Source organism: Aegilops tauschii, chromosome 1 (genome assembly GCF_002575655.3).
Source record: "Aegilops tauschii subsp. strangulata cultivar AL8/78 chromosome 1, Aet v6.0, whole genome shotgun sequence".
Lineage (NCBI taxonomy): Eukaryota > Viridiplantae > Streptophyta > Magnoliopsida > Poales > Poaceae > Aegilops > Aegilops tauschii.
Window position 1 is genome coordinate 47,684,250 of NC_053035.3, and position 64,504 is coordinate 47,748,753.

Genomic DNA, 64,504 nt, shown 5'->3' on the forward strand with positions numbered 1-64,504 from the left:
ACAGCAATATATGAGCTCACATATTAATAAAGGTTTCACGTAGCAAATATCAAACAGTGTACACATAGATTCATAAGTAGGAAATAGCAAATAGCAAACTTGTCCACATAGTTTGACAACCCCTACTAAAACATAGATGCACATCCAATAGACATGTTTATAGGTTGGATAAACCTCCCCCCCCCCCTCGTATGTTAGGCCTGGTCGTGGAGACAGATACGGCAGCGGATCCACCGGTTCAGGAGTTTTCGCCTCCGCCCTTCCCCAGCTGATGATATCGAACGCCGATGCACTTGGGGGCGGCATCCTGGCTCTCTCCTCCGCATTGCTCTCGAAGTAGATCCTCCGGCCCAAATTGTGCAGCTCCCAGTTGGAGTGCTGCTTGGCAACTTCAATGGTCGCTTCCCGGCGTTCACGGCAGATGGTTGGATCTCCCTCCATCTCTGCCTTCACTCTCTTCCACTCCTTCACACTCAGCGACAAACACTTCACATCGTCGGCGATCCGTTCTGCCCTCTCGTGCCACCGCACTGCCCTCGTCTCCTGTAGGAACTCGTCTGAAAAAGCGGTCACCGGCTGCAGAAGCTCGGGGAAGGACTCGTACACGTACGGAAGTGGCAAGCCGAACGGGTTGTGTTGTAGATGAATGGGCGATGGTTGCGCCACTGTTGCAGACCTAAACATATGGATCAAATAAATAAAATACATATATCAAGATGTGTCAAATGCAAAATCATACCATATCATACCAACCAAATCCACTACTTGCATCATATATATTTTGTTTACTACAATATGCATCATATCAACATGCATCATATCATAAAAAAAAATCCTCCAACATTCATCTTGAATGTATTATCTTCAAACACCATCTTCATATCGTCATATCAACATGCATCATAAAACTACTATCAAGTCCTCCCACATGCATTACATCATAAATTTTTTAACAAAAAAAACTATGAACTAGGGTTCATCTTCACACTAACATATGAACTATTGATTAGAGTTCATATTCAATAACACTACTTACTAAAGAACTAAGAACTACAACTACAATCAAGCTAAAACAATCTTAGGTGAAAAAAATCCAATCTAAATTCAAGAACATGAGGGATTTCAAGCAAATAATGCGTCGAATCGGAAGCAAGTTTGCAAAAACTAATTGGAGGGATTGGAGGAGTTTACGTTTCTCTTTTCGGGGCCATCTCGATCCGCAAAAACGGTCAACAAACGGTGAAGATCCGAGGGGGGAGTGAAGGAGATGAGAGAGGGAGAGAGGGGCGACTTGGGGAAGAAAAAGGAACTGCCGACGTGGGGAGGGGGAAGGGCGGGGAGATGGGCAGGGGCGCGGGGGTTTCGGGGGAAATAACTGCCCGGACCCTACTGCCAGGGGCTCTGGCGGAGGTGCCCTGGCGATAGGGTGCGACGGAGGGGACGGCGGCCATCTCCGCGCGCTGACGCGGATAAGTACCCTACCGCCAGGGGTACGGTAGGAAAAAGGGTCAAATCCCAAAAAAAATTCTAAGCCGGGGTCGGATCTTATTTTGTTTGTTAAAAGAGTCAAAACACGAAATTTTGCCGCAGCTGGGCAACTGCCAATGAGCAAAAGATGTGAAGAAGCCAGAAGAAGAAAATGCGTCCGTTTCAAAACAAGGGGAAGGCAGAAAGCAAAAGGCATGGTACATAGTACTGTCACCTCCCAACTCCTGTCTGCGCCTGCTGCAGCAGCAGCAGCCGGTCCGCTGGTTGGTTGGTTCATGGACTCATGGGTCATGGCACCATGTCAGCAATCAATCCACGGTGAAACAGTGTAGTGTAGCTTTTGTGAAACGTCTTTCCAACACCCTACCCCTTGGTTTTTTACTCACAGTTTCATGCCAAAGAAAATGCGATCGTCTTCACAAGACCACCTGTCGTCGTTGCCGTGGTGTGTGTGTGTGTGTGTGGCCTGCTGCTGGCTTTGCTTCAATGAACTGAACCTGCAATCTGACATTAATCGCGGTGGTTGCTCTGTCTTTGCTACTCCCGTCTCTCTCAACACAAACAAAGAGATAAAATTTCTTTCTTGTTTCTTGTTTCTTTCAGACTTTCACCCAGGCCAAAGATGAGCAACTTTTGACCCCCCTGCTGCTGCTGCACAGGCGCAGATAGCTAGGGTGCAGAAGCATCTGCTTTACTTTACATCCACCCACCCCACCCGATCAGATCAAAGCTCCATTGCTGCCCCCGTATCTTCTCCCTCACAGTACTTGTGTGTGGCTTCTTGTCAGCTTGTGCATTGCAACCATTTACTGCCATCACGTTCGAAAACCAAAATGTTGCTGCGAAGATCGCCTGCCGGCTCTGCGTCCTTTATTAAGAGTTCTGAAACGCAGCAGCGATACGATCTTCCTTCTTCAAGCCGCATTCGCTTTGCAATCATGCAGGACAGCTTTGCAATCTTTTTCACCACACTAGCTCGATGAAAATGAAGGTTGTTTGGTGTAGTGATCTGATCTCCACTGATGTTTTCATACCAACATAGTGCAAATGGAGGAGAGACTTGAGCTCGAGACCTTCACAACATTACTACAGAAGCTCGACCAGAGATGATCGTTGCTTAGCTTAGTGGTCTCGAATGCTGTTTTTCATACTAATAAAGTGCGGATAAATGACATCAAAAAGACAGCCAGCGATGGATCCTACAGCTCGTCTGCCGTTCGAACCACACACAAACGCATATGAATGAGAAGTTTGTTTCAGCTCGAGATCATCTAATGTCGATACTACTCCATCGTCAGCCGGCAGAGGAGCACAACGATGGCCATGAACTGCAGGAAAATCACGCGATCCTTCCACCTGCTGCTGCTCACCGTCGTCTCATGGGACGGGGCCTCGGAGGAGCACTCCGATCCCGTGGCATCATCGTCGTCGACGACGTCGTCCTCGCACCCCGAGTTCTCCTCCCTTGAGCTGATGCAGCTCGTCGTCCTCCACTTGCCGGGGTCGCCGGCGGAGTCCTCGCCTCCCGTCGATCTTGCCATCATCTTGGCCTTGGCGTTCGCGGCGCCCTCGGTGGCGTCGTGGGTCGCGGTCTGCTCGTCGGGGAGGAGGCTTGGGGCGCCCCTCCACGCGGCGACGGCCCTCGGCTGCGGCGTGGCGACGGCGATGGCGAGGTCGCGCCGCTCGGCTCCGGCATGCGGCGTCAGGCCCTTCGCGGAGGCGTAGTGCTCCACGCTCGCATCGCCGCGGAACACGTTCCGAACGAAGGCCGCGTCCGCCGCGGCGGCCGCGCGCGCGCACCTTGTCATGACCCGGTTGCCGGCGGAGGCGTCGCCGCCGTCTTGCCCCCTTGCCCTTGCCCTCCTCGGGGTTGTGGTGCGGCTCACGCGCGTCGCGGAGAACACCATGGCGGAGCCGCCGGCGCCGTCGTCTTGTCCCGTGGGCCTTGCTCGCTTGGGGGTAGTTGCACGGCGTGCACGTGGCGTCGCGGAGAGCAGCATGCCGCCATCGTCTTGGCCCCTTGCCCTTGTCGTCCTCTTGGGAGTCGCAGCGCGGCTTGCAGGCGCGGCGGACACGATGACGGTCTTGCCTCTCCATCGGTCGAACGCTGCCAGCTGTGCCGCGGTGACGGCGTGGTCGAGCCTGTCGGCGCCTTCCCCCGGCGCCACCGCCAGCGCGCCGACGTACGCGACGAGCGCCTCGCCGCGGAGCGCGCCCCGGGCGAAGCCGGCGTCCACCGCGGCGCCGGACGCGCCTCTGCGGAGGCCGGAGTTCGGAAACAGCTGCTTCCTAGCGGCGGCGGCGGCGCCGGGGCACCCGCAGGAGAGACCGGCGTCCACGCGGCGGGCGACCTCGGCCAGCGCGTCGTCCAGGGCGAGGGCGAACTCGGCCTTGTGGCTGCTACGCAGGCCGACGGCGGCGAGGCGCGGGAAGTCGTGGCGGAGCGGGGTGAGGTCCGCCGCGCCGGCCCACACGAAGGAGCCGTCCCCGAAGCAGGCGACCAGGGCGGCCCCGTCCGGCCCCCGCTTGCGCTCGCGCAGCGCTTGCTTCGACGCGTCCGCCGGGTCGAACACCTGGCCCGGCCACCGCGGGTATCCCTTCACCTTCGCCCACACCATCCGTGGCGGCGCGAACCCGCCCTCCGCCAGCGCCTCCTCCTCGAACGCGCAGCCGTAGCGCGCGTGGCGGCGCTCCTCCGCGGGCGCGGCCGGCACCGGCTTCTTCGGCCGCCGGCGGCGTGGGGTGGTGTTGGCCCGGAGCAGCTCGGCCACGTCCGCGTGCATGTGGCGCAGCCTCTCCGGCGACGCCGGGCCGCTTCGGCGCCCCTCGTCGCCGTCCGCGTTCTTGGAGGCCGCCGCCGCCGGCGCCAGAGACGAGAACATGGAGTGAGTGTTGGAGCAGAGCGGTCGCCGGAGAAAGGAGGAGAGCCCGAGGGGTTGGGGTTTCTGGAGAAGGGAAGGCGTTGGGTCAAGTGGAAGTGGTGTGGTTCATACCCGCCCTTCATTTTGAATGCGCTCTCTGTAGGAGTAGTATTAACTTTCTTACTACGTCCAGTCAACGAGTCCGCGGTGAGGTGATAATGACGGCTTTTCTCTTCTCTTGCAAGCCATCCCTCCCACCCATCACCTCCGTCCCATCACCGGCAATCCCTCGTCATCATCCATCTCATTGGTAGTGCACGTTTAATTTTCAAACACAGATATTATCGCCCATAATAATCCGGTTAAAGTTAGGGTGTTGCTTAGTATTTTAAGATTTGTTTCGGTGATAATTTAACAGCTTTGGTATTTATCAAGCTGCCACGAAAAAGTAGTAACTATTTTCATTGTCGCGCCGAGAATCATCCGGACGGGATCACTATTTCTGCGTCGATTTTCCACACATTATTTTGGACGCGTGTGTGAAAGATTCATAAAAACTAGATGATAACCTGCACGTTTCTGAGAATTTATAATAGTAGTGTTTAGGAGAAGGATTTATGGAATTAGAAATAACAAAACTATGAAAATAGACACAACTATATATTCCCATGAACCTTTGATGGAATGGTAGTATGAAAAGTCGGCAAAATTAACATATAGTAGAGTACCTCCATATTTTCTCAATTGAATGCATTCTAAGACGAAAAGAAGAAACATACGTATAGTACAATCAGATTTTTGTCATAATAATTTAAGATAATACAATTTGGTTGTCTATATTAGAAGAGCATCAGAGCATAAAACACACACATAAATTTCATCCTAAGTCTCAAGCCTTGCGGTGTTAATGCCCACAAATAGGTATTTGTTTGCATTGTCCACCATGATCCATGTTTTTAGAGAATAACCAAAGGAGTACAAAATGACATGGTTCATGAGAAGGGCAAAATACATATTCCATTTTGCTACATCATATTAGTAGGCCGCCAACCAACATAGAACAATTAAACTGAGGGATAATTGGAATGGGCTATACTTCATCCTCTCAGTGAGGGCGGAGCATTTAAGCTAGGATTGTCATCAACACCTGTACAATCATATACTGATATTCTAACCGAAGAAAGTTACCATCTCATATTTGTCAAGTGAAGCTATAGGTTTGAAGAGATAATATCTAAGGGCTTAGCCTTGGAGAAGATTGCTGATTATAATTACACATGCTTGCTTGAAAACTGAAACACATCAATCATCAATGCCCTTATTTGTCAGCACACTTTACATCCCAAGACCCAGGGAAGAATAAACAGGAGAACTACATTCTCCACTGCATTAGGACATGAATGTAAACTCAAGGTGTAATTAGGGTTAGCATTCAACTGAACATGCACCATAGGGAACCTCCGGGGGTTGAGGCCGGCGAGGCGCGGGAAGTCGTCGTGGAGCGGGCTGAGGTTCGCTACGCTGGCCCACACGAAGGAGCGGTCCTCGAAACAGGCGACCAGGGCGGCCCCGGTCCCTCGCCGCTCGCGCATTGCGAGCACCAACGTGTCCGCCGGGTCGAACACCTACCCCGGTCACCACGGGCAGCCCTTCACCTTGGCCCAGACCATCCGGGGTGGGGCGAAGCCGTCCTCCGCCGGCGCCTCCCCCTCGAACGGGCAGTCGTACCATGCGTGTGCGCCCTCCTACTCGGGCACGGTCGGCACCGGCTTCTTCGCTCGCCGGTGAAGAGGGGTGGTGTTGGCCCGAACCAGGTCCGCCACGTCGGCATGCATGTGGCGGAGCCTCTCCGGCGACGCCGGACCGCTGCCGCGCCCCTCGTCGTCGACGTTCTTGGAAGTCGTCGCCGCCGCCGGGGCTCTCTCCGGCGCCAGAGACGAGAACATGGAGTGAGTGGTGGAGTTGAGCGTTGAAAGGCTGATGGCTAGTGGTTGGCCCACTGCGGTGGGAGGGAGAGCTCGCCTACAGAGACCGAGGGGTTTGGTTGGTTGAGTTTTTTGGAGAAGGCACTTCTCCTATTGGTCGGTCAAGTGGTTACTCTCTTCGTTTTGAAATTTGAAAAATGGCGTGTCTGTATTAACTGAGCTTGCTTAGAGCATCTACAGCCCGACACCCCAAACCGGCCTTAAATGCCTGGCCGGCCCGTCCGGTCACGATTTTTCGACCCAGACGGCCAGCCCACAGTGGTCGCCCGGATCATGGTGGAGATAGTCTGTGGCCAGGCCACGAAACCGATGCCGGCAACCCCGACGTATCCACTACAACCTGAGGTATTTCCTTACCTAGCATCCCCAAGCCCAACGCCTATCCTCACATGCAGTAGCTAAAATTCATGTGCATCTCTATTTCAAATGAAAGGATCTATGCTATAGAAATAAATTGCTTTAACTCACGTTGTTTAGAAGTATATGCACCAATGGAACCGGAGAGTAGTACTTGCTTAGGGAGCTAGACCAGTGCTATGTAAAAGGTGATTTACGAAGATTTCAATCCTAAAAGGTTTAATGGTATTTTGTATGGTTTGAAGTACAATTTTGAATTAGGTACCTGAATTTGCCTCAGTTTAGAGTACACTTCTCCTAGATCTTAGGTTAACAATCTTGAAGAATAGTGTTTGATTCTTGACAAATCATATGAATGTATTTATGGTTTGAAGGAACATATGAATTTCTTTATGGTTTGAAGAAACATATGGATTTCTTAGGTAATCATGGTTCTGATTTTTTTTACTCTCACCTCACAAACGAGACAACTAATCATGCTAACGACCAGTTCATGTGATGATCCATTAATCATCACATAGCAGAAATTAATGGTTCATATTGTGTTTTGTATTTCTGTTATATAGTATACTTCTTCAAAGTTTGCATCTCAAGCTAGCCTTCTTAGTGATGCTTGCAATGAAAGATTAAACAAGCCTTTGCAGTACGAGGACTGGTATTTCTTAACCACAGATATTTAGCACCTTTAATGGAACTGCAAGTATCCTTATTAACACCAATCATATTCTACAACTAATTTAGTTCACGTATTGGTCCAGACTCTTGCCTGTTTGCAATTCCTATCTCATGTTTGCAATTCCTAAAGTTATAGAATTACCATACTAATGTTGCTAATATGTTTGAACAACATATCTCAAATTAAAACCTAGGCATGCTCTTCATGATAAATCATGTTTTACAACCAGGCCAGCAAAGTTTTCTGCATTTCATGATTAAGAGATGAAGTCATGTTTGCCAATGTCCCTCGATTAAAAAACGTACATGCCAAGAACTATGGTAACTTATGCCTATCAAGAACTACATGAAATTTTTGTCTTGCTGCAATGACATTACCAAACTATTTCTGATGGTGTTATCATCATGTTTTCTTTTGCATTGTCAACTTTTAACTTTTATCCTTTGTTAACATGATTATTTAGCATATTCACTTACACGTGTAGTAATAACAGGAGCTATTCATTTGTTAACCTTTAACTTTTGTCGTTTGTAACATGATTATTTAGCACCTCCTGTTTGATCACGTCGAGGGAGCACCAGACCGTCGTCCTCGTGCCCGTGCGCGTCCATGAAGAAGACGAACCGAGATGTGCCACCTCAGATCCACCGTGTGAAGGCAGCGGTGAGCGATCTCCACTTCCCCCCATTTTCCTCTCTCTCTCTCTCTCTCTGTGTTCATCCACTCGGGATTTGATTAGATATTTCGATTTGTTCATTTGCAGGGGGCTGGATCCCAAGGGGAGAGGTGCAGTCCTCCAGTGCTGCTAGATCCCAAAATAAATGCAATTCAAGGCATGCTATAGGTAATTTATTTTGTGTTCTGGCATGATCATTGGATGGTGCATTAGCATAACTATGTATGCAGGATGTAAGTTTTGGATGAACATAGTTTAGTGCGTAACTAATGTCAGAACCATGGTGTAAACGCCATCATCCAGTCATATGTAGGTGAAGGAGGAGCTAGGGGGACAGATCCAGGACATGGGATGCTAACCATCTGCTCGGGAAGGGTTCTTTCAAATCGGTGAATGGTAACCAACTAACCATGTCAGAGCTTGTTGTTACGTCCACCCGCCGAGCTGCCGAGTCATATATTGCTTTCCATATTGTCGGAGTAAATGGCCACGGGTAGCCATTCCGACTACCCCTGGCTCTTCAGAAAAATTATCAGGCCTTTGGGCCTTCAAGCACTCCAAGCAGTGGGGCCGCCTTCCCTGGCCGGCTACCACTAAAGCCGACTCCCGGAAGGCGACCCAGCCTCACCGACTCCTCCCTAGGACGATTACGGGGTGGCCGACTCCAAGAAGCCGGCCAAGAAGGATGCCGCCTCCTAGGAGCCGGCCAAGACCACAACCACTCCTACATAACGGCGACGTGACGGGGTGTGGCCACCGTGCGGCCCACGACCCCCGAAGCCCGAGGCGGGCATGGCTACAGGAGGCCGTACGGGAGGGACATCTCCCGTGCGGCTCGGCACTGTAGCCACGCTAGCCTCGACGTCATCCACGACCCACTCCTGTACGGCCCGAGGACTGCGGGCCCCTTTAGCCAGAGAGAGGCGTGAAGGCGGCCCGGCTTTTCCTAGTCGGCCAAGAGTATAGCCGGCCTCCAGAAGCCGGCTACTCCCTTCCTCGAAGCAGGAGCCCCATTAAGGAGACAAGACGAGGTGAGGCTACAGTGATAGCCCCCGAGGCGGCCCACTGTAGCCACGCTCACCTCGACAAAGCCCTCATCATTAGAGGCGCGGCTACAGTAAGCAGCCGCCGACAAGACCCTAGGCGGTGGGACCGGCCTGTCGACCAAGTAGCCGGCAGCCGGCGGGACCCACTAGCCGGCGGGACCCAGCAGCCGGCGGAGAAGCCGGCGAGCGTAGACACTGACGGCTGGGACCAGCTCCCAGTCGGATTACCATTGTACCCCCGGCGGGTAGGCCTATATAAACCCCCCGGAGCACCCATGCAAAGGGTTGGCTTCTAGGTTCGCACCCAAGCATAGCACACCCACCATAGATAGAGAGAAGCAGGAGCTAGCCTTGCTCTTCTTCTCCCTTGACCTCAACAGCTCTAGGAGCGATTGTAGCTACCCTTTATCGATCTAGTGATCATGCGGAGACCCCGCAGAGCAGGACTAGGGGTGTTATCTCCTCGGAGAGCCCCGAACCTGGGTAAGATTCGCCGGCGTGCATGTCTTCGCCTCATCCCGTTTCCAGGCACCGGCGACGTTTTATTGGCTCCCACAATGATAAGCCATCCCTTGGCATATGTCGCACCAACCACCCGACATTTGGCGCCCACCGTGGGGCCAGGTGCACCGTCGTCCGAAGACCTGTTCTGGACGAGAACCCTCTTCCTCCCCTGCGAGCGCAGCCAGCCCGCTGCGCCCGATGGCGTTTGCCTCGACGCGCTGCAAGGCGTCAATGACGCCTGCGCAGCGAGCCGCCTCGCCGATCTGCTCGGCGAGACTCGCATCTCCGACGAGCCTGCGTCCGACGCAGGCACCGACTACCCCGAGAGCCGCCTCGTCAGCCTCCTCGACCAACTTCACGTCTCCAGCGAGCCCGCTGCGGACATGGAGTCGGTCGGCTCCACCGACCCGATGCTCATCGACTCCGACGCCGCGTCGCTCGACGCCTACCCCTCCGACGTGGTGGTCTTCGACGACCCCCTCCCTCGAGCTGACAGCGGCAGCAGCGCTGTCACCGAAGTGCTGGTCATCAGCCACGTCTCCAACTCGGGCGAGAACGCCCGCGACGCTCAGCAAGCGGCGATGCACGACCTCTCCGTCCCCATCCCGGCTGACGCCGACGCCGAGACCCTGGAGGCACGCCGCCTTGCCCTCATCGCGGAGGGCAAGAAGATAGCCTCGATGAGACGCCTCACCGAGGCCCATCAGCGCGAAGTCGACCGCGCCGCCTTCGGGACGCCGCCGCCTAGCGGCCCGAGCCGAGCCGGCTTCGTCCAGAAGCGCGGCGCAGCCGTTGCCAGCATGCTGGGCGCAGATCGCCCCGTCTACGCCACCCCGCTTGAGAACCTGCGAGCCGCTCAGGCGGCTGCAGAGGAGCTCAATGAGCTGGGAGCCGATGAGCTCCCTTACGTGACAAGACGGATCCAGCAGCTGATCGACGCGGCTGCAGAACGGCACGAAGCCGGCGCCCGAACTGATAGCCATCCCCCGCGCCGGGAGCACGCCGCGACGTCCCGCTCGCCGACTGCGAGCGGTGCGCGCCAGAAGAAAGACAAGGAGCCGGCTGCCAGCCGCAGCCGGACTCGCATTACCATCGAGCGCGACGCGGATGGCCGCCCTCGAGCTGTAGAGCACCAGGGAAACCTGCCTCCTCTCCCGCCTCGAAGAGAAAGACGCCTCACTCCACCGCCTGTCACCCATCCGACTCTTGGCGACCGACTCGGCCGCCGAGAAGGAGTCGGCGAAAACGACGCCCGCCACAGGATCGACCGCCTCGCTCGATCCTTGGCGCTAGAAGAAGAAGACGATGTCGGCCCGCCATGCTTTGGCCCCCGCATCCGCGACGAGCCCTTTCCCAAAGGGTTCTCGCTTCCCGGAGACACGCCCAAGTACAACGGCTCGGTGAAGCCGGAAGATTGGCTCATCGACTACTCCATAGCCGTCAGCATCGCCAACGGCAATCGGCGCGTCGCCGTGAAGTACGTCCCCTTGATGCTGCAAGGCACGGCGCGCACATGGCTCAACAGCCTCAAGCCCTACAGCATCAACAGTTGGCTGGACTTCACCGAAGTTTTCGTCCGCAACTTCACCAGCACTTACAAGCGGCCTCCCAAGCCTTGCCAGCTCTCCCTCTGCGTCCAGGGGCCCAACGAGTCGACCCGCGACTACCTCACGCGATGGGCCGAGCTCCGCAACTCCTGCGAGGGAGTGCACGAGGTCCAGGCCATCGAGTACTTCACTGCCGGGTGCCGAGAGGGCACCCTCCTCAAGCACCGATTCCTCTGCGACGAGCCGGCTACCCTCGACGAGCTACTAGTCATCGCTGACAAGTACGCCACTGCCGACTCCTCCATGAAGACCGAGCTCCGAGTAGACGCCTCGGGGAAAGTAATTGCTCCGGCTCCTAAGACGCCGGCTGGCGACCCTAACCGGCGCCCCTACCAGAACGACCACAAGCGCAAGGGCCCCATGCCGACTTCCTCCAGTCGGCAGGTGGCCACAGTTGAAGACGAGCAGCCCAAAGAGCGGCCCGCTCCCAAGAAGAAGGGTGGCCGGCCGCCCTGGCAGCCGTCTTTCTCCTACGAACAAGCACTCGATGCTCCCTGCAAGTTCCACAGGCGGCACGGGGACTTCGACGACTGCCCCGGGGACTGACGTAGTCGCACCCGGCCCAGGGACTTCAGAACCCGGCCCGAGGACTGTAGCAGTCGGCCCGGGGACTGCAACGACACAAGAAGCAGTGGCCGACTCCAATGCAACACCCAACCCACCCACCCGAGTCATGGTGGCCACATTAACAGCAGAAGAAGTCACAGCTCCCTCATGGGCCCAGCCCATCCTCAAGTTCCTAGTCAGCAAAGAGCTGCCGGCTGATGAGATCTCAGCAAGACTAGTGCAACAACGAGCCGCAGCATATACAATAATCAACAGGGAGCTTGTGAAGCGCAGCGTCACTGGAGTCTTCCAGCGCTGCGTCGAGCCAGAAAAAGGAGTGGCAATCCTCAAAGACATCCACCAAGGTGAATGCGGCCATCACGCCGCCTCAAGATCCCTCGTGGCCAAAGCTTTCCGCCACGGTTTCTTCTGGCCGACTGCCTTGGAGGATGCTAAAGAAATAGTCAAGAGCTGCAGAGGATGTCAAGTCTTCAGTTCCAAACAACACCTGCCGGCTTCTGCCCTCAAGACCATTCCCCTCACCTGGCCTTTTGCCGTCTGGGGACTGGACATGGTGGGCCCTTTCAAGACAGCCCGCGGTGGCATGACACATCTACTCGTTGGGGTGGACAAGTTCACAAAGTGGATCGAAGCCAAGCCAATTAAGAAGCTGAACGGGCCGACTGCCGTGATATTCATCACCGACATCACTACTCGGTACGGCATGCCGCACAGCATCATCACCGACAACGGCACGAACTTCGCCAAAGGCGCACTGGCACGTTTCTGCGCGACGCAGGGCATCCCACCCGCAGTCAAACGGCCAGGTCGAGCGAGCAAATGGACTTATCCTCTCCGACATCAAGCCCCGAGTGGTTGTACCACTGGAGCGATCGGCCGGCTGCTGGCTCGAAGAGCTGCCGGCTGTCCTCTGGAGTTTGCGCACTACACCCAACAAGTCAACCGGCTTCACTCCATTCTTCCTTGTGTACGGTGCCGAGGCTGTCATCCCAACAGACATCGAGTTCGACTCGCCTCGGATCACCATGTACACGGAGGAGGAAGCCAAAGAAGCAAGAGAAGACGGCGTCGACCTACTGGAAGAAGGCCGGCTGTTAGCCCTCAGCCGGTCCGCCATCTACCAGCAAGGCCTGCGCCGCTACTACAACCGCAAGGTCAAGCCAAGATCCTTCCAAGAGGGCGACCTTGTGCTCCGGCTGATCCAGCGAACAGCCGGCCAGCACAAGCTCTCGGCCCCTTGGGAAGGCCCCTTCGTCGTCAGCAAGGCACTCGGCAACGACTCCTACTACTTGATCGACGCGCAAAAGCCAAGAGCACGCAAGAGAGACGACTCCGGCAAGGAGTCGGAGCGACCATGGAACGCAAACCTCCTAAGACGATTTTACAGCTGAAAAGCAGTATGTATCACGCTACCCCTTTTTTATTAAGTACAAACCAAAAGGCCCCCCGAACAGTACTCGGGGACTGCCAATTATTTATCTATGAATGACGAGTGTCATATCCATGAATGTATTATTACATCTTGAATTCTTGTCCGGCACCGGGTCCGACTAGTCGGCCCGGGGACTGGCCGCCTTGATCTATATTCAGAGTTCTTCCCGAAGTCAGCAAAGTAGTGCGCTGGCTCCCAAGTCCTCTCTTGTTGAAAGTCGCAGCTCAAAGAACTGACTGTCCGACTAGCAAGAGAGAAGACAGAAAGGACGCCCACACGAAAAACGGCTAAGGAACAACTAACCTATATAGCAAAGAGACGGCCTCCAAATATGCCTGCCGGCTGTTAAAACAGCCGGCTGGCCGGCTTCCTAAAAAACTTAGCTTAAGTCCGGCAGAGCTAAAAGTACTTCCCCCTCCCCAATCGGCCAGGCACTCCCCGGCTACAGATTGCAGAGCAACTGTTTGACTAGGGAGGCGGCAACCAAGGGAGGGCGGCTAAGGAAAAAAGCAGAAGGACAAAAAGCGAAAGTACAAGGAAAGACCGATTGCATAACTTATATACATAAAGCCGCCCACAGGCCGGCAACAGACTTGAGTTTGAATACACCCAGTGGGTGGAATTGTGCAGACTTAACCAAATATTGTTCAAAAGTAACAAGACAGGAAAATAAAATAAAGAAGACTAAGGCGCGACATGATGGCCGAGCTGGTCGGGGAAGGCGGCCTCGCCGGCTGAAGGAGTGGCCGCCTAGCTGGTCCCGGCTGGACCACCTCCTGCGGCAGGAGACGCACTCGCACGCGACGTAGTGCTGGAGGCGCGGTCAGGCTGGCCGGCTACTCCACCAGCCGGCTCGGCGTCTTCACCCTCCTCCTCCTCCTCTTCGCCCTCGTCGCTGGAGTCGATCTCCTCCGCCGAGTCCTCGCCGTACGTCGGGTCCAGCCCGAACCAATCTTCCGGCTGGGCGACTCCATTGTCGTCCACCTCAGGGGCGAAGACGTTGGTGTCGGTGTAGTCGGCGATCGCTGAAGCCCGCCGAATGATGGCCGGCCGCGCCGGCTCCAGCTCCGTGTCGGCTTGCTGCCGCCAGGTAGCTAGCTGGTCCAGGTTCAGGCCGGGATACCAGGCCTTGACGAACTCCAGCGCCCGCCTGGCGCCAGAGCGAGCCGCTGACGCCTTCCAAGCCTCGAAGCGGCCGACTGCCACCTCCAGCCAGTCGGCGGTCCGACTGGGGGTGCGAGGGACCACTTGGCTGGGCCAGAGGGCGGCCAAGACCTGTGACCCCGCGCGCTGAAGCCGGCGGAGCAGCCTGTGAGCCGGCTGGATGCGAGCCTGGATCGCCAGGAGCTGTTCCTCCAGCGAACGGCCGGCGGTCGGCGAGATCTCGAAGCCGGCTTGCCTCTTCGCCTGGCGACGGGCTTCGATGGCCTGGTTGGCGGCAGTTGAATAGCCAGGGAAGTACTCTGCGCGAAGAAGAAAGGAAAAGAAAAACACCAAAATCAGACAAACAAGTCGAAGTGGCAGATGGCAAGAAAGGACGAAGGGGTAGACGACTTATCGTCAACCAGATCCTCGATCTGGCCATAGCCGGAGACCAGAGTCTGCCTGGCCTCTGCCCAGCCGGCCGCCTCCGTCTCGAACTCGGCCTGGAGGGTGGCTTCGCGATCTTGCGCAGCCTTCAGCGCCGCCTTGTGGCCTTCCTCCTGGTCGGCCAGCTTCTTGACCAGGCGGTCGCGCTCCTGCACCAAGGCGGCGATCTCCGCGTCCTTGGCACGAAGAGCAGTCTGGGACTCCCCCAGCTGGGCCCTCAGACCGGCGTTGGCCGCTGCAGAGATAGAAGAAGAAGAAGAACAATGAGAAATCATCAAGGAAGATCCGAGCCGACTGCTCAGCAGTCGGCCCGAATCTCGGGGACTACACCCAGTGGGTGCGCTGACGCGCCCCCACATGAGATAAAGATCAAGTCACATACCTCGGCTCTCACTAAGATTGGCGGTCTTCTGAGTCAGCTCCCGAGCCTGGGAGTTGAAGGCGGCCGCTCGGAGGTTGTGATAGTCCTGCAAGACGGACAGAAGACCGAAGTGAGAACAAAAACAGCAAAAACAAAATCTCCAAGAAGTTTCAAGCCGCCTGCTCAGCAGCCGACTCGGAACTCGGGGACTACACCCAGTGGGTGCGCTGACGCGCCCCCACGAGAGAAATCAAGATCAAGAAGAAAAATCAAGATCAAGAAAGAACAAGATGAGAATACTAACCCGGATGGCTGCCCGCATTGCGAGGAATTCGTCGGTGAACCGCCTCAGCGCCGCGGCTTGGCTCTGGAGCCGGGTCCGGACGTCTTGTGCAGCGACGTTCACCACGGCTGTCCCTCCGCCTGGCGTCCACCCCGAGGTAGCGCTGGCCGCCTCCGCGTCTCGGGCCGACGAGCTGGAGCCCACGTCCGGCTGTGGCTCCGACGCGGCCTTCTGCGGCTCCGATGCGGCCTTCCCTGCACGCCGGCTTGGCGAAACCCGGACCGCCATCACTGCCCCCGCGGCTGGCTCGCCCTCCGCCGACTATGCGGGCGCAGGCTCAGGCTGGCCGCCTTGGGCCGCCCTAGTCGGAGGAGTCGGCCCCGGCGCCTCCCCCAAGATGATAACGTCGTCGCCGCTTCCTCCCAGCCCCGGCTGGGAACGGCTGGCTCCCCCTGGCGAGGGCTCCACGTCCCCGGGCGCCATGGTGCGCAGGGGGGGTGACCATCAAAGCCTCCCTGCCGCCGCCTCGGCCTCAGCCTCCGCCTGGGCCTTGGCTGCGGCCTCGGCGAGCGCCTTCGCCGCCTCCTCCTCCCGAGCTGCCTGGGCGGCGGCTGCCCTCCGTGCCTCCGCCTCCCGCGCTTCCTGCTCCTCCCGCACCTCCCGCGCGTTCCGTTCCGTCGCCTCCAGGAGGGCGGCGCGGGGATCTACGCGGCGGGTGGTGCTCCCAGAGCCCCCTGGCGACTCGACGACGGAGCCGGCAGCCGCCCGCTCAAGTGACAGCGGAGCTCTGACCGTTGAGAAAGAAGACGAAGGTTCAAGAACCACCCAAGAAAAGAAAGAAGGAGAGTACATTGGAAAGAGAGAACTTACGCCGACACAGTCTGCGGCTGCTTCACCACTTTGCGGAAGCGAGCCGCCTTCGCGGCCGCCTCTTCCCGCCTGGTGGCGGCCGCCCCGCCCCTGGGCTTCTTCGTCCGGCTGCCGAACATGCCCTGGGCGGCGCGACGTTTCTGGCCTCTACCCCGAGCAGGCTGCGCGCCGGAGGAGTCCGCACCGTGTCCGGATGCCGGCTGGCGGTGCGGGACGGCTTCGGCTTCGTCCTCGTCCGGCCAGTCGTCGAAGGTAGCGGTGAACCCGGAGCCGCCTGCTTCGCCGCCGGCTTGGCCACCGGCCGGCTCGACGGCGTCTTCCATATGGACCGCCCCCAGGTCAGGGTCTTCCTGGTCGTGCTCGGTCCGATCGGGGACGAAGCGGCGCTCCACGTCTGTCCCGCCGGCCGGCCGAAGCAGAGGACCCTGTCAAAAGAACGAGCCGACTGAGTTAGAGTCGGCCCAGAAGAACTCGGCGACAAGGCTGAGGGAGAGAGAGAAAAAGAAACGAGGGGTGCGTACCGCAGGCGGAGGATTGGCGCGGCTGTATGGCTCCTTGCCGAATTGCCAGTCTTCAGAAAGTTGGCAGTTGGCGAGGTAATTCACCATGGAGGCGGCGTCGTGCTGCGGCATCTCCTTGGTGCACATTCGGCTCGGATCGAGCTGGCCGCTCATCTGACAGATCAGATGAGGCCGGCTCTGGAGCGGGAGAACCCGGCGCATGACGAACGCGGCCAGGAGGTCGGGCCCCGTCAGGCCCTCCGACTGGACCATCACCCGCAGTCGGGCGATGGCGGCGTTTCCTGCCTGCGACAGCGTCACGGCCCGGAAGGACCACTGGGGCAGCCTGCCCGCCGGTGGGCCGGCTACGTAGGCCGGCAAGTTGAGGTAGTCGCCCCGGGGAGCGATGCTCCGCACGTAGAAGTACGACTTCTGCCACTTCTTCACCGATTGGATCAGCGTGATGATGGGGAAGGGGTTGTCGGCGCCTGATCTCCGCGACGCGATGAAGGCGCCAGTCTGAGCCGGCACGCCCCGCACGCGCGTTCCCAGCTTCGACTGGAAGAACTCCCCCCAGAGCTCGAGGGTGGGGAGGACGCCGAGATAGCCCTCGCACAGGGTGACGAAGGCCGACAGCAGCACCACCGTGTTGGGGGTGAGGTGGTGCGGCTGGAGCTGATAGAATTCCAGCCAGGAGCGGAAGAAGGCGCTCACTGGCAGGCCGAAGCCGCGCAGGAAGTGCGAGCGGAAGACCACCCGCTCGCCCTCCCGCGGCGCCGGCCTGAGTTCCTTCTCCGGCGCGAGGTGGACCTCCACTTTGTCCGCGCTGGGTAGACGCCGGGTGTCGCGGAGGAAGTCGATGTGGTCGTTATGGACGATGGAGCCGTCCCAATCCCCGCCAAGCTGCTCTACGTGAGGAGGCATGGCAAGGGCTAGCGCTGCGGCAGAGGAGCGTGCGGAGGAAGAGCGCGGCGGCGAGGCGCTGTCGCGAGAACGAGCAAGGCAAGAGGACGGTGGAAGTAGGAGGAGCGAGCGAGGGCCTGCGGCCCTCCACCTCCCCCTACTTATAGCCTCACGCGGCCGAAGAGGCCGGACGTGGGGGGGAGACGTGGGATTAACTGCGCCCACTCCCCCCACGTCTCGCGTTTATTACGCATAAGTGCGTGTCGAAACTGCCGCACGGAACGTGCGGGCGGTTTCGGGATACAAAGGATCCGCGCCTGGGCCGGGGCGCGGACGTGGCGGGCCCCCTCCCTGCGGCGACGTCCCGTCACGCGCGTGGGCTGGCAGGCTTTCCGGCCACGTGGCTCGCCGACGGCCCGCGGCCGGGCCGCGGCCCGGTGCACGTGCCAGCGGTTTCCCGCCCTCCGACTCCAGAAGATTTCGACTACGGCGGGGCGCCTGACCAAGGCCAGCTCCCCGCTGCCGGCTTGTCACGATAGGAAGCTGTTCGAGCTTCTCGAACCCCACTCCACCTCGAAGCCCAATCAGCTTCGGGGACTACTGTCGGAGTAAATGGCCACGGGTAGCCATTCCGACTACCCCTGGCTCTTCAGAAAAATTATCAGGCCTTTGGGCCTTCAAGCACTCCAAGCAGTGGGGCCGCCTTCCCTGACCGGCTACCACTAAAGCCGACTCCCGGAAGGCGACCCAGCCTCACCGACTCCTCCCTAGGACGATTACGAGGTGGCCGACTCCAAGAAGCCGGCCAAGAAGGATGCTGACTCCTAGGAGCCGGCCAAGACCACAACCACTCCTACATAACGGCGACGTGACGGGGTGTGTCCACCGTGCGGCCCACGACCCCCGAAGCCCGAGGCGGGCATGGCTACAGGAGGCCGTACGGGAGGGACGTCTCCCGTGCGGCTCGGCACTGTAGCCACGCTAGCCTCGACGTCATCCACGACCCACTCCTGTACGGCCCGAGGACTGCGGGCCCCTTTAGCCAGAGAGAGGCGTGAAGGCGGCCCGGCTTTTCCTAGTCGGCCAAGAGTATAGCCGGCCTCCAGAAGCCGGCTACTCCCTTCCTCGAAGCAGGAGCCCCATTAAGGAGACAAGACGAGGTGAGGCTACAGTGATAGCCCCCGAGGCGGCCCACTGTAGCCACGCTCATCTCAACAAAGCCCTCATCATCAGAGGCGCGGCTACAGTAAGCAGCCGCCGACAAGACCCTAGGCGGTGGGACCGGCCTGTCGACCAAGTAGCCGGCAGCCGGCGGGACCCACTAGCCGGCGGGACCCAGCAGCCGGCGGAGAAGCCGGCGAGCGTAGACACTGACGGCTGGGACCAGCTCCCAGTCGGATTACCATTGTACCCCCGGCGGGTAGGCCTATATAAACCCCCCGGAGCACCCATGCAAAGGGTTGGCTTCTAGGTTCGCACCCAAGCATAGCACACCCACCATAGATAGAGAGAAGCAGGAGCTAGCCTTGCTCTTCTTCTCCCTTGACCTCAACAGCTCTAGGAGCGATTGTAGCTACCCTTTATCGATCTAGTGATCATGCAGAGACCCCGCAGAGCAGGACTAGGGGTGTTATCTCCTCGGAGAGCCCCGAACCTGGGTAAGATTCGCCGGCGTGCATGTCTTCGCCTCATCCCGTTTCCAGGCACCGGCGACGTTTTATTGGCTCCCACAATGATAAGCCATCCCTTGGCATATGTCACACCAACCACCCGACACATATTGTTCTTGTTCCTGTGACTCATAAGTCATAATGCAAAAAATAATATGCGTCCAAGGAAGCAGACCAGGATATATATATTGTTTTCCATATATATATAGTCATGTCTACTTCCTTAGTCCTCCCTGTTAACACTGAGTTTGTGTGTATGTGTGGCTATTAGCCAAGTAGCAGGCCAGAACTAAATATGGATTGTGTCATGTCCACAATAAGATATGCAGAGAAAAAGATTGGCCTATTAGGTCATTGTACTTCTTAGTTGGACTGTGAAGACCTCAGCTATACTTGATGTGTAGTTGCATATTCTTGCTATAATCTGCTCTGACTACCATGCTTCTTAATTTCCAATTTATTATCCAAGAAATGATGTTGTTTCCTAATTTCTTATAATACAATATGGTTTGATAGACATTTTATATGTTTCTCTCATTCTTTGGTCTGGTTTTGAGCTCAGATGCATTCAATGTTGTCTTGCAACAATGCATCTTTAGGGTCCTGAAGTTTTATCTATTAAGATAAGCCGATGCTTGTGCGGATTGCTGAATCAATCAAGATGGAAGCTGATGCAATTAGAGTCCCATTGGTAGCATTCCTGTGATCGAGATGCAGACATTCACTTTAGGATCTGAGTTTTTTTGCTCATCCCCTATGGTAGATGATAACTCAAGCAGTGAATTCATCCACTTCTATACATATTTCCTTCTTTTGTTGTGTTTTGGCATAATCGTTGTCTGATTTGAGTTTTTGTAAGCCTGCTGAAGTCCTATTGATTGTGTTCCTGCAACCCAGCATGATCACCAAAGGGACGTCTCCTGAAAATTAAGAGAATAACTAATTGTATATGCTATTTATTTGTGTTCTTTTTTTCTGAGATTGAGATGATGCACACTTGAATTATGAGTGAATTATGTGTCCTTGGCTATCGAGGCCTAACAAGAACTTTGTATCGCAGTTCCAATCTAGTAAGATGCGATTCTTTGCATGGAAGTTTGTTGCTGGCGCACTACCAACCAACGCATGCAAGTTTAGTAGGCACATCAGTGACTCTTGTGGTTGTCTATTGTGCCATGCTGAGACTGAGGATGCATGCTTTATATGCCCACACGTACCTACATTTTGGGATACTACTCCCTCCGTCCGTCCTTGAAAGAGTACTTTCAACATTTTTTAGTTTGACCATATTTATATAATAATACACCAAAATTTATGCCATCAAATTAGTAGCATTAGATTCATGATAAAATATATTTTTCATCATATACCTATTTGGTTTCACAAACATTAATACATTTTTGCACAAACTCGGTCAAATTTTGAGATAGTTTGACCCTCCAACAATACTAGAAGTGTACTCTTTCAAGGACGGAGGCAGTATGTGTCAAGTGTTGCCGATCCGAACAAGAGATACTATTGTTAATTCTGGCCCTGAATGGATTTTTGGTCTGCTGGCTAATAGACCTGACAATGAACAAGCGATGATCATTATGCTACTCTGCAGGATTTGGAGTCTGTGGAATGAGGTGACACATGGTAAAGATGTCCTTGACAAACGGTTCTCTGGACCGGTCGTCGTATGGTCATCTGATTATGAAGATTAAGAAAATGCTAGCTTTTCGGCTGTTTATTCCGTTAAAAATAGACATGGTCAAAATAGAGTTGCTAATAGTCTAGCTAATATTGGTCGTTGTGGAGATGGCACCGCCTGTTGGTTGCACTGAGTTTCTAAGGAATAAAACCCATGGTTTACCCCGCAAAAAAAAACGCGTAAAAGCGACAACATGTTTGGGAATAAGGATATTTTGCAATAGTCACCAGATATGCTTTACATTTTGGCCACAATCTTATCAGAAATGAGCAGTGTTTTGATACAGAAGACATGAAGTTGCTTGAGAATTTAAGAAATTCTCCTTACAACTGAAGAGTAAGTTTTCACATGCAGAGGGCAGCCTCTGATTCAGCGGGCGGACTTCGCAAACATAAGGGCTGTTGCAGCTAATTTGCTACTGTTCTCGCCCTGACAGTAGCGCATACAAGAGATGCATCCATCTGCTCATGAACTGAGCCAGCACACATCAGGTAATTGTTGGCAAGGGTTTTTGCCCGACTTGCCCAGAACAGAAGCTGATTCAGTGATCAGTATCTAACAAGCTACAGCAAGACACTGATGAAAAGAACACAAGCGTTGTTATGAGACTAATACACGCATTACTTTCTGTCGGCTCATGCTGGTTTAGTCTCTAACAACTGGCGGTGTTTCGTGCAAGTTTTAGCCGTCTTGAGTACCGGCTCATGGAGAGAAATCTGTTGCCAATGGTATGGCAATAGGTTCATCTTCCGGCTGATCGTCGTTCGGTCTGACCTTCTGCGGAGAGAGCCTTTCCTTCAGTCTGTCCTTCACCCCAATCATCTTGGCCTTCACTGAAACAGCCTGGTCAATCATCTTGGCCTTCACTGAAACCGCCTGGTCTTGAACCTTTCCTGATACAGTTGCATACATTGTGCTGAAGGCAAGGCTGACCGTAACCCAATGATCATGAAACTTCTGCCCAATGGCTGCGATCCTCTCCGGTAAGTTCTGGATCCTTTCGATCCGCTGCGCAGAATATAGAATGCATCAAAACTTATGTAAATGAAATTTAAATGGGCAGTGTTGTTCGTGAAATTAAACAGAGATACAACAAGACAGCTCATCCAATATCTACTATCAACACCATACCAAACAGAGATACAAGGTCCCAACTACCATATCACCTTTCTGCTAAGACAATACGAGGTCAAATACAAAGTAGACAGAACCCAGAGTAAGACGCAACACAGGAAATCCTCAGGAACATGAAAGAACATATGAAACAGATGGTCAAAGTACATCAGAGATGAAATAATTACTAAGAATCCTTGGAATAAGCTAATCAAATGGTTAACAGACGACATGGTGCTAAATCTAGCAGAACTCCCAGCACAAATATATTAACAGATCTACCAGCACAAATATATCAACAGATCTACCAGCACAAATATATTAACAGATCTACCAGCACAATCTTTAACCTCGTGGGGGCATCAAACGAACAGTATTAGTAGCACAGTTGAGGATCTAAACATATCATGCATATAGTTATTTCCAACATCCAAAAACATAGCTATTAGTTTATAACTAAACCAAAACAGAATAGCTACAATTATCAAGAACCTCAACTTGGTGGTCAAACTCACGAAGACCCTCAAGCCAATCAGGACAATCAATCAATCTCCAGTAGTAGTAACATAGCAAACAGCTAAGCATAAGATAAAATCACCTTCCCGCAGCATAATGGCCAGGAACAACGGAACTAACTATATGCCTATAGCAGTGCCCTTCCCGAAGCATAATGACCAGGAACAATGCCATTGAATTACATATATCCAGTAGGCAAGTTTGATTACTATTTGTACAGCCAGTTCAAAAGAAAAAAAGATTACCATTAGTACAAGAATGAACGGAACATATAGTTGCACATAACACCAATATCGTTATGCTGCTCAAGACAAGTTAGGAAAACAGAAATGCCGCAAGCAATCTCCAGTGGTTAATCAAGAACCTCAACTTGGCACAGGTGCAATATGAGTGCTACGAAATCAGAAATCCCAAATATCAAGGCCACTGAATTAACATATTATCCGGTAGGCAAGCTTCATTATTATCAGTATCAGAATGAACAGTTTAGCATCTGAACATATAATTACACATAATTACCAAGCAAAACACGGCTATGCACAACTAGTTATTTGATCCAACATCCAACAATATCCAGCATAAACGTTACTATTAGTTCGCAACCAAAACAGTGACAGGAAAATCTGGTCATACAGTAGGCAAGTTTCAGCATCTAAGCTTAGATGACCAAGACAATCAAGCAAACTCCATGGTTGATGACGAACCTCAACTTTGTATTCAAGCTCCCGAAGACCCTCAACCCAAAATCAATCTCCAGTCTCATACTAATAAAACATAAGAAACAACTAAGCATCTAAGATAAAATCACCTTCCCGAAGCATAATGACCAGTTACAAGTATAGCAGTTTACATCATTTGATAACATACACTCCAGCGTCAATACCATTATGCTCCAGGAGACAAATCAGGGAAAGAAAAATACCACCAATGACCCAATATAACAGCAATCAAGCAATTCTTGTGGTTAATCATGAACTTCAACTTGGTACTCCAGCTCCTAAAGATCATCAACCCAATTAATCAAGGAATCTCCAGTTTCATAAACATAACAAAGAGCTAAGCATCTAATATAAATCAGACAGGTAACAACACAGGTACTACTGCGGTACTGCCTATAGCAGTTTCAGCAACCAGCATTTGAAAAACAGCAAACATGCAGAACGTTACTCAAGCCACACATCATGAAAACAAAAGTAGCATAGACAAGCCAGGGAAACAAAAAAAAAGCATCGATGACTCTAGCAATTCCAGTCGTTAATCATGAACCTCAATTTGGTACTGCAGCTGCCAAAGATCATCAACCCAATATAGACAATCAAGCAATCTCCAGTTTCATGAACATAACAGCTAAGCATCATCTAAGATAAATCAGACAAGTAAAACAACACAGCAAGATGCCTATAGCAGTTTCAAGCAACCAGCATTTGACACGCAGCAACAATGCAGCAACGTTACTCCAGCCACGTCAGGAAAACGGGAATAGCAGAGACAAGCAGCACAATGAAGCAGTCTTCAAAGGTCAATCACGAACCTCCACTTGGTAATGCAGCTCCTCGAGGTTCTCCAGCAGGTCACGCTCATCAAGCGTCTGTTCAAAACCAAAACGAATCTGAGAACGCAAGTAGCTGCAGGTACTTTGACAACACAGAAGGGTACATGGAACATGGGAGACGAGACGCACCTTCTTCAGGCGGCGCCGAAGGCCTCCCCAGAAACCGTTGGCCTGCTCATGCTCTGATCCGCGCGCGCCGCGCCCACCCCGTGCGCTCCCTCCGTGTCCATGCCCGGTGCCGTCTCCGCCGGACCTCCCGCCGTATGAGCCTCCTGCCTGGTATGAGCCCTGCCCGCCCTCGCCGGTCCTCCCGCCGCAAGAGCCTCCCGCCTGGTACGAGCCCTGCCCGCCCTCGCTGCTCCTCCCGCCGTACGAGCCTCCCCCCTGGTACGAGCCCCGCCCGGTCTCGCCGGTGGATCCATCGGTCCTCACCACGTGACCTCCCCTCGCAGCCGGGCCGCCACCTCCGCCGTGGGCCCGGCCACCGCCGTAGCGGATGCGGCCGACGAGGGCCGCGCGCAACCTGCCCGCCAGGGCCCGGAGCAGCCCGCCGCCGCGCATGGCGGCGATGGGCTAGGGCGCGCAGGGGAGGGTTTGTCGTCGGAGTTCGAGGGCGAGGGCGTGGGGGCGCTGCGGCGGTGCGGGAGCTGTGGCTGTTGCGGTGTTGCCCACTTGCCGTTATGCCACGGGCTTGTATAAAGGGGCGGAGTGGTCGGTGGAGTCCGGAGGGGTAAAATGGTCATACCCTTTCCGGTTTGTGGTCTAGGATAAGATTACTTGCACTTCGTTAAAATGAAATGCCAAGGTTATTTTCGTACTTCGGTTTGAATTCCAGCCTATTTCACAAACAATCTGCCTGGTGGGTGTTTTGGGTTACGGCCTAATTTCCTTTTTTTTGGTAATACGTGTGTCATTTATATCATAAAGATTAAAGTACAATTGAACGATATGACAAAACTAAAAAGATAGCAGGACATTTCTGTGCTTGATACCAACGTCCGTCACCTGCCTCTGACACCACCACAACAGCCATCGAAGAAAAAATTGACGGATCACCTCCTCACCCGAGCTCGACGCGGCTCCGTCGCTGATATGCAGCTTTGCGGATCTCCAAGGTGGGTCACCAGAAATGAAGCCATTATCGTTGAACGAATCAGACCGGGGCAACACCCCAGATACGCCATCGAACTCCAGATCTGGCACCCCACGACGACTAAGATGCCGGAGGAAACCAAACATGCCATCCATCAACCACGGACCCAGCACTGCGCCAACGTTGGAGCAGACGGCGTCGGAACGGCGGAGCCCGAGGACACATGTCCACCACAAGGATGCTGCCGCCGCCACACTATCCTTACTTGAACAAACTAGTTTCTAAAACCATCCCCATCATAGGACCGGCCGCCTTATCGGAGAAGGATCTGGAAAATCTTTATTCAACGCCGACATCACCGTCGTCGAAGCTAAGACAATGAACAGCTTAAAAACGAAGCTACTTTAATGAACCCACCTAGGTTGTCGATAGTCAGCGATGTTGCACGCCCCTTTTCGACGACGGCGACCGGCGCATGCCATCCGATCCATGGACCGCTCGGGCCACAGGTGACTGCGTAATCGCGTATTGATCGAAGGGTCGCCATCATACCAACTTAGCTGCCCTGCCCAAAAGTAGAGATCTACTACTATTCCATCTAATAGTATTTCTTGTCCAAAACAAAAACAGAAAGAAAAATGTAGGACCTTCTTATTTACTCGAACCAACCAGTGAAGGACCTATTTGATAAACTAGAATCTGAAAACACATTAGTAGAAACAAATATACATGATGCCTTGTCAACTACTAGAGGGACCAAACAACGGATGCATCGTTAGGGCATCTACGTTTTAGCAGAACAAAACAAAATAGTTAGGGCATCTCCCACTCTCTCCCATATGTTCGAAATTAGACAGTTAAAACAAATAAGCCCATGCATCAAATGCTCCCCTCCCCCCCCCCCCCCCCCCCCCCCCCAAAAAAAAAATCTGCCACAAATATGTAGATGGTCCGAAGTAACCCTACCCCCCTACCACTGCCACCTCCTCTCTCTTGCTCATGTCGACCCAGCCACTACCACCACGCCTCCTCCCACTGCTCCACCTGATCGTCATGTCGCCCCTCTAGCACTCGTCCCCGAACATGTTGCACCTCACTGGTGCTCCACGCGATGTAACTGTTCCCCTCGACGCCATTTTCTACATGTTACTTGAAGTAAGGATGGTGATCTCGGTACTTGAAGCAATGAAGGAGGAAGGGGAGCATGTTCTCCACTTTGAGGGTTCTACGTTGGGGCTTCGAGTTGATCTTAATCAACATAGGGCATGGGGGCATGTTTTTCTCCACTACAACTTCGTTGCAGCTACTCCGACCTTTCATGATGACCTTTTTGTTGGAAATGTGCCCTAGAGGCAATAATAGTTATTATTATATTTCCTTGTTCATGATAATTGTCTATTGTTCATGCTATAATTGTGTTATCCGGAAACCGTAATACATGTGTGAATACATAGACCACAACATGTCCCTAGTGAGCCTCTAGTTGACTAGCTCGTTGATCAACAAATAGTCACGGTTTCCTGACTATGGACATTGGATGTCATTGATAACGGGATCACATCATTAGGAGAATGATGTGATGGACAAGGCCCAATCCTAAGCATAGCACAAAGATCGTGTAGTTCGTTTGCTAGAGCTTTTCCAATGTCAAGTATCATTTCCTTAGACCATGAGATCGTGTAACTCCCGGATGCCGTAGGAGTGCTTTGGGTGTACCAAACGTCACAACGTAACTGGGTGACTATAAAGGTACACTACAGGTATCTCTGAAAGTGTCTGTTGGGTTGACACGGATCGAGACTGGGATTTGTCACTCCGTATGACGGAGAGGTATCTCTGGGCCCACTCGGTAATGCATCATCATAATGAGCTCAATGTGACCAAGTGTTTGGTCACGGGATCATGCATTACGGTACGAGTAAAGTGACTTGCCGGTAACGAGATTGAACAAGGTATTGGGATACCGAGGATCGAATCTCGGGCAAGTAACGTACCGATTGACAAAGGGAATTGTATACGGGATTGATTGAATCCTCGACATCGTGGTTCATCCGATGAGATCATCGTGGAACATGTGGGAGCCAACATGGGTATCCAGATCCCGCTGTTGGTTATTGACCGGAGAGTCGTCTCGGTCATGTGTGCGTGTCTCCCGAACCCGTAGGGTCTACACACTTAAGGTTCGGTGACGCTAGGGTTGTAGAGATATTAGTATGCGGTAACCCGAAAGTTGTTCGGAGTCCCGGATGAGATCCCGGACGTCACGAGGAGTTCCGGAATGGTCCGGAGGTGAAGAATTATATATAGGAAGTCCAGTTTCGGCCACCGGGAAAGTTTCGGGGGTTACCGGTATTGTACCGGGACCACCGGAAGGGTCCCGGGGGTCCACCGGGTGGGGCCACCTATCCCGGAGGGCCCCATGGGCTGAAGTGGGAGGGGAACCATCCCCTGGTGGGCTAGTGCGCCCCCCTTGGGCCTCCCCCTGCGCCTAGGGTTGGAAACCCTAGGGGTGGGGGCGCCCCCCACTTGGCTTGGGGGGAAAGCCACCCCTTGGCCGCCGCCCCCCTGGAGATCAGATCTCCCAGCGCCGGCGCCCCCCCCAGGAGGCCTATATATAGGAGGGGGGAGGGAGGGCAGCCGCAACACAGCCCCTGGCGCCTCCCTCTCCCTCCCGTAACACCTCTCCCTCTCGCTGAGCTTGGCGAAGCCCTGCCGAGATCCCCGCTACTTCCACCACCACGCCGTCGTGCTGCTGGATCTCCATCAACCTCTCCTTCCCCCTTGCTGGATCAAGAAGGAGGAGACGTCGCTGCTCCGTACGTGTGTTGAACGCGGAGGTGCCGTCCGTTCGGCGCTCGGTCATCGGTGATTTGGATCACGACGAGTACGACTCCATCAACCCCGTTCACTTGAACGCTTCCGCTCGCGATCTACAAGGGTATGTAGATGCACTCATCTCTCTCGTTGCTAGATGACTCCATAGATTGATCTTGGTGATGCGTAGAAAATTTTAAATTTCTGCTATGATCCCCAACACTTTTTAGGTGCAACTACCTAATATTGAGGAACCTTTTATTATGCATTGTGGAAGGTGTGAAGGCTTGTGATGACTACTTCAGGCTGAAAAGAGTTGCACTTGGCTACTTGGGTTCTCTTCTCTCCAAAAGTGCATTAAGGCTATCAGGATGCTTGTATGTATGGTCCACCCACTGATGCCATTGATGAGTACCTCTAGATGTGTGAGATCATATACCATGAGGAAATGGTCAGGTTTTGCCAAGCCGTTTGAAAAATAGAACTTGTGAGAGCCAAATGTCAAGGACACAAACCAACCTTTTTGCGCTTGGGGAATCAAGAGGTTCGCTAGTATGGTTTGATGAGCTAATCACACGCACTAGGAATGGAAGAACTGTCAATCTGCTGTGCAAGGGGAACACCAAGGCCATGTTGGAGAACCCCCTCTCATTCTTGGAGAAATGGCATCATATTATATGTGTATTTGGCACTATTTATTTGGCATGCCAGATCATCTCACAACGACACCAATGTGCTTCAGCGGTCTCCATTGTTTTCACGACTTTGTGAAGGCAATGCTCAGAAGTGCAACTACCAAGTTAATGGGAACAACTATACCATGTGGTACTACCTTGCTGATGTCTACAGCCCAAAAGGTAACAAAAGCTCTCACCGCACCATCCTGCTAGGCACGTACCACCTCCACGCCTCCATGTGGTGACTGCGTTATAGAGCTTGTCAACCTCCCATTGCAACAAGAAGTCGGGTTTCGGTATTTAAGTGCTATAGAATATGAGACAGTAGATTTTTGCAAAATGGGGTAGATAAATTGGGGACACCATTAGGGGGTGTTTGGTTTCTAGCCACACTTTATCAAACCTCAAGTCATGAAAGTATGACCAAGTTAGTTGGGTGTTTGGTTCTATCCACACTTAAGGCAAGATTTTTGTGTGGGAAATAAAGCCTACATGTTATACACACGAAAGTGTGCCAAGATTCCTTAGACAAGGCAAATTGTGGCTAAGAATTTGACCACCTAAACTAATGCAAGTTTAAAAAAATGGTGTGGGAAACTATTGGCAAAGTTAGCCACCAACCATACATGCCCGACATTTTTAGCGGACTAGTAGGAGGGTGTATGGGCGTGTCCACAAACACGTGCAGAGACATTTGAATGGAGAATAGGTGTATATGCTTAATGATGTCCTTGGAAATTGGTTGCTTCGCCAAGGAAAATGCGAGCACAAGGATTTGAACCTTGATGGGCTGGGGATATCACTTTCCTCCTGACCATTCAACCACAGATTGGTTCACTGTTAACAAAGTATTTGCAAAAATGGTAAATGAGTATGAAGAAAATGTTTCCTCATGTATACGAAAAGTGTTTACAGATAACGATCTCAGAGTTCGCCGCCTGCTCCCGTACTTTTTCCGCGCGTCTCCTGGTCTTAGCGTACCTCGCGCGCGAAGCTCTTAGCTTCTCTGTCACTAGTAAAAAAAGCTTGCACGCGTAATACGCGTCTCAGATGACACACTTTCAGTGAAAAGGACAATACAAAGATGTTCATAATTTATTTATCTTTTTCGAAAACAAGGACGTTCATAATAAAACCAATTGTTGGGGAAAAGACCCGGATACTGGCGAGATGAGCGAGATTAGCGGACGACCTGTCGGGGCGACAGGAAGGCGATTGTTGGGGAAACGGGATCTGGTCGATCCCGAAGCGAGCGAGATCGGTGATAGGGGAAGGGGAAGATCGTATGCAGCGAGTGTGTGCCTTGCGGAAGAGAGGATCTGTTGGGATTGAGATAATCATGGATCAAAGCCCGGGAGTCGGTGCGTGCTTACGCGTTGAAAAGGAAGGGGAGACTAGAAAATCAAAAGGATGGCCGCCGAGGGGATCCGGATCTGGGGCTTCAGAGGATCAAGGAGAAGGTAAAATTGACGAGGGAGGATCTGGGAAACAGATTAATGGAATGGGATCAGAATTCAAATGTTCTTGCCCGAGAGGAGTCAAATCATGTGAAGCCTCTTGATAAAGGAGGTGGGCGGGATCCAAGTTTAGAGAGATCACAGGAGATCCCGAGTGCAAGAAATCTGACCGTATCATATCAATTGGCAGAATCATGAAAGGAAAGGTCTCTCCAGAGGAGTATAAAGATCCACAGAGGGACGGAGAACAGGTCTCATATCGCAGTCGGCTGCCTATTTGTCAAGACTGCTTAATGAATGGAATAATGCTGTAGCAGGTGGAGCGACGCTGGACGGAAAAGATTGTGGGGCTCTGACCAAGCCATGCCCAAGCGATCGTGCAAATCAAAAAGAACAGTGGACTGCACCTTTGAGAGGCACTGCTAAACTGAACACCGATGCATCCTTTCTCCCTAATAGCGGAAAGTGTTGGGGAGGCGCAGTTGCGCGGGATCACAAAGGGCACATATACCTGTCGGTGGGAAGGAAGGTGAATCCTGCGGGTTGCGCTCAGGAGGCTGAGGGACAGGCCTTGTTAATGGGCTTGCAAGCTTTGGCTTCTCGTTTTAACGGGAATATCGTGGTAGAAACGGACTGCAAAGCTCTTGCTGATGACCTTACAGATAGTGGCCAGAACAGGTCAGCTAGCTACAGCTTGATCATGGATATTAAGTCGCTGCTACAAAGTTTTGAGAGCCAGCAGGTGGTCCACATCAACAGGGACCGAAATTCCCTTGCACATGAGATTGCAGCAGAAGCAAGGAAATCAGGGGTTTTCTTTTGATTGCATATGTATGCACTCTGAATGTAACCCCCCCACTAGAGTAAGCCTGTTTACTCTAGTCCTCAAAAAAAGTGTTTACAGAAAAAAGAAATGTGTTAAAAGATGTTAATCTTATAAATAAAAAATATTAATCAAGCATTTGCAAATGTTGAAATATGTATAGAGAAAATGTCGACCATGTATTCAACAAATGTTAATCTAGTAATTAAAAAGATGGTAACCAAGCATTTAAAACTACTAAAAATGTGCATAGAAAAATGTTGAACTTCGAATAAAAATGTTATATTTGTTTTTTTTCGAAAAGCGGGTTATCCCCGGTCTCTGCATCAGAACGATGCATGCGGCCATAATTATTAATGAGCAAAATGTGCAACACAAGTCTTCATGTCTCAAACAAAGAACGAAAAAGGCTCACAAAGAGCCAAAAAAGTAAAAGAGAAGCCACAACCGGCTGGCAACAAGAGATAGGAAAACTAATTGCCTATCCTATTACATGACCGCCATCCAAACCGGTTGAAAATAGCCCGTGCTACCATCTCCCATCGGGTAGATCCAGTAACCATACACTCCCTGGCCTCCGTTGGAGTGAGTAGCGACCACATACGGATCAACGCAGTGGCTCGGAAAATAACCTGCAAAAAATGAATATTTGTTGTTATGTTAAAGACCAAATCATTTCTGCAGTTCTAGACTGCCCATAATAAAGCACATATTCCTACACGAATATGTCTCGATGTTTCAGAGTCTATCCCATCTAACCACGTCCCAAATAACGTGTTGATAGTATTCAGAGGAGTAATATTAAATACTATATGAACCGTCCGCCACAATTTTTTTGCCAAAGGGCAATCAAGAAAGAGGTGTTTGATGGATTCATCATGGTCGCGGAAACTACTTCTTGTAGATCCTGTCCAGCTGCATTTTGCCAAATTATCCTTAGTTAAAATGACTTGTTTATGCACAAACCACATAAACACTTTGATTTTCAAAGGAACTTTGACTTTCCAAACATGTTTTGAACGAGGAACAACGCTAGAGTTGATAACATCCAGATACATGGATTTAACCGAGAACTTTTCATTCTTAGTTAACTTCCAGCACAACTGGTCAGACTGTTAAGACAACTAAACATCCATCAAACGTCTCACAAGATGGAGCCAGGCATCCCACCTATTACCCGCTAGCGTCCTCCTAAATTGAAAATGTTATATTTGTATTTAAAAATGCTAAACATGTACAAGAAAAATATTATTGATGTATACAAAAAATATAGAATGAAAACCAAAAGAAGCAAAGAAAAATAAAAAACTAACAAAAACCAAAGAAAAGGAAACAAAAAAAACACCAAAGAAACAAATGCAAAAGGAATGAAATACAGTGAAAACCGATAAAGAAACAAAGAAAAAAAACCCATTGAAAACCAAGAAAGAAACAAAAAAGGAAAAAATGAGAAAGAAAGAAAAAAAGAGATGAAAACCATGAAAGAAACAAAAGAGAAACCAAGTAAAAACAAAATAAAAAATAAAAACCAAAGTCCAAGGACAAAAAAAAAAGAAAACCAAAGAAGAATAAGAAAACCACAAAAAATGGGAAAAAAATCTGAACGCAGACATAAAAATTTAGAATAAGTAAAAGAAAAAATTATGAATACTGACAAAGAAACATAAATAAGACAAAAAAGATAGATTAGAAAACCAAAGAAAACAGAAGTATAACGAGGAAAAATAAAAAACCTGGGTGAGAAATAAAAGAAAACCAACAAAAAAAACAAGAAATCCAAACAAATGAGGTGCGAAAAATAAAAGGAAGCAACTAACCCGAAGAAAACCTAGAAAGGAAACAAAAAGACAAAAAAAGTAAAACCGAGAAGAAACAAAGAAAACCTATCGAAAACATAGAACAAAAAAAAGAAGAAACAAAAGAAAACAAAAGTAAAAAAGGAAGAAAATAATCGAAGAAATCAGAACGAATACAGCCCCGTCTCAATCGAAACCTGATTTTTTTTAGTCTAAACACACTTCACTTTATTGAATAATGTTCATAGGGATACAATTCAAGTCTGGGGTTTAAGAGCCACACATGGTGCCCTGGGTCCAGACCAAAAGCATGCTTAGCGAGGCTATGTGCCTCTTGATTGGTTTCCCGTCCTTCAAAGATGACGGAACATTGATGGAAAAGCTCCATCGTCTCTCTAATTTCCTTCACAATGGTTGCATACATTCCACCAATGCCTAGCTTGATATCCTGCACCTCACCCTTGGAGTCAGAGGTGACTATAACATGAGATAACGAAAGGTCCTGGGCAAGCGCAAGGGCTTCCCGGCAAGCTAGTGCCTCGAGCGTAGCCGGATCAGTGAGGCCGGCGCATCTGATCGCAGACGAGCCCAAGAAATTGCCTTCTCCATCCCTGCACACTGCACTAAAAGAGCCTTCATCATTCGTTCTATTGACAGCCCCATCAACACGGATTTTTGCAAAGTTCTCCGGTGGGCTTATCCATCTAGGCTTCCTGACGCCAGAACGAGTAGCTGGGGTGTGCTTCACCTCTTTTGGCTTACAGTCATTGAGCTCTCGTATATACTTCATGATGAATTGGTGAGTTGACATCGGGCTCTGGAAGATGTGCTCGTGTAAAGCTTGTCGCCGAGAGAACCAAATAGCTCAGAGAGTAACGAGGACTTGAGTGAACTCTGCTGCCGGGAGCGTGTCCAGTAGGGAGAAGATCCACCGTTTTGCATCTGGTTCGGTTGTTTCAGAAAGGACCTGGAAAATCTCCGGCGCTTGCAATGCCCAAACCGAACGAGCAACATGACAATGCAGAAGGGAGTGTTGCCATGAGTCTGTTGTACCACATAGCCCGCAGCTATCCACCGTCGACATGTTTCGATGATGTAACACGTCCGCCGTCGGGATCGACTGTTGAGCTAGTCTCCAAAGAATTTTTTTGACCTTTGAAGGCACATCTACTTTCCAGAGCTTGGACCATGACTTTCGTTCACCTTCAGAGTTGGAAGAATCTGAACGCCCCTCCAACCAAGCTTCTCGGCTGTGCTTTGTGGTCACTAGCATGCGATACGCCGATCGAACTGAGAAAACTCCGTTCTTCTCATGAGCCCAAGACCAGAAATCATCAATATGTTTTGTACATAGGGGAATTGAGAAGATAGCCGCAGCATCAGTTGGTAAAAATACTTGCGTAATAGTTTGTCGATCCCAAGATGCATCCGGCTGTATCAGTTCATCAACTAGCTGCGGAGGGTTAGGGACCCTGCTCGTGATCGGCCACATGTTGTGGGCACGCGGGAGCCAGTTATGGTGCCATATCTCCGTAGTCTGACCGTCTCCGATACGACGTATGAGACCTTGTGACAATGTATCCCTCCCGTCTAGTATGGCTCTCCACACTTGTGATGGGGAAGATCCAAGTTCGGCTCGAAGAAATTCTGCTATTGGGAAATATTTGGCCTTCAGGATCCTTGCACTTATGGTATCTGGGTCCGACAAAATACGCCACGCCTGTCTCGCAAGAAGGGCGAGGTTAAACAGTTCGATGTCGCGAAAACCAAGGCCCCCGCACTGCTTGGGCCTAGTCATGGTACTCCAAGAAACCCAGTGCGGCTTCCTCTTGCCATCCTTGTTGCCCCACCAAAATTTCCTTATGAGAGAGTTCAAATGCTCGCAAAGTCCCCGGGGAAGTTTGAAACATGACATTGAGTATACCGGAACAGCCTGTGCTACCGATTTAATGAGGACTTCTCCCCCCCCCCCCCCCCCACCGAGAGAATTTTTTCAAGCCAACCTTTAACTTTGTTCCACACTCTGTCCTTCAGAAACTTGAAAGTACCATTTTTGTTGTTGCCCACATCAGACGACATTCCCAAATATCTTTCTGAAAGAGACTCATTTGTAATGTTAAGTGCCTGTTTCACTTCGGTTCTGAGGTTGTTTGGGCACCCTTTGCAGAAGAAAACCGAAGATTTAGAGAGGTTGATTCTCTGACCCGAGGCATGGCAATAAGAGTCTAACAAGGAGGACAACTCATTTGCTCCGTCAACACTGGCCTTAACAAACAGCAGGCTATCATCTGCGAAAAGCAAGTGGCTTACCGGCGGAGCCGATGGAGCTACTCGAATACCACTCAGGTGCGATGATTCATTTGTAGTTTTTAAGGGGCACGAAAGGCCCTCCGCTGCAAGCAAGAACAGGTAAGGAGAAATTGGGTCCCCCTGTCGGATCCCTCTAGATGGCAAAAACTCTTCAAGTTTGCTGCCATTGAATAAAACTGAGAATTTGACCGAACTCACCATTCTCATGATCAGAGCCACCCAAGTGGGAGCAAACCCCATCTTTAACATAATAGCCTCCAGGTAGCTCCACTCGACTCTATCATAAGCTTTCATCATGTCCAGCTTGACTGCACAAAAACGGTTTCTTTGTGCCTTGTTCCTTTTCATAAAGTGCAAACATTCATATGCCGTGATGATATTGTCAGTGATCAGTCATCCTGGAACAAAAGCAGATTGCTCCTTGGAGATAATATCAGGGAGAATGATTTTAAGTCTATTGGACAAAACCTTTGAAGCAATCTTGTAAAGAACATTATAGAGACTTATAGGACGGAACTGCGTGAGCTGGGTGGGGTCTTTTACCTTCGGGATAAGAACTAAAATAGTTTCATTAATTACCTCCGGGCTCTCCTCCCCCCGGAGAATGCGAAGAACCACCTCTGTCACCTCATTACCGCATAGTGCCCAATGCCTTTGGAAAAAGTGAGCCGGATATTCGTCTGGTCCCGGTGCCTTCGTAGGATACATTTGAAACAGGGCCGTCTTGACCTCCTCAGCTGTGCACGGAGCGGTCAGATTTTCATTCATCTCGCTTGTTACCTTGCACGGGACAGCCGCCAGAACCTCATTCATCCCCGACGTGCCCTCAGAAGTGAAGAGATTTTTATAGAAAGAGTTCACCAAATTGGCCATCTCGGACACATCCTGCGTTGTCGATCCATCGTCACGTTGCAGGTTTTTTATTTGGTTCTTCCTTCGTCGCATGCTAGCTCGACGTTGGAAGTACTTTGTATTTTTGTCTCCGTCCGTGAGCCAGTCCACCCGGGATCTCTGACGGAGCAGGATCTCTTCCATGTGATAGAGCTCGACGAGCCGATCCGCTGTTTTGACCTCTGCATGTGACGGCGTGGTTCTCTGAGGGTCATTTTGAAAAAGAGCCGAGCCGATCCGCTGTTTTGACCTCAATCGAAACCTGATGGAACGAAAAAAATAGACCAAACTGGGCCGGCCGAATGGCTATGTGTGGGAAAAAACATTTCCGGCGAGGGCAACATATATCTCGCTTTTAGCAAGATATAGCTGTCGCGTGCTTACTGTGAGCGTTAAGGGAGCGATCACGTTCCAGCGTTGGACATAGGCCGGTCCATTAGGAAAGCAAGTGAGCGAATCATTACGAGCGGTTTTAGGAATCTTCTCCAAAGATTTGTGACTTGTTTTGGAGTATCTTGTAATGTTCTATTTGGTTTTACTTTTTTTTTTCTCAAATGATAAGTGCCACATGTGTGAAGCACCGGGTCTAATGTTTTTTACAACTAAAAATGTCATTCGGAAAGAAAAACCAAACAAAAAAAGACCAAAACTTGCCATCCGAAAAGGAAGTTGTTATGCTTCATAACTAAAGTTGTTATCCACGCCTCACTAAACTTGACACAAAAAATGCTTCCATGTGTCCGTGCCACACATCTAGCACTTATCAGGGTCCTTGTTTTTTTGTTTCTTTTCTCCTTTTTATTTTTTAAAAATATCATATTTTTAAAAAAATCTTCAAAAGTTGTTCATATTTTCGAAAATTTCAATTTTTGGAAATAAAATAAATTTAAAAGATTGCTCACAACTTCATTTTTTAGAATTTCCAAAATCTTCATAATTCAACAAATATTCATAAATTTCAAATATATTCGCATTTCATAGCATTTTTTGGTATTTAAAAAATTGTTCACGTTTTTAATAATTGTTCGCAGACATTTCTTGAATTCTGGAACATGTTTTGAATTCTTGAGCATTTCTTGAATTGGTGAACAGTATTTCTAAATCGTGAACATTTTTAATAAACTTTTTTGTATTCAAGAACATTTTTTAAATTGGCGAAACTGTTTTCAAATACATACCTTTTATTAGTTGAAAATGAAACAAATCAGAAAAAGCTGACCTACGCTCGCTCGCTGAAGGAGACTCGCGCAGATGGGTCGGCCCTATGCAGCAGTTGCCAACTTGAGGCACGCGAGCGACACAACGCTTCTCGCTCGCCATGAGCAATATACAGCCGGACACAAAAAGCGTTAAGCCTCCGATGGCTCACTAGCGTAGGTATTGGGATTTTGAAGTGATGTTTCGTTGCCCAAATATTGTGATATGAACTCATGTTTGTTTCCACAAGGTTGGATATGTTATCCAGAAACACTGCTGTTGTTTTGTCGTGTATTTGAGTGAAACTATCAAAATGATCTGTCTCTGATCAAAGTTTTTCTGAACTTTCTCTTCAAGATTTTCCTCCCCCTTCCCTCGTGGCTAGGGTAATTTCTTCCTTCGAAACTTCTGGCGAACTCGTGGATTCGTCTTCCCTCTGTCTGCCGCTTTAGCGGTCGGACGCATGGAGGAGAATCCCGGTGCCTTTTGTTCCGACTAGCGGTTTATTAGGTTAGATTTTTTTTAGTTCTCGCAGGTACGGCGTTCGGGCTTATGGTAGCGCTTCTTCTTAGAGTTTGTCTTTTGGACTTCGATTATCCTCGAGTTTGTCTATCTGGACGTAGTTGACGGAACTCCAACGTAGATTTCTGCCGTCTCCTTGGGGTGTCGAGGTTAGGGTTTCTTAGTGGCGCGTGTACGATGACGTTACAGGGTACTGGTCCTTAAGGGCACGTGCATGGAGACTTTTCAGCTGTCAACGACAAGGTCAAGTCAGCTTTGATAGGGCCACAACAGCGCGTCGGTGGCTCGTTCTAACTTCGGTAGTGGTCACCCGGAGGTCTAGAGACCCTGATGAAATTTTTGTTATGTTTTGAGGTGTTTTTTACTTCTGATGAACTTTTGTAATAGATGTTAGAGTTGTTTCGAATATAGTGTACAAGTTAGGTTACAATTGGACTTTTGTGTTTAGATAGGATATGGAGTCGTGTCCTAGTAGGACACTTGTATCCTAGGCCTCTCACATATAGCGGGGGTAAACACACGATATAACCTATGCCAACATAATAGCACAGGCACGCAGGGGAAGCCGGCGGCGTGTGCCGGCGCCCGGGCGGCCGGGGTGCGGTATTGTGACGGTGTCACGGGGAGGAGCGCCCGTAGTCGAACCCCGGGGATGTAGCCATATCGGTGAACCTCGTTAACAAATCTCGGTGTCGTGCTCGTGTGATTGCTTGGTCCCCGAATAATCAACGGTATGCCTCGAATTTATTCTAACAAGTGGTATTAGAGCAAGATTTGAGACCGAGACGGATCGTGTTGATTCAGTGGACGGCTTGATTTTCTAGATCGGTATCGTCTCCACGGAAATTGGCGTAAAGCAATAAGTGTTGCACGGTTGAGATCGATTGGAAGAAGTCAGGCGAAGAGCAATCTCGGCGAGTTGCGGTTGGAATCGGATCAGGGCGGCTCGATCCGTTTGAGCGGCGGCGACGTAATGCATGCACAGCACGGCAGAGCGCTTGACACAGCGCTTGAAGAGTCCTGGAAGGAGCACATGGCTGGCCTAGCCCTGTGCGAGGCCCAGGCCCAGATGGCGTGTTATTGCCGGGCAGGCCGAAGGTGGTGTGTGGTATGCAGGTTGTGCTCGTGGAATCGCAACTCGGGTTGTCTAGCAAGGCAGCATCGTAGGATTTGTTTTGGACAAAAAGAAAAGGGACCGAGTCCCGGGACGAGATTCTCCTCGTTCCGAACCGGAGACCTGCAACATCAAGGCAGCCTACAGACGCAGATCCAAGGAAAATCGATCGTAAGTTGTATGGCATTGGCAGAAAAGGCAATAACTAACGCATTGGAGTTTAGCCAAGTGAGCCATCACGTGAAGACCAACTCTTGGTTGGTTGTGCTAGTAGTACACAGAGGATTTGTTCGTATACTTGGGGCATCGCGTGGAATGCTCTGATAAATTTTCACAGGGTCAGCCGTACGAAGAATCATGGCACCAACAAGAACCAGGTTTGAGGTGGAGAAGTTTGATAGAACTGAAAACCTTGGGTTATAGTAAATAAGGGTAAAAATTTGTTGGCACAACAGGGATGCTTGAAGGCGTTGCGGGATGTCAAGCCAGACGGACGATGAGGACTGTGAGGAGTTGCAGATGGTTGCAGTCGGGGTAGTTCGGCTGGGTCAGACTTGTCAGTCTGACGGATCGACGCAAGTCGGATGGTACAGAAGACGGTGGTGCGATCGGCGACGATGACATAGGAGCGTGATGCCGATGGTGACCGACTTCTGGGCGTGGAAACACATGGCACAGGCCCGAACGCTTGTGTGGCTTCGACAAGACTATGACGCTGGATTGATTCAAGGTGGTGTATACACGGAGCTTGAAGTCGATGAGGCGTAGGGGTGGACTGATCATCTATTTTGGAGTCATGTTGAAGGTGGAGCTGGATTGAGGGGCTACGGCGTAAGTCAACGGGGTCGAAGCCTATTTAGCAGGCGGAAAAAAGCGAGTGACATGCAGTTCGGACTGGAGCCTAGTGGTCTGATGAAAGCGTGAAACTCGTCATCGGTCGGTGATGGTCGATGGTACTCTGCAGTGGGGGTTGAGTGGTGTGGGTTCGCGACCCTTGAGACTCGACTAGGACAGCGGAGGCTCAACGCGGTAATAGCGGCGAGGCGTGCGGTATGCACGGGACATGGAGACGGGTCAGGGCTCTGGTGATCAGACATGTGGTGAGACAACTGCGAATTTGACTCGGGATGATTACAAGCAATGGTGAAATTCCTTCAAGTTTCAGACAGACGGTCAAGAAAGGAGCGGTGATGTTGAGTTCGGGTAACTCTTAGGTGTGACACCCAATGTGTAAGTTGTTCACTTTCATGCAGGTTAGTGATCAGTGTGTGATGGCGTTGGACTAATACTCTGAAAGTTGAGAGTGCAAACTAGAGTAATGTGGAACTTGATTTTGCTCGAGTGTTGACTGTGGTCAAGAAAAGAAGGGACTACAAGTTGCAGGTGGAGTCATACGGAGTCTTTGGAGTAGCAGCAGTGCTCATGGGATAAGCTCAAGTCCAATGTACAAGGAAGTACGACACATGGATAAATGCAGGGTGGTGGAGTATATTCGCCAAGGTAGAGTTTGTTAGAGTTGTGTCGAATATAGTGTACAAGGTAGGTTACAATTGGACTTGTAGTTGTATTGTGTTTAGATAAGATATGGAGTCGTGTCCTAGTAGGACACTTGTATCATAGGCCTTTCATATATAGCGGGGGTAGACACACGATGTAACCTATGCCAACATAATAGCACGGGCACGCAGGGGAAGCCGGCGGCGTGTGCCGACGCCCGGGCGACCGGGGTGCAGTATTGTGACGGTGCCACGGGGAGGAGCGCCCGTAGTCAAGCCCCGGGGATGTAGCCATATCGGTGAACCTCGTTAACAAATCTCGGTGTCGTGCTCGTGTGATTGCTTGGTCCTCGGATGATCGACGGTATGCCTCGGATTTATTCTAACAATAGATTTGAATCTTTTTCGAAAAAAAAGTTGCAAAAACATATATTTGAACTTGCCCAAACGTACTACAGTACATTTTAGTTGCTACACTTATACTTGTGGAGTAGAACACAAAGCAATACAAATGACTGCAGTTCTGTAGCTGCCTTTCTTCAGAGTGGAGCAATACTTTTTCTTCAGATTTCAGCTTGACCAAACACCCGATGCAGCAGCACTTCAGACGCCGATGACCGATGCGGCGTCGAGCACGCCCTACACCGTCCGAAGGCCCCGTCGTGGCACCATCGACGAGCGCTGTGGACCCGCTGCCGGCAAGGTGCTGGCTCAGAGCATCTCCAGCCGTTGGCCCTCAGGAGGGGCTAAAAATCGCCCCCTGGGACGCACCGACGCTAAACCGCGCGCTGGGGGCGTGATGCCCCTCAGTCGCGGCGCCCATGTTAAAAAAAAATTAAATACGGCACAAATATGGCTCAAATTTAACGCAAACGTTGGCGAGATCGTTCAAATTTAAACATATTTTATAAAAAGAAAAAAAACTACTAGGGGATGCTCCTCGCCGTCTCCATCGCTGCTCCTCGCCGTCTCCCTCGCCGCTCCTCGCCGCCCGCCGCCCGCCCTTGCAGTTCTACATGCCGAGGAGGCTGTAGAACCGCGTGTAGTCGCCGCCGTCCCTGCTGCATCCCTCCCCTGGTTGGCGCGGCGGGTTGGACGGTCCGGGGGCGTCCTCGTCGTCGTCGCTGTCGAGGAACACGACGCCGTGCTCGTCCTCGCGCCCACGTTTGCGGGCTTCTATCTCCTACAGGGCCCGGCGCTGCCGGACCATCTCGTCGCGGTAGTAGTCGTCCCGCGCCCACTGTAGGGCCTCCTCGTCGGAGAAGCCGCGCCGGGCTATCTCCTCGTACTCCGGGGGGAGGCCGGGCTCCAGCTTGGGCTCGACGAGGACGAAGCGGCTGGAGGGGGGGGGGAGGGTGGAGTCGCCGATGCGGACACCGGAGCTGCGGGTAGGGCTTCCAGAGCGGGCTGTCGGGGGTGTACCGCGGGACTTCCCTCGCCGCCCGCAGCAGGGACGCGCGGATACGTGCGACCTCCGCACGCCGAGCCGCCCCGGTGGGTGGTGGTGGCACCGGCACGCCGCCGGCGCTGATCCTCCACGCCCCGGGCACCCGCATGTCCGGCGGGACCGGGTACTCGGCCTCGAAAAGGAGGCGAGCCTCGTCCTCGTGAAGATGGCGGCGCCCGAAGCCATTCGCCGCCGCGCCGTCGCCTGGGAAGCGCTCGGCCATTCTTCTGAACTGGAGACGGCGAGAGGAGGCGAGGGAGGAAGGGGGAGAAATGGGCGCGTCGGCGGTGGAGGATCTGTGCGTGTCTCTGGCGCGCTGGTGGTCGGCTTATATAGGCGGAGGCGCCGCGTAGTACGCGTGGCCGGCGCGTTATGCGTGGCGGGCGAGGGGACGCGCGTCGCCCGGCCTTCACTGCGCCCCCCGTGAGGCATCAGTGGAGGCTGACCGGCGCGCAGCTTTGGCATTGATTCGCCGCGGGAAACGAGGCGATGAGGATGACGAAGCGGCGAGAAGAGAGTCGAGTCGCTGGCAAGGGGGCCCCGCGGCTTTTCGCGCCAAAAACGATTCGCCCGGCGCCCCCGAGAGCCCCCCAGCGCGCCGGGTTCGGGTTGGGTCCGCCGGCGCTAATTTCGGCCCGAGCCGGCGAAAACTTGGCCCTTGGGGCGCGACTGGGCCTTTTTTTGGCGCCGGCGGCCGAAAAATAGCCTGGGGGGCCTTGTTGGGGGCGCGGCTGGAGATGCTCTCACGAAACCAGCAGAGCAGCACCGCAGCAACCTGTTAACAGTGTAGATTGATTCCATTGGAGAAAGAGAGAGGGGGAGAGCATTTTCATCCTTGTATAAAACACACGAGCTGGCATAATAGTACAAGCTTCCCCTAAAATAGACTGGTGTGACTGGCATCATGCTAAACTGTACAAAATGGAGGGTGGGGGCAACACATACAATCACTGAACACAGTATTGACACCGCACATAAGGTCAAAGGAAACTGAAGCCAAAACCATATAAAAATGCATAACTAATTTTCACAGTTGCTGGTACAAAAGCTGAAGAATGCCCAAAAAAGAGCACTAATAACTTCATCCTCGAGCATTTCTATACTAGTGAAATTACACTTTGACTTCCAGATAGCTAGTTAGATCTTCTGCCTCATTCTCCAACTGAAGCCATTGTTGCTAGTTAGATCTTCTGCTCTTTTGAATCTGCCTCTTGGTCCAAGTGAAGCCACTTACGCGTAAGCATATAGGATGATATAACAGCCCCGGCTAACCCCAGAAAATCATTGAGTCTCTTCGAAAACCGCTTCGACCGCCTGCAAGTTCAGAGATGTAATAAAATTTGTTAACAAATTATTCCAAGGAAAAAAGAACATGAAAAGGACAGCATATGTTCTGAGTAGATACCACAAGGGGTCATTGGGTCTAGGCTCGATTTGCACCGCAAGCTGCTGGAGCATGCGTGTGTTTTGACAGCCTTCCTTGGTAAGCCGGGTGTCGTATCGCCTTTCTGTGTCAGCAATCAGATCAAACAACTCTTCTCTCTTCTTCTTGATTTCCCTCAAAGCAGAAGCCTTCCCATCTTGATGCACTGCTATTTCCTTTACAAATTACGTAGAAGTTAGATACAATATCTAACAACATATTCAACATATTCATTGATGCAAGCCTACATAGCTATAGTTGATCTAGAATGTTATTGTAGGCATGCCTAAAACTAAACAGTGTCATATTTCCTTTGCAAAAGATATTTCATTCTCGAATCATGCTTACTGATGGCAAAACCAAGATTTACAAAATAATTTGGAACTAGCTAGTGTTGATAATCCTAGGGGGTAAGCAATCCCCATCCTGCCGTTTGGAAAAGGATTTGATTATTACGAGACCTATGGTATTGCGAGGCGTGGAATTGCTAGATCCCTAATCATGTTATGCGCAGAGCACAGTAGCGAATCAATCAGCAGTCGATGAAATAATCGATAGAAGTCGTGATTTTCGGTACCTCAACACCAGAGGAAGTATGCCGGAGGGAAGAGGGGGCTGCTGCCGGCGGACCGCCGTGGATGAGCCTCCTTGGCACCTCCGTTTTCGTTCGCTGGAGAACAAAGCCAGCCAACCTCCTCGCCGCCTGCCGAATCGCCGCTGCCATCGCCGATCTCAAGCTCTCTTCGTATCCTCGCCTCGAATCGCCTGAGTTTGCGTCTGTGCTCGTAATTTTATCAGTGGATTGGGATTTGGGAGGAAAGACTTCTCTTGCATTTATATATGCGGCGACTGAGTTCCGGGTCCGTCTCCGTCAAGACCACGAAGCCCCACCGCGTGGCTGGCATCGGACTTCCGACTCCGCCTCCACTAGGAAAAGTGAAGATTTTGAAGAATTTGCTGAGCATACGTACCCTGCGCCAGGTGTTTAGGTTAGGGTTCCTCGCTCGCCTTCCGCCGCCGCTTCTTATTCCGACCGCCGCGTTTGATATTTCTGTAACCGAGCTTTTTCCTTTTGAGGGCAGCGTGTTCTTTTTTTTTTTGAAACACTGGTAATTTTATTCATATTCATAACAATTACCGATACACTGGTTTGGACCTAAGATTCAAGAAAATACAAAGTAACTCATATGATTAAGAGCGTGTTTGGCTGCCTTCTCAAACAATACCTGCATTTCAAACACATCTCAACCCAACCCGGTTGAGCAAAAACAGGCAACAAATCAGCATCTGCATGTTGTTTGGTTGTCTGCATTGCATCAATGAGCACTTCAGGGCTGGGTGTTTGGCTGTCTGCATATATGCTTAAGGGCTGAGCAGATGCAAACCACAGCTGTTTGGCTGCATACACGTTTGTGTTCTGCTCACCCCATTCAAATGTGGCGGCCTTACCACCACATTAGCAGCACAAACGGGAGGCAAAAATGAAAACAAGCAATGCACATGAAAATAAAAGCAGATTAAGAGGCTAATTAATATAGTAGGGCCATCGTTAAAGACAGTAGGGGCATCCCATGCCTCCTGCTTCACACCAGGGCGCCGATCCTGGCCAAAATATTAACAAGTTTGCAGCACTAGTTCAAACCATCACCATCACCATGACCACAAACTAACAGTTCTATACTAGGACCGGGTACTTATATAATAGAGAGCGCGGGAGAATTTGCCGACGTAGCCGTGGTTGGTGCAGCGCACCCTGTTGTGGTTGTAGATCTGCACCTTGAAGCCCAGGCTGGAGATTCGCACGACGACGAGGTCGCCGGGGACGATCCTGTGGCGGCGGCAGAAGTACTGCGAGCCCCGGTCAAGCACCATCCGCCCCTCGTAGTTCTGGACCTGAACCCAGGACTCGCACCACTTGTTGACCGACAGCCTGACGACGCGCGGGGGCTTGATCACCAGCCACTGCTTCATGACCTCCTTGAACTTCGGTGGGATGACGAGCATGGCGAGATCCTCCTCGTCCTTGATCTGGACGTAGAAACACAACGGCTCTCGGGACCCCTCCTCGTGGCCGGTCCTTGGACATCGTCCCCTTGGATGCGGCTGGCTCATGAAGGCGGCCTTGCCAGGTAGATCCACCCTCTTGAGCTAGCGGTTCGTGGGGATGAAGTCCATGACGCCCTCGGCGCCGACCATGACCTGAGCTCCTCGACCGACTTTGTCCCACTCTGTCTTCATCACCTTGTCAGGTAAGATGACAATGGTTAGTAACAAGGCATTGGGATCAGGCACCGATCAGTGGCACGTGCCGAAGAGCAAGTGGCACTGATGAGTGGCACTTGCTCATGGGCAACAACCACTGATTTGTGCAGTTTTCAAAACATGATCAGTGGCACTTGCCGAAGAGCAAGTGTCACTGATCAATGGCACTTGCTCAAGGGCAACAACCACTGATCAGTGAGCATCATGCTCATGACCTAAAACTAGCAGTGCAAGTTGTGACCACTTCCACATTTGGCAGCATGCTACATTGGTAATAGTACCTCAACAAGGGAACACAGTGTCCCTACAATGTGTATGAGCATGCAAATTTGTCCTACCTACCATGAATGCCATGCACGTAACGAAATCATGCAACAAACCATGCCTAAACCAACACCAATCTAGCTCTTCAACATCACACACAAACCCTACCTATGAACATCATGAATATGTAACTACCTATCATGCAAGAACCAATATACCCTGCCTAAGGACTACGATGTAACTACCTATTAACAAGATCAAATCTACCCTGCATACGAATAGTGAACATGAACACCATCAACAACATGAATAGTAGCACCCAAGAAGGAATTGATTCGATTTGATCGGATCCAAGTGATGCCTATTGCAGAAAACCCTAATCTACATGTACGAGCAATACGGAAATTAGAAACTTCCCGGAGCTGGTGGAGTTCGAGCGTACGCCGGGCGGGGAGAAAACCACAGCGGGAAGGAGATGGCCGGTTAGGAGGAGGAGGAGACGGAAATGCCGACGCCCGTCGGCATTGCCCCGGTGCTCGTGGCGGCGAGGGAGGTCGAGGAAGCGGGCGCCATCTTCCATGGCCCTGACGCGCTGCCCGAAGAAAACCCTCGGATAGGGGTAAACAAACCTCCCCCCACCCACAGGGGTTCCGAGCAATGGCGCGGTCGCCGCCCCCTCCGGAGTCGCCATCGAACCCCACTAGTAGAAAAAGGGCCTATTGTCCTGGTTCGTAAGGGCCTTTTGTCCCGGTTTAGGAACCGGGACTAAAAGGTTGTTACTAATGCCCTAGGCCTTTAGTCCCGGTTCTTACACGAACCGGGACAGATGGGCCTCCACGTGGCCGGTGCTGCGAGCCCAGGCAGGAGGCCCTTTAGTCTCGGTTGGTGGCACCAACCGGGACCAATAGGCATCCACGCGTCAGCTGTTCAGGGGCTAGGGTTTTTGTTTTTTTTCTGAAAGGGGGTGGATTTGGGGGTTTTGTATGGTTAATTAAGGTGTTTCATATATTGTGTTAGGTAGCTAATTAATTAATAAAGAGAAATGTCCTCTCTTATCTCCGTGCTTGGTTGACGCTACATACTATACGTATAGAGAGGCCCTCGACACACTAGCTAGTAAGAAAATGAAGGAAACCATTGAGTACAGAAGTTCGTCATGCATACCGAGAGAAGTGATCGACCTCTCCTTCTCCGAGAGATTGGTCGAACAACAAGTTTTTGTATCATCTATCCGACGCTACTGGCTACATACATATACAATATGTAAGATCTCTTACAATCCCCTAGCATTTGAACTCAAGTTCCACATGGTATTCTCCGGCTTTATTGACGACGTGGTCAAGAAAGAATCCCGCCAATTCCTCTTGAATTGCTTTCATGCGATCTTCTGGTAGGAGTTCATTCCGCATCTGCCACGTCTAATTTGAAGAACGGGGTTAATACATATATATGAATGAAACTCAACAAAAATGATGGTGTAATAAAATGAAATTGTGAATATTATTGCTTACGCACTTCATATTGTCTTTTAGAGTAGTCCCGCTTATCTTTGCAAGTCGCGTTGTAGATGAACTCGCACACGAGAAATAGAGGTCAATCAAATTGATAATGAAGCATTATAAATGGCATTGATGAAAGTAGCTAGAATCAACGGGAGATGCGCGGAAGTAGCTAGCTAGTAGTACTTACTTTCGGGTATGTATATCGCAGCTCCTTCGGCAGTCCCAGAGCTTCTGCGGTGAACTTTTTCCAAACCCTGCAAGACAAAGAAAATAATTATTACTTGAGATATCAGGAAATGAACAAAAAGTTGCCAATATGGTGCGATAATGATCGATTGAACTTACTTGTTGAGAATTTCAGTCATGTCCGCATAGGTCTCGGGATCTTTTCGTCTCGAGTCTAAGACGGTTACTAGTCCCTGCTCAAGCTTAATCTCCAGGAGAATATAGTGGAAGCTGCGCACGCATGCATAACTCATCAATTACATTACTATAACCTCACTCGAGTAATAAGGAAAACCGAATATGCACACGACAGTAACACTCACTTGAAGTTGTAAGGAAAGAGTATTTTATCTTTGTTTTGATTTATTATCAATGATTTGAGCAAGTTGGCCTCGGCATCTTTGGCGCTCTTTTTAACCTGAAATTCATCTATGAGATTTGTGTTAATGAACCCAATATCATACATTTCTGCTTTTCTACACTCGACGATCTTCAATCTGCATAATATAGTGAGGATAATTATAAATACATGCAATGAAAGAGCTGAGCTATATATAGAGACTTAATGACAGAAGTAGTACTTACAGACAGTAGCAAGTGACCGTTAATTGATCGAGGGCCTTTTGATTGAAGAACTAGAAGAACTCCTCAAATGGAACATACAATAGATCAATTCCAACGAGGTCGTGCTCCTCTTTAACTCTCAGATACAAAGTATCTGTCCCCCCAGACTCTCTACAGGTTTTCATGTACCAATCATGGAATCTTCGCATCATCGTTGTTAGAGATTTTTCATCTTTGACGAGAGGCTTCTCGTACTCGTATCTGTGTTCATCCACCTCCAAGAAATCATAATGTACATCGTCGGGCAGGTAATCTCCAAGATTGTTATAACCGGGCACCATCCCCGGATCATTAGCGACGATGTCGCTAGACACATTGAGCGGGGGGCACGATTGGTTCGCTTGTTCGCCGAGCTGGGCAATTTTTTCCCAGCTGCTCGTCGTTCTTTTAACCTTTGATCACTTCTAGTACTTCACGACCGTTCCGCTTCGATATATACCTTTTCAGTAACGCGCTCATAGTTGGTTTTCGGCGAAGAATTTGGTGGTTTCCTCAGGGCATCGATAGTGCGCTTTGCTTTCACCGGATCTACCTTCTCCTCTGGAGGTGGATGTCTCTTTGCTTTCACCCCTTCAAAGAAGTCCTTCACTTGGGCTTGACAGATCTCTGCGTTTTCTTGTTCGGTCATCTCATATGGTAACAGAAGGAAATATGCCCTAGAGGCAATAATAAAGTATTATTTATTTCCTTGTATCATGATAAATGTTTATTATTCGTGCTAGAATTGTATTAACCGGAAACATAATACATGTGTGAATATATAGACAAACAGAGTGTCACTAGTATGCCTCTACTTGACTAGCTCGTTAATCAAAGATGGTTATGTTTCCTAGCCATAGACATAAGTTGTCATTTGATTAACGAGATCACCTCATTAGGAGAATGACGTGATTGACTTGACCCATTCCGTTAGCTTAGCACTCGATCGTTTAGTATGTTGCTATTGCTTTCTTCATGACTTATACATGTTCCTATGACTATGAGATTATGCAACTCCCGTTTACCGGAGGAACACTTTGTGTGCTACCAAATGTCACAACGTAAATGGGTGATTGTAAAGGTGCTCTACAGGTGTCTCCAAAGGTACTTGTTGGGTTGGCGTATTTCGAGATTAGGATTTGTCACTCCAATTGTCGGAGAGGTATCTCTGGGCCCACTCGGTAATGCACATCACTATAAGCCTTGCAAGCATTGTGCCTAATGAGTTAGTTGCGGGATGATGTGTTACGTAACGAGTAAAGAGACTTGCCGGCAACGATATTGAACTAGGTATCGAGATACCGACGATCATATCTCGGGCAAGTAACATACCGGTGACAAAGGGAACAACGTATGTTGTTATGCGGTCTGACCGATAAAGATCTTCGTAGAATATGTGGGAGCCAATATGGGCATCCAGGTCCCGCTATTGGTTATTGACCGGAGACGTGTCTCGGTCATGTCTACATAGTTCTCGAACCCGTAGGGTCCGCACGCTTAACGTTACGATGACAGTTTTATTGAGTTTTGATGTACCGAAGGAGTTCGCAGTCCCGGATGAGATCGGGGACATGACGAGGAGTCTCGAAATGGCCGAGACGTAAAGATCGATATATTGGACGACTATATTCGGACTTCGGAAAGGTTCCGAGTGATTCGGGTATTTTTCGGAGTACCGGAGAGTTACGGGAATTCGTATTGGGCCTTAATGGGCCATACGGGAAAGGAGAGAAAGGCCTCAAAAGGTGGCCGCACCCCTCCCCATGGTCTGGTCCGAATTGGACTAGGGAAGGGGGGCGCACCCTTCCTTCTTTCTCCTTCCCCCTTCCCTTCTCCTACTCCCACAAGGAAAGGAGGAGTCCTACTCCCGGTGGGAGTAGGACTCCCCCCTATGGCGCGCCTCTCCCCTTGGCCGGCTGCCTCCCCCTTGCTCCTTTATATACGGGGGCAGGGGGGCATCCCAGAGACACAACAATTGATCCTTGAGATCTCTTAGCCGTGTGCGGTGCCCCCCTCCACCATATTACACCTCGATAATACCGTTGCGGAGCTTAGGCGAAGCCCTGCGTCGGTAGAACATCATCATCGTCACCACGCCGTCGTGCTGACGAAACTCTCCCTCAACACTCGGCTGGATCGGAGTTCGAGGGACGTCATCGAGCTGAACGTGTGTAGAACTCGGAGGTGCCGTACGTTCGGTACTTGATCGGTCGGATCGTGAAGACGTACGACTACATCAACCGCGTTGTGATAACGCTTCCGCTGTCGGTCTACGAGGGTACGTGGAGAACACTCTCCCCTCTCGTTGCTATAAATCACCATGATCTTGCGTGTGCGTAGGAAAATTTTGAAATTACTACGTTCCCCAATAGTGGTATCAGAGCCTGGTTTTATGCGTTGATGCTATGCACGAGTAGAACACAAGTGAGTTGTCGGCGATATAAGTCATACTGCTTACCAGCATGTCATACTTTGGTTCAGCGGTATTGTGAGATGAAGCGGCCCGGACCGACATTACGCGTACGCTTACGCGAGACTGGTTTCACCGTTGCGAGCACTCGTTGCTTAAAGGTGACCGGCGGGTGTCTGTCTCTCTCACTTTAGTTGAACCGAGTGTGGCTACGCCCGGTCCTTGCGAAGGTTAAACAACACCAACTTGACAAACTATCGTTGTGGTTTTGATGCGTAGGTAAGAACGGTTCTTGCTAAGCCCGTAGCAGCCACGTAAAACTTGCAACAACAAAGTAGAGGACGTCTAACTTGTTTTTGCAGGGCATGTTGTGATGTGATATGGTCAAGACATGATGTGATATAATTTGTTGTATGAGATGATCATGTTTTGTAACCGAGTTATCGGCAACTGGCAGGAGCCATATGGTTGTCGTTTTATTGTATGCAATGCAATCGCCATGTAATGCTTTACTTTATCACTAAGCGGTAGCGATAGTCGTAGAAGCATAAGATTGACGAGACGACAACGATGCTACGATGGAGATCAAGGTGTCGCGCCGGTGACGATGGTGATCATGACGGTGCTTCGGAGATGGAGATCACAAGCACGGTGCTTCGGAGATGGAGATCACAAGCACAAGATGATGATGGCCATATCATATCACTTATATTGATTGCATGTGATGTTAATCCTTTATGCATCTTATCTTGCTTTGTTTGACGGTAGCATTATAAGATGATCCTTCACTAAATTATCAAAGTATAAGTGTTCTCCCTGAGTATGCACCGTTGCGAAAGTTCTTCGTGCTGAGACACCACGTGATGATCGGGTGTGATAGGCTCTACGTTCAAATACAACGGGTGCAAAACAGTTGCACACGCGGAATACTCAGGTTAAACTTGACGAGCCTAGCATATAACAGATATGGCCTCGGAACACGGAGACCGAAAGGTCGAGCGTGAATCATATAGTAGATATGATCAACATAGTGATGTTCACCATTGAAACTACTCCATCTCACGTGATGATCGGACATGGTTTAGTTGATATGGATCACGTGATCACTTAGAGGATTAGAGGGATGTCTATCTAAGTGGGAGTTCTTAAGTAATATGATTAATTGAACTTAAATTTATCATGAACTTAGTCCTGATAGTATTTTGCAAAATTATGTTGTAGATCAATAGCTCGCGTTGTTGCTTCCCTGTTTTATTTTTGATATGTTCCTAGAGAAAATTATGTTGAAAGATGTTAGTAGCAAAGATGCGGATTGGATCCGTGATCTGAGGATTATCCTCATTGCTGCATAGAAAAATTATGTCCTTGATGCACCGCTAGGTGACAGACCTATTGCAGGAGCAGATGCAGACGTTATGAACGTTTGGCTAGCTCAATATGATGACTACTTGATAGTTTAGTGCACCATGCTTAATGGCTTAGAATCGGGACTTCAAAGACGTTTTGAACGTCATGGGCCATATGAGATGTTCCAGGAGTTGAAGTTAATATTTCAAGCAAATACCCGAGTTGAGAGATATGAAGTCTCCAACAAGTTCTATAGCTAAAAGATGGAGGAGAATCGCTCAACTAGTGAGCATGTGCTCAGATTGTCTGGGTACTACAATTGCTTGAATCAAGTGGGAGTTTATCTTCCAGATAAAATAGTGATTGACAGAATTCTCTAGTCACCATCACCAAGTTAGTAGAACTTCGTGATGAACTATAGTATGCAAGGGATGACGAAAGTAATTCCCGAGCTCTTCGTGATGCTGAAATCGACGAAGGTAGAAATCAAGAAAAACATCAAGTGTTGATGGTTGACGAGACCACTTCAAGTGTTGATGGTTGACGAGACCACTAGTTTCAAGAAAAGGGCAAAGGGAAGAAGGGGAACTTCAAAAAGAGCGGCAAGCAAGTTGCTACTCAAGTGAAGAAGCCCAAGTCTGTACCTAAGCCTGAGACTAAGTGCTTCTACTGCAAAGGGACTGGTCACTGAAAGCGGAACTACCCCAACTATTTGGTGGATAAGAAGGATGGCAAAGTGAACAAAGGTATATTGGATATACATGTTATTGATGTGTACTTTACTAGTGTTTATAGCAACCCCTCGGTATTTGATACTGGTTCAGTTGCTAAGAGTAGTAACTCGAAACGGGAGTTGCAGAATAAACAGAGACTAGTAAAAGGCGAGGTGACGATGTGTGTTGGAAGTAGTTCCAAGATTGATATGATCATCATCGCACACTCCCTATACTTTTAGGATTAGTGTTGAAACTAAATAAGTGTTATTTGGTGTTTGCGTTGAGCATGAATATGATTTGATCATATTTATTGCAATACGCTTATTCATTTAAGTTAGAGAACAATTGTTGTTCTGTTTACATGAATAAAAACCTTCGATGGTCATACACACCAACGAAAATGGTTTGTTGGATCTCGATCGTAGTGATACACATAATCATAATAATGAAGCCAAAAAATGCAAAGTTAATAATGATAATGCAACTTATTTGTGGCACTGCCGTTTAGGTCATATTGGTGTAAAGCTCATGAAGAAACTCCATACTGATGGAATTTTGGAATCACTTGATTATGAATCACTTGATGCTTGCGAACCGTGCCTCATGGGCAAGATGACTAAAACGCTGTTCTCCGGAACTATGGAGAGAGCAACAGATTTGTTGGAAATCATACATACAGATGTATGTGGTCCGATGAATATTGAGGCTCGTGGCAGGTATCATTATTTTCTGACCTTCACAGATGATTTGAGCAGATATGGGTATATCTACTTAATTAAACAGAAGTCTGAAACATTTGAAAAGTTCATATAATTTCAGAGTGAAGCGAAAATCATCGTAACAAGAAAATAAAGTTTCTACGATTTGATCATGGAGAAGAGTATTTTGGTTACGAGTTTGGCCTTCAGTTAAAACAATGTGAAATAGTTTCACTACTTATGCCACCTGGAACACCACAGCATAATGGTGTGTCCGAACGTCATAACCGTACTTTATTGGATATAGTGCAATCTATGATGTCTCTTACCGATTTACCACTATCGTTCTGGGGTTATGAATTAGAGACAGCTGCATTCACATTAAATAGGGCACCATCTAAATCCGTTGAGACAACGCCTTATGAACTGTGGTTTGGCAAGAAACCAAAGTTGTTGTTTCTTAAAGTTTGTGGTTGCGATGCTTATGTGAAAAAGTTTCATCCTGATAAGCTCAAACCCAAATCGGAGAAATGTGTCTTCATAGGATACCCAAAGGAGACAGTTGGGTACACCTTCTATCACAGATCCGAAGGCAAGACATTCGTTGCTAAGTATGGATCCTTTCCAGAGAAGGAGTTTTTCTCGAAAGAAGTGAGTGGGAGGAAAGTAGAACTTGATGAGGTAACTGTACCTGCTCCCTTATTGGAAAGTAGTTCATCACAGAAATCTGTTCCTGTGACTCCTACACCAATTAGTGAGGAAGTTAATGATGATGATCATGTAACTTCAGATCAAGTTACTACCAAACCTCGTAGGTAAATCAGAGTAAGATCCGCACCAGAGTGGTACGGTAATCCTGTTCTGGAGGTTATGTTACTAGACCATGACAAACCTATGAACTATGAAGAAGCGATGGTGAGCCCAGATTCCGCAAAATGGCTTGAGGCCATGAAATCTGAGATGAGATCCATGTATGAGAACAAAGTGTGGACTTTGGTTGACTTGCCCGATGATCGGCAAGCAATTGAGAATAAATGGATCGTCAAGAGGAAGACGGACGCTGATAGTAGTATCACTATCTACAAAGCTAGAATTGTCGCAAAAAGGTTTTCGACAAGTTCAAGATGTTGACTACGATGAGAGTTTCTCACTCGTATCTATGCTTAAGTCTGTCTGAATCATGTTAGCAATTGCCGCATTTTATGAAATATGGCAAATGGATAAACAAAACTGCATTCCTTAATGGATTTATTAAAGAAGAGTTGTATATGATACAACCAGGAGGTTTTGTCAATCCTAAAGGTGCTAACAAAATATGCAAGCTCCAGCGATCCATCTATGGACTGGTGCAAGCATCTCGGAGTTGGAATATACACTTTGATAAGTTGATCAAAGGATATAGTTTTATACAGACTTGCGGTGAAGCCTGTATTTACAAGAAAGTGAGTGGGAGCACTACAGCATTTCTGATAAGTATATGTGAATGACATATTGTTGATCGGAAATAATGTAGAATTATTCTGCAAAGCATAAAGGAGTGTTTGAAAGGAGTTTTTCAAAGAAAGACCTCGGTGAAGCTGCTTACATATTGAGCATCAAGATCTATAGAGATAGATGAAGACGCTTGATAAGTTTTTTCAATGAGTACATACCTTAACAAGATTTTGAAGTAGTTCAAAATAGAACAGTCAAAGAAAGAGTTCTTGCCTGTGTTACAAGGTGTGAAATTGAGTAAGACTCAAAGCCCGACCACGGCAGAAGATAGAAAGAGAATGAAAGTCATTCCCTATGCCTTGGCCATAGGATCTATAAAGTATGCCATGCTGTGTACCAGATCTATTGTATACCCTACACTGATTTTGTCAAGGCAGTACAATAGTGATCTAGGAGTAGATCACTGGACAACGGTCAAAAATTATCCTTAGTGGAATAAGGATATGTTTCTCGATTATGGAAGTAACAAAAGGTTCGTCGTAAAGGGTTACGTCGATGCAAGTTTTGACACTAATCTAGATGACTCTAAGTCTCGGTCTAGATACATATTGAAAGTGGGAGCAATTAGCTAAGAGTAGCTCCGTGCAGAGCATTGTAAACATAGAAATTTGCAAAATACTTACGGATCTGAATGTGACAGACCCGTTGACTAAAATTATCTCACAATCAAAACATGATCACACCTTAGTACTCTTTGGGTGTTAATCACATAGCGATGTGAACTAGATTATTGACTCTAGTAAACCCTTTGAGTGTTGGTCACATAAAGATGTGAACTATGGGTGTTAATCACATGGTGATGTGAATTATTGATGTTAAATCACATGGCGATGTGAACTAGATTATTGACTCTAGTGCAAGTGGGAGACTGAAGGAAATATGCCCTAGAGGCAATAATAAAGTATTATTTATTTCCTTGTATCATGATAAATGTTTATTATTCGTGCTAGAATTGTATTAACCGGAAACATAATACATGTGTGAATATATAGACAAACAGAGTGTCACTAGTATGCCTCTACTTGACTAGCTCGTTAACCAAAGATGGTTATGTTTCCTAGCCATAGACATAAGTTGTCATTTGATTAACGAGATCACCTCATTAGGAGAATGACGTGATTGACTTGACCCATTCCGTTAGCTTAGCACTCGATCGTTTAGTATGTTGCTATTGCTTTCTTCATGACTTATACATGTTCCTATGACTATGAGATTATGCAACTCCCGTTTACCGGAGGAACACTTTGTGTGCTACCAAACGTCACAACGTAAATGGGTGATTATAAAGGTGCTCTACAGGTGTCTCCAAAGGTACTTGTTGGGTTGGCGTATTTCGAGATTAGGATTTGTCACTCCAATTGTCGGAGAGGTATCTCTGGGCCCACTCGGTAATGCACATCACTATAAGCCTTGCAAGCATTGTGACTAATGAGTTAGTTGCGGGATGATGTGTTACGTAATGAGTTATATTATGAGTTTATGTACTTTGTGAAAGTGCGTTATATCGACTAGAGGGGGGGGGGTGAATAGGCGATTTTTATGAATTCTTCACTGAGGAATTTGCGGGTGAGGAAATTCCTTAGCGAACAACTACTTGCAGCGGAATAAGTACTCAGAAGTAAACATAACAGGATACCAGCATGGTCATCGTGATGAAATGAAGACAGGCACAGAGTACAGAAAGCGTAAACACATGATAACACAGGATGAAGACAAACAGACTGAAGAAATTGAACTGAGGAAATTGAGAAAGTCTTCAGTCAAAGTCTTCAAACACAGATATGAACAAGTGCACAACACAGTTATGAGGAAATGAAAGAGTTGAGGAAATAGAACCAGTTGGCTTGGTGAAGGCAATGATTTGGTAGACCAGTTCCAACTGCTGTCTCAGTTGTACATCTGGTTAGGGCGGCTAGGTATTTAAACCTGAGGACACACAGTCCTGGACACCCAGTCCTGAACATGCAGTCCAGGACACTTAGTCCTCACCGTATTCCCCTTGAGCTAAGGTCACACAGACCTCGCCCAATCACTCGTGGTATGTCTTCAGGTGACTTCCGAACCTTCACAAACTCGGTCACTCGGCGATCCACAATTCCTCTTGGATGCTCTAGACCATGACGCCTAACCGTCTGGAAGAAGCACAGTCTTCAAAGGTAACAAGCGTCGGATCCACGCAGGATCAATCTCTTCAATGATGCTCAATCACTTTGGGTTTGTAGGTGTTTGGGATGCTCTCAAATGACAAATGTCAGTTTCTCTCGGAGCAGCCAAAAGCTAGTGGTTGTAGGGGGCGGCTATTTATAGCCTAGGGAGCAGCCCGTCATGATAAGACATAAATGCCCTTCAATGATATGACCGTTAGTTGGGTAGATATTTTGGGACAGCTGGCGCATAGCACAACAACGGTCGGAAATTTGAGTATCAAATTCCTCAGGGCTATCATGTTCCTCACTGTGTAGGCAATCCGCACTGGCAAATTCCTAACTCCTCAGTCAGAACAAATTCCTCAGAGACCAGAAGAACGTAGTCTCTGTCACTGAAGAATATGACTGGACTGTATGAGATTTCCAATGGCTTCACTCGAAGGGATTGGTAGGTGTAGGATTTTGAGTTGAGCATCACATGGAAATTTTTCCTTAGTATTTCCTCGACCCCCTTTAACAGTACGGTGTTTCCTATGACTCAAGAAAGAGAAAATGAAACTACGAAAACAAAAGTCTTCACGCTTCATGTTCCTCAAACGAATACCAAGTCTTCAAGGTCACACCAATTTCTTCACTTTCAAAGTCTTCAGAAATTCAAAGTCTTCAGTCAAAGAACTTCATTTTTAGGGGTCGACTTTCTCTGTAAATATCAAACTCCTCATAGACTTATAGACCTGTGTACACTCATAAACACATTAGTCCCTTAACCTATAAGTCTTCAATACACCAAAATCACTAAGGGGCACTAGATGCACTTACAATCTCCCCCTTTTTGGTGATTGATGACAATATAGGTTAAGTTTTCAACGGGGATAAACATATGAAGTGTAAATACTGATATTGAGGAATTTGATTGCAAGATATAGAAGAACTCCCCTGAAGATGTGCATAGTGAGGAATTTGCTTTTGAAGCAATGCACACTTGAAGAGTTGAATCATGGAGATCTCCCCCTATATCTTGTAATTCATACATGCATTTGACATAATATATGAAGAATTTGAAATGCATGATGAAATATGGTGACTGATGTAATTCAGCATGCGTGCAATAACATTAACGAGGAATAAGCATGCAAAAGAAACAACAAAAGTATCAGGCCACCATAGAGTTTTAAGTTTACAACTCGATCCAACAAAGTCATCAGAAGAACGAGAGTTGTAACTTAGAAAAAAACGCCCAGATAAGATAGACCCGCTTGAAGACTAACTCAAATTTCTCCCCCTTTGTCATCGAATGACCAAAAGGTTCGAAAATGAGGACTAACGCCCCTGAAGAATATCAAGTTGATGAAGGAGCGTCAGCGTTGTTTGGGTCGTTTGTTGTAGTAGGGCCTGCCGTAGTGTCGTCCAAGTCTTCATGTTCATCAGTGTCACGTGACGAAGAATAGGAGCTGGCCACCAAGGAAGGAACCTTAACCTTCTTGTACTTCTTCAGAGGAGGTGCAGCCCAGTCAAAATCTTCCTTTTGACCCATTTTCTTCAGATCTTCTGTGCTATAAATGTGTGACAGAACAGCCCAGGTGCGGTTGAGGGTTTCATGAAGGTAATAGTGGTTTTTCTTCACTGCATTGTGGGTAGCAGTCATGTTGTGAAGAATTGAACCAAACTGACGCTTGACCCATTTGTGATTACGATCAACCTTCTGGTGAAGACTGAGGAGAAGCTCATGGTCAGTCATCACCCTGGGAGCTGTGCCTTGAGGATTTGGCTTGGTTGCGTTGGCGGCAGAGTCATGGGTGGCAGAGTCATCATTGGTGGAGTAGGATGCAGCCTTGCAAAATTGACCATCCAATGGACGAATGCCTTCATCAATGACAGCCGTAGCCTTGCCCTTTTCATCAGCTGAGGAAAATGTCCGTTTGAGGACTTCAATCGGGGGCAAGTAGCTGCAATGGTTCAGTGTATCAGCTTTGTAGTTGATTGAAGACCTTGTTCTGATGAATCTCATAATCCACGGAGCATAAGGCTTCAACTCAAACGGTGACATTGCGACATTGGCCAGAGTCCTCATGAAGAAATCATGGAAGTTGACAGGAACGCCATGAATGATATTGAAAAGCAGATTCTTCATGATGCCAACGACTTCTTCTTCATTCGAGTCGTGGCCCTTGATAGGACTCAATGTCTTCGTCAGAATGCGATAGACAGTCCGAGGCACATATAACAATTCCTTCACAAGGAATTTTGTACTTGGGGCCTGACCTGGCTTCAAAGGCATCATCAGCACTTGCATATAGTGATCTGTAAGCTCAAGTTCACTGTAGACGCAACGATCAGCTTCAAGGGGAGGACTGAGAGGCAAAGCACGAAGCAATTCAGTAGCTGGTGCCTTGCAGTGAGTATTTTCAGACATCCAGTCCAGCACCAATGAATTCACATCTTCAAAGTCTCCGGTGATGTGCAGAGTTGCATAAAATTGAAGAATGAGCTCTTCATTCCAATCACATATATCAGTGCAGAAATTTAACAGTCCCCGCGTCGTAAAGAACACTGAGGACTGGCCCGAAGCATGGCAGAGATTCCATATCCACGTGAGGAATGTGCTCATGATCGAAGACTTTGTCTTTGTTGAACAGCACTGAGGAATAAAAATTTGCCTGGCTGGAAGTCCAGAAACGCCTCTTCCTAATGCGAGCAGAGTCATAGGGGTTGTAGTCAGTGAAGAATACGTGCTCGCCGAAGAAATCATTAGCCTTGATTTTTTGCTTCCTTGAGAATGGATCCTTTGGCTTGGGCAGAAGAGTGTCAGTCAGTTGCATGACAACCTCAGGAATCGCAATCTCAGGTTCTTCAGGCTGAGGAATTTTTGGTTCCTCTTTAGTGGCAGTCTGGGTCTTCAATTCTTCATTTTCATTTTCTTCAGCACTAGTGGCTGGAACTTGTTCATGAGCTTCATCAGATCCCATTTGAACTGTTGTTGCCGGGGACTGAGGAATTTGTTGCAATGGAGTGAAGAGTGGAGAGTTGGGGTGCTGACTTTCCCAGAAGTCATCATTCATCACTGGTGTGGTACAACCAATGTCCACATCTTCATCTTCCATTTCTTCAACACCAGCCTCTTCAGCAGTAAACTGAGGCATAGGCAAGGAAACTGTGGGGGTTGAAGGGATTTTATCCACTTCAATTTCTTCATCCATCTGCTCTGACGAAGCAGCAGCAGGATTTTCTTCATCAGATCCGCTAGGGATCACATATTCTTCATCAAAAGGGATGATTTCCTTTGATGGCATGGAAGAATTGGAGTTGGGGTAGGCGCAGGAGGAGCAGAGGAATGTGTTTGATTTTCTTCAGGCACAACTGATGCAGTTGCCCTGACTTCTTCATTTTTCTTCAGGCGCACCACTAGTGGATGCCCTGGCAATTTCATCAGCGGCTGGAATGCAGTCATCAGCCCTGGAATTCACATTTTCTTCAGCAGCCTGATTGTCATCAGCGGTGCTGGCATGTTCTTCAATGGGCTGAGCAGATGCTTCAGTCTGAGGAATTTCTTGTTGCGATGGGGCTGCAACATTGGAGGTGAACATCTTTGTCAGTTTAACAAACCTGACCTTGGCTCCTTTCCAATCAGCATAGTAAGCATTGAAATCATCGCTGAGGGTTTTGATCTCAGACTGGATCTTCACAAGTTCATCAGTTGTCATAGAGACAACGTTGTTCTTCAGGAATTTCTCCTTCCTGTACTGTGCTTTCTTGAGCTGCCTGGCCTTCTCAAATTTTCATTTTTCTTCTTGGATGAAGGCAGTCAGCATATGACTTTGACCAGGAGTCAGCTTGAAGTCAGGCATAGGAGTGTTTGGGTCCTTGTGCTAGAGATCAATGTAATCGAGGATCAACTTTGGATCCAGAAGCAGAGGCACATCTGTGCCCTTGGCTCTAGTGGCCCTGACTTGCCTATCTCTGATGATTTCAGCAAGTTCTTCATCATCAGCTTCGTCTTCTTCAGACGACACTTGGAAGGTGACCTGCTTCTTGTGAGGACTTGAGCGAGAGCCTCGTCCAGCAGTGGTCTTAGTCTTCAGCAGAGAGGGTCCTGTTGAAGAATTTGGTGCAGCTGAGGAACTAGCTGAAACTCCTGAGGCAATAGAGTAGCCTGTAGTCCTTTGGCACGTGGCAAGATGCACAGGTGCTGAGGATTTGGTCGGAGCAGCCGAGGACTTTGGAGGGGCAGGAGCAGCGTGAGGAATTGGCCGTGAGGGCTTAGCTGAGGCACTTGGCTTATGCGCAGGCTTCTTTGCCATGGATTTCTTCGGCCTTACAGAGGCCTCAGCAGCAGCAGCAGAAGTAGAGGCTTCGTTGAATTTCCTCACTGCATCTTTTGCCTGTTTGGCCAGTTTGGCCTGGCGCTTGGCCCATTCTTCAGGAAAATTCTCACCGCGCTTGATGCTAGTGGGATCTGCTTCTTGGCCAGGTGCCAATGGTGGTCTTGAGCATGGAGGAGTAACAGCGAATTTCTTCATGTACTTGGGAGTCACATATCTGTACTCCCTCCACTCTCTTGCCCATCTCATCTCTATCTTCTGAATGCGCACCTTGCGCTGATTTTTATCTTCCTCAGGGGGTGTGCAGTACCCAGCATAGATGTCCTCAGGGATTTCAAAAGCAGTGTTGACCTCAGGCCTCTTTCCTCCTTTCCGTGGCTTCTTTCCATCAGCCATTTTCTTCAGTTGAGGAATTTGAACAATTGAACTCTCTGAAGAAGTATGCAACTTTTCTTCGAGGAACGCTGCAAATGAGTTAAGTTGATGAGAACCTAGTGATTCAGCAGCGGAGATGAGTACCTGTGAATAGAGTATAGTTGCGAGGAATTTGGAGAGGTCATATGCGTTCTCAGAAGGTTTTTCAAAAAGAACAAGTTTGAGGAATTTGACCAGATGAGTCTTGAAGAATTTCACTAAGCGTTCTTTGTCTTACGTTCCAAAGTTGTATAGATCGAAGATCCACACAATTGAGGAATCTTGAAGAAAATGATGCTTAGAGAAACGAATCAAGAACAGATGACATGTGAGGTGTTTAGTGTGTGAAGAATTTGAAGAATAAACACCTTTGAAGATTTTGTAGGAATCATTTGAATCAAAGACGGCAGTAAAAGTAACTTTTAATTACCCTGAACGAAGAACACGACGAACTGTGAGGTGGAGAAGTGAAGTTCATCTGTGCAGATCTTCCACGCCCTAACTCGGCGGAGGAAGACGGCTACGGCGGCGGCGGAGTGAAGATTTCCGCGGCCGGCGCGAGTACGACGATGACGAGGTCGAGGCAGTGAAGCTCTTCCTCACCGGCGACAATGAAGTAGCGGCGGTGCTAGGGTTTGAGAAGCTCGAGCTGGAGAGAGGTCGAGCGGAGTAAAGGAAGTGAGGAAGGGGAGAGGGGGTATTTATAGCCACGGTGAAAAACTATTCGCCCGAAGATTTTGGACGAACGTGCTCCTGACCCTTCTCATTCGCTTGACATGTGTCACCCACGTACTAAGAAGTGGAGATCGTGTTAGATCGTGGGTGAATAGATAAGTATTTCGTGGGATGCGGAACTGTTTGAGCGGCAAAGCCGAAAATTTGGATAAGATAAGTTAAAAGTTCCGTTCGCAAATTCTTCAGCTGACAAGGACACAGTGAAGATTTTGAATGAGTTTCAAATAAAACGCACATGAAGAATTTGCGAATAGATTGGGTTGAGTATAGCATAGAGGGGGAAGGGTCCGATCACATTCACTTAGCAGAAAAACGCAACTTGAAGAATTAGCCATAAGTGAATGCTGTAGAGGACATAAACTCATATATATATAGCTAATGAAGAAAAACGACGGAAACAGTGAAGACAATGTAAAGTTGAAGAAAATGAACAACTGAGGAATTTCACTGAGAAAAAACTCAAATTGAAGATTTTCAACTTTTGGTGGTGGCGTGACCCACCGTATAAGAATGATGATTTCAGACACCGCATACAATTGTCATAGGGTTCTGAGAATCAAATTCTTCGTTAATTTCTTCACACTTAGAGTGTTATTCTTCATTGATTGAAGAAAAACGTTTCTTCATGTGTTGCACATCTAAGTCATCAATTTTACATAAGTGTTAGGACGAGTGTCCTTTTCAAAGAACATTCGAAGATTCTAGGATATTTAGCTCAGACCGCAACTTGCTGAATCTCTTCTCATCCAAGGGCTTAGTGAAGATATCGGCTAGCTGTTCTTCAGTCTTCACATGCTCAATAGAAATGTCGCCCTTCAACACATGATCGCGAAGAAAATGATGACGAATCTGAATGTGCTTTGTCTTCGAGTGCTGAACTGGGTTGTGAGCAATCTTGATGGCACTGTCATTGTCACAGAAGAGAGGCACATTCTTCACGTTGACGCCATAGTCCTTGAGAGTTTGCTTCATCCACAGCAATTGAGCAGAGCAAGAACCAGCAGCAATGTACTCAGCTTCAGCAGTAGACAGTGATACACAGTTCTGTTTCTTCGAGGACCAACAGACCAAAGATCGTCCGAGGAAATGACATGTACCAGATGTTGACTTGCGGTCCACACGATCACCAGCATAGTCAGAGTCAGAATATCCAATGAGATCAAAAGCCGAGCCCTTGGGGTACCATAATCCAAGTGTTGGTGTGTGAGCTAGATATCGAAGAATATGTTTCACAGCCTTATGGTGTGATTCCTTCGGTGTAGCTTGAAATCGGGCACACATGCAAACACTAAGCATAATATCTGGCCTAGATGCACATAAATACAATAAAGAACCAATCATGGAGCGGTATACCTTTTGATCGAAGTCAATACCATTTTCATCAGTGCACAGATGGCCATTTGTGGGCATCGGAATTTTGACGCCTTTGCAATCTTGCATGCCGAATTTCCTCAGTACATCCTTGAGGTATTTCTCCTGAGATATGAATATGCCATTGCGCTGTTGACGAATTTGAAGACCTAAGAAGAATTTCAATTCTCCCATCATAGACATTTGATATTCTTCACTCATCATATAGGCAAATTCATCACTATAACGTTGGTCAGTACAGCCAAAGATAATATCATCAACATATATTTGGCACACAAACAATTCACCATCATAAGATTTAGTGAAAAGAGTAGGGTCGAGTGAACCGGGTTTGAAGCCTTTCTTCATGAGGAATTCCTTCAAAGTATCATACCACGCCCGAGGGGCCTGCTTGAGGCCATAGAGGGCCTTATTGAGTCTGAAGACTTTGTCAGGATGCTTTGGATCTTCAAAACCTGGGGGTTGAGCAACATATACTTCTTCCTCAAGCTTACCATTGAGGAATGCACTTTTCACATCCATTTGATATAAAGTGATATCATGATGGTTAGCATAAGCAAGTAATATGCGAATAGCTTTAAGTCTGGCAACAGGTGCAAAAGTTTCATCGAAATCAATTCCTTCAACCTGTGTGTAGCCTTGAGTTACAAGCCGTGCCTTATTCCTCACCACAAGGCCATTTTCATC

At 49.1% G+C, this 64,504-nt stretch overlaps 1 protein-coding gene and 1 long non-coding RNA gene across 2 annotated transcripts; both read right to left on the reverse strand.

The window, feature by feature from the left end:
* Positions 1-21,305: 21,305 nt before the first annotated feature.
* On the reverse strand, positions 21,306-24,960 carry LOC109755673 (uncharacterized). The gene is made up of 3 exons (XM_020314570.4): positions 24,380-24,960; positions 24,230-24,286; positions 21,306-22,077 (listed from the first exon to the last, which is right to left on the reverse strand). Exons 1-3 carry the CDS (start codon positions 24,809-24,811, stop codon positions 21,772-21,774), a joined length of 795 nt encoding a protein of 264 aa, XP_020170159.1. The 5' UTR covers positions 24,812-24,960; the 3' UTR covers positions 21,306-21,771.
* Positions 24,961-42,867: 17,907 nt separating this feature from the next.
* On the reverse strand, positions 42,868-46,274 carry LOC120970500 (uncharacterized). The gene is made up of 3 exons (XR_012200195.1): positions 43,888-46,274; positions 43,293-43,486; positions 42,868-43,201 (listed from the first exon to the last, which is right to left on the reverse strand). It is a non-coding gene; the product is annotated as an uncharacterized lncRNA (long non-coding RNA).
* Positions 46,275-64,504: the final 18,230 nt, after the last annotated feature.

Bases quoted from the DNA above. Each gene is read 5' to 3' on its own strand.
- LOC109755673 (XM_020314570.4), bottom strand. From the start codon at position 24,811: ATGCGCGGCGGCGGGCTGCTCCGGGCCCTGGCGGGCAGGTTGCGCGCG. The intron at 24,287-24,379 runs GTGCGTCTCGTC...GGTTTTGAACAG, and splicing joins TTCGGCGCCGCCTGAAGAAG to ACGCTTGATGAGCGTGACCT. The intron at 22,078-24,229 runs GTTCGTGATTGA...TATTCTGCGCAG, and splicing joins AGCTGCATTACCAAGTGGAG to CGGATCGAAAGGATCCAGAA.